Raw genomic sequence first — 55,006 nt, forward strand, 5'->3', positions numbered from 1 at the left:
CCGGAGCTGGAAAAGTTCTAGAGACTCCATGAAGCCTGCTAGGGACTTCACTATCCTATTGATTTCATGGGGAAGATGCTGCAGGTATTAAGCTGAATGGTAGCAGTATGAATGGTTCAAGTGGGAACTTGTGTCTCTATCCCCCAGGCGGCACACAGTGCAATCCAATTTTCCAACACGAAAAAGAATCAGATTAAGAAACAGAAACACTCATGAAACAAAGATGATAATGCAGTTCACTGCACATCATTTGCCCCGAGAAATCACCTGTTGCCGGGTTTTAGGTTTCCCTGCCTGCTGTTGCATGAGATGGAGTGAAAGCTACGCTGTTGCCTCCTTGCCACAGGATTTCAAGTCGTTTCACATCCATGTACCTCATTTTGCCCATCAATAATACGCTCTTTTAAAGGGCTCACAGATGTATGGGCAGAGCTCCACATAAAGCGCTTTAATAGGCTGGCATGTATCACCATCTGCCTTGCATTATTTTGATGACAGCTTTTAAACTGGTCCAGCTTAATTTAGTCTTCTGCAGACAAACGTTCTCAAAGGGATGGAACAAATCATGCTGCACTTCAGTGCCAGTGCCTTAATAGGCGTTATTATTAATGAGGCCATTTCCTTACCCAGGAGTGCCATCTCTTTCCCCGCTGGAACGTCCTGTGTTGTTTCCAGATTCATCACATTAAGCTCAGCAGTTTTATTATGAATATGATTTGGTATGTTTTATATTAGATCATGTTAGGCTTCCATAAATCAGGTCTGTTTAATTTTTTTTCAGCTTATGTGCTTCATTAAAAAAAAAAGGTGAATGGAATATATAACTGGTGAAGGGCTCAGAAACAGATTGCAGCCAAACAATATATTAACAAGATATTAAGGCTACAAACTCCACCACTCGGATGCTAGGGAACACCAAAAGTAAGGCAGCATAAGCAAATCTTAATTCCCCCCTTTATACATAGGCACAATATGACCCCTGGCTGCATGGTCACACACTGTTTTCCTCCATAGTGCCCTCCTACCAGAAAACATGCAATCCCACTGATGTGGTTATTCTGCCCTGCACGTATGAAGCTGAAGGAGCAATGGCACTTGCTGAAGCTGCCCAGACTTGACAAAGTCCATACGTATCCCACTTCTCAGCCTCTCCTGAAGAGCCACCCAGTAGTGGATGCTTAACTGGTACCCTCATTTGAGCCCGAGAGAAAAATGCTAATTTAGATCAGCTGAGGCCTACCTCAGAGAATGCCCTAGATCTAAAATGAAGAGGCAAGGGCCGAGAACAAGATCCTAGAAGATACAACTTTTGCTTGCAATCCAGGGTAGCCTTTGAGGGTTGGGGATAAGGAGCTGGTCTTTGGACCCACTGTGGCTTCCAGCTTGCTAGAGTGGCTTGGCAGGTTGTCCTTCGTGATTTAGTTTGCCATATTAACTTCAAATGAAGTAGAAGGCAGAATAGATTATAGACCAGGAGTGCCAAAAAAATTGGCACCTCTACTGGTAAAATGTTGGCGTGCCAGAAGTGGACAGTGGGGAAGCCATGAGGGGGCTGATCCTTGTTGTGGCAGCACAGCCCCAGCCCCAGCCCCAGCCCCAGCCCCTTCCCCTAGGAATAAAAGCCAAGCAAAATGCCTTCATGTGCCACACTGCCATGTGTGCTGGGGGTTGCCTACCCATTACAGACAGACTAAAATAGGTATCCAGCACAGACCAGCACTGCTCCATGCTAAAGCACTTTTCTCTTATGGTTAAGCATGTGAACTACTCTGCAATCATTTCATAATGGCAAAACCCCCCTCCAGCCAGAGGTGCATGGAAAAATTACTATGTTCCTTCAGTGACTGAAGCCAGACAGCAAGATTTACCACAGAGGAACAATATGATCCCTTGAACCCGTAACTTCATCTCCTAGCAATAACTAATAACCAAGAGTTAAAGGCGAGCAGTCCCGTTTCCCCACCATGTATCAGGCTGCATAGGGCATAGAGGAGGAGGAATGCCATCCTGACCACTGCAGCCATCACTTGGAAGACCTGAAGCATGAGGTTGGATTAACTCTTATCTTAAAAAACGCACATTAAAAAGTGTTATAAAATTCTACTTATGCCCCTCTTACTGCAAAAGTAGATTCTGATTCTCCAGCCACTATTTGACTTTGCTTTTGGCTTTGCCACCTCACACCACACCCAAAGTATGAAACCACCAGGTAAGAGTCACTGTGCAGTGGAAAAGTGACCTGATATTGTAGCAACAGCCTTGCTTATTTGCCTGCTTCTAAGATAGTGGTATAATGAGGGTGTGATCTGATTGTCTTGCTTTGATGAACTCCTGACAGGTGGCAGCCCTAAAGACAAACAGATTCTTTCAAGCAAATAACTAGTAAATGAAAAGGGAGGAGGTAGAGAGAGGGAATCTTAAACTATCCAAACACAGCCAGTTTAAAAACAGCTGGGAGCATCGAGGATCCAAGGGGTGCATTTGTTTCCAGGCACAAAATAAATAGCCATGGGTGCAATCAGCAGGATGTCTGTTCCCAGCAAAGTTTTCAATCAAGCTTAAACAGCATATGAAAGCTCCAGGCACTTATTCAAATGTTTTAATTTTGTTTTTTTAGTTATAGATATATAGATCTCTCAAGATCACAAATGCTTCTCTCAGGGATTAATAATAAAGTCACATGTAAGCAAGAGAACAGCTCCACTAAGGTGATCCAAAATAAAATCTATATAGGCAAAATATTGGGCTTAATGCAAAAGTCATAAGAGCAAAATTATTTGGCTCGTTGTGATAGTCAAGCCGTGTGGTATTGCAGGCACTTTCTGAGCCCGTGAAGCTTTGGGACCCACTTCTAACAGGATCGGAGAGAGTAGATGCTCCCAGATGACCCACACTCCAACCTTAAATATCTAGGGATTTCTGGGTTTTTCAGTGATGAGCCAAGATGGATCCAGGTGAAACGCTGGGTGGGCCAGATCCTCTGGCTGGTACAAGTCAGCATGGCTCCACTGAAGGCAATACACCAAGATCTGGAGGTCATTGGGGAAAAAAATGGAGGGATTGGTTGGTCAGTAGGTGAGGGGACAGCAGCAGGGCTGGGCTGGGGGCCCGAGCTTCCAATTTGCTGCCAGTGTTTTCCTCTCTGTACGAGGTACGCTCGGTAAGTTAGCATAACCTCTGAACCCCTGAGCATGATTGCTTTTGGATTGCCGGCTGGTAGCGCCACACTTGTTTTTCCCTTTCCCACTTGACCCTCCCCCCCCCCCCTTCCACAATCAGTCAGCCAAGAGGCTAAAGGTACTTGTCAAAACAACACTTACCTCCATCCTTCATGCTGGACCACTGAAGCTTGGCACGGTACTAGTCCTTGACATTGGCTCAAAATCTTGTTTAGGACAGGTTGTCAGGAGATGCCACCTGAGTTGAGGGCCTTGTCACTCAGAGTGGTCTCCAGATCCAGATGGGCCTAATCCATGCTTCTAGGTCATCTGATACATCAGAGCACTCTGAAATGTTATGGTTATTGCCTCCAGTGATCCACCCTCTACAGCGAGTCTCGGGTCTCCCCTTCCCCAGCCACCCACTGGCTCATTAGCAGAAGACCAGTCCGGTCTATGCTACTGACCATCTTCACAGAAGACACGGTTACCTTTCAGAGAACAGAACAGGAACGATGGGCCCTTTGTAAGGAACTCCTCTGTCTTTAGACGCCTTGATGAGGCTGGTTTTGATCTGCCACATCATCACTAGCGCAAGCTCAACCATTTCAGATACGGGGTAGTGAAGTGTATGACAAAACCCCCACAGCCAGCAAAGGAACAGCCCTCAGCGTAGCCACAGTACAGTTTGGACTTGGCAGATTTAATGAATTGCTGCTGCCCCTCTAACGGTGCTATCAGAATGACCCCCTAGACTCCAACAAGCCCTGCGACCACTGAATGACTGAGTTGCCTAAGCCCCTTCTGGTATAAATGCCTGTTTCTATTTCCCTTTATACATTTCTTTTTTCAATCTGCATCGTGCAGTACTACTACTACATGCACTTGAGAAAGTTTGCATTAAATAGTACCTTAGACTTTTGGGATCCATGCACTGTGATACAGATCACCCACCACAACTGGGCTGAAGTAACTCCAGCGTCTCAACATCTTTTGTATGCTCTCGTTACCCAACATCCCATCACAGAGCTGGCTTGAGCAGGAATTCTCCTTCCTACAGCCACACGTGGAGAGAACAGTGCTGGCCCAATGCCAAACTCAGAAGTCATTGGGCAACTGAGCACTTGTTCAGTGTCTCCTGGGGCACAGAGTTGTCCCTCTTTAACTCAGAAAGAGTAAGTTGTGACCCAAATGTGGTCGACTGTGTGAGCAAGCAACCTGCTACCACAGGGACCCCCAGAAGGGACCCACCTATGAGCAGAGTGGGACCCAGTCTATCCCTCCCCCCCACCAACAGGTGATAGCTCAGGTCACATAACCATTTGCTTCCAAGTTTAATGTACATTCTCCAGTGTTTATTTTTGTTGGCACCTGTATGTAGGCTGGAAAACGTTCTTATTTATTTCGGGCATCCAGTGTACCCTGAGTTTATTGTTGCCTTGAAATTAGTCATGGCTGAAGGAGCGGGAGAGTTGAACTTTACAGTGTTGCATGTGCAAACTGATTTTAAGGTCTGCATGCCGCCTCCATCTAACCCAGAGACTTCAATGGACCTCGTTCACTTCAGGCACATGATGGAGCTCACAGGAGAAGAGAACATTCATCAATAAGACTCGAGAGCTGCAGGAGATGTTTTCCTGTGTTAATTTAATCATACAAATATTCATTTATACATAAAGGGAACAGCTTCCTTTTAACCCTCAATGTGCTCTTGTACGACTTCTCCCAGACCCAATGCGGCAACACACCATCCTGCTCTACACATGCACTCCCCACAGAGAGAATAAAAGACAGGCCGCAGAACCAACCACTCACTCACACAGGAAAAAAAAAAAACACAACGGAAACCCAGACACGGGACAGCGTGCATTTCTCAGCCCTGCCAACACCAGCCACTCACACCTGCAGGCTCTGGGACTGTTTCTGCTTCCCCCCTTGGGGAGCAACAGATATCTTCCAAGCTCTGGAGGATTCAGGGTGGTCCTCCTGAAACACAAAGCACCAGAGTCCCAGCCTCGCCAAAGCAGGCGGGTCACCTGTTCCCAGGTATGGAGCACATTATCAGCAAGAAGGGCTCCAGTGCTCATCCCCGGCTTTCTCAGCAGTGGGACAGGATGCTTTTGTAGCCCCAGTTTCAGTCACATTCTCAGATACAGAAGATTTTGAGGCATTTCCCGACCCAAACGGCTGATGCTAAGCTCAAGGATCCATGAAAGAAAGGTAATTGTTGGAAATGTGAAATTCACGGCTTAAAAGGTCCCAACCCCCTACCTCATTTCACGACTCCCAAGATCATTGCCTCTAAAGAAAAAAAAAAGTTGCGTCTAGAGAAACAAAGAAAATTGTCCTGGTACACCCTATCTATAGCCACAGTCTCTCTCATACCACTGGGTACCACGAGCTCCTTTGCCTCCCAGATCAGGGAACGCGCTTGAGGAAACGCTGCATGGAGCAAACGTCATTTGGCCTTCCCCTGTCCAGTGGTCTCAGCTGACAAATCGGTTCCTGACAATCCTAGAAGTCAGTACAACACATTCAGCCTAGCTTACGTAACTGCTGCACCCACACCTTCCCATCAAAGTCTGTGAGAAAACTTCGGTATTGAGCGCTTCTGGAAATGTAGGTCATTTTTTGGTTTAAATGCCTCACTCTGGACTCCCAAGTTCAAAAGTGCCGCTCTACAAAACCAGTGCAATTGCTGCTCTCGCTGTTATCCGGAAAGAGTTTTGCTAACCATCCTCAAAACTCCTCATTTAAGAACTACTGCAGACTGAATGGCAAGTTGTATCTGGAGACTGCTAGCATTTCTGAGTACTAGGGAACGTGAGGACATAAACCACTGCTGACATCAAAGCAGGTCTCTCTGGAGAGATGAGGAGGAAAAAGAGGCAGAATTACCAGCAATTTAAACATTCTCCCACTGTTACAGCAGGGGTTATTCAACTAACCAACACCCTCAAACAGTTATAGCATTTTGTCACTAGTGATATAATGATCATCCCCATAGAAAAGGATTGTGTTTATGCTCAAGAGGGTTTCCTGGGGAACAGCTGTAATACATGAGTGTCGAGAGGCTGGTTTTCTGCAGCTGCAAGTCAAGTCTGACAGTGACTTCCCTCGCATCCTGGAGTGAGCATCCCGGTGACAAGAGTGCTGCTAGACTGAAGGGGAGAAAGGAGACTGGATTCAAAGCTGTGCAAAATCGGCATGCCCTCCGACTACGAGAGGCCAGTACCAGGGTGCCTGCCACGTGACTCCTGGAAAAGGAATCTTTGCAATGGAAAAACGTGGACATACACATGGTAGTCATTTCTACATGCATCAAATGTGTGCGCCTGGGAGCAGAAGGGAAAATGAAGTCAGGCCCGAGGGTGACACAACTGCCCCTGCCCATATGAGGTCTGCAGGGTTCCGAGTACGGCAGCAGCAGGTGTCAGTGACCCAGGGCTCATTTTCACCTCAGTCTACACAACAGCCAGATAAGGCTGAAGTGAAGAGGCTAAGGGGCAGCCTCATCAGCTGGACTACACAGCAATCCCCTGGCCTCTTCCCCCCGCTTTAGAAAGGACACACAGTAGTCATGCACATGAGGTACTGGAGGGCACAGGCTCAATGCCTAGCGGGCTTGTCACAACCAACTCCACCAGGCCAAGCTGGGAAGAAAAGATCCATTCGCCGACAGGGTCAGGATGATGTAAATCTCTCCCTTTACTCACCTGTCCAAAGGCTGCAACTCATCCAGGGCAAGAGGAATTTTACAACATACACAGAGTATGAGGACTGCAGCTGAACAAGTGCACCTTCTCCATTTGCATTCAAGGGGGAGCAACTTGGATCTAATCAACCTGTGCAGTTTTAGCAAAAAGCTGCCTTCTCCTCCCCACATGCCTCCAGGTTAACTCAGCAACAAGAGCTGGCTCAGCAACAGGCTCACAGTACACAGGACGTCTTCCAAGCTTCCCTTCTTACACCCAAGTAGCAAATCCTTACACAAGTTCCTCTCCCAGCATTTGGAGCTCTCTTTAGATTTCAAACGTACAGGGAAATTATTCTTCAGACTAGGATCTCTACAAGACAAACAAAGCCCACCAGTGGTCAGCAAAAGCACAAGACTGCCAGGCCCCATGCTTCTCCCCAAAGGCCCAAGTCTTTCTCTGCCGGGTATGAGGAATTCATTAACCTCAACAGAATCTACCTGCTTGCCTTGGTGTGAGAAGAGGGACGTTGGAGGCTAAATGAAGAACAAACACTGACACAATCAAGGAACTAGTGCTCCTTGGAAACAGCCTAGGGCAGACCAAGAGAAGATGGCAGTTTGGGTTAGGGTAACTACATGATGATAAGAGGGGTGTTTTGCATATTAGTGTATCTTTGGCAGGCGGCTCTTGTGGCTTGGTTCAAGTTTCTGAAGTAGATAGTACCCTCAAACCCTCCCCCATTTCAGTTCGACTCACAGTGACCACAGCACCTTGGAAGTCTGACACAGAACTCAAGTCACTTTTCCTACCTCTGGGATTAGTCTGTGTCATCCTATTATACATGGCTATCATTCCACAGTTACGTGACCCTCACATCCAGAAGAGCTCTCCCTTGTCTAAAAACAAACCTCGAAGAGCTCATCTAGAAAGAAAAACCTCACAGAAGCTAAACTGGCCAGCAAGAGAAAGGCGAGAGAAATGCAAGATGCCATCGTGGAATCCAGCTGATGATTCCACTTCTTGCGCTACATTCAAAAACATCTTGGCCTCTCTCTGCTAAGCTAGCACTTCACCACAAGAAAGAGGAATTAGAAGTATACTGATACAAGATGGAAGGGTAAGAATGGAAGGCTTAAAACTAAAGAACATGACTTTTGCAAAGCTTTACAATTACTAGCGGGTGAACTAGATACAGAAAGTTAGCTTCCTCTTGGCACAAGACTAATACACTTGCATGGTGGTCCTAGGCACAACTACTGTACATTGATAGTTAACAAGATGGTATTTCAAAAATAATCCTACCAGCTTTGGAATCCTAATAAATTTGTTTCATTATATATATATATATATATATATATATATATATAAAATGAAACAAAATATATACATATATTTTGTGTAGTCAAGTTTCAAGGGGGTTGGGAGGAGTCTCCCATATTATCTGAGCTTAGTCCTGCACTCCTCTCCTCCTTATGAGATAAGGAAATCTGGTGTTGACTTAAATCTTCAAGGACAGGTTTGGAATACCAACAGCACCCCTCAAAAGGGGAAAAGAATCAACAAAAGATTAAAAAGGTAGATAACTAAGAACAGCTGAAGTCATTAAAATCCAGAGAGCTGGGCGTGAACCCAAATTTACATTAAAAAATGCCCAACATACAAAAAACAAAGCCACAGCACAAACCCCAGAAGATGCTAAGCAAGTTCCCGTTCTGTAGCAGGCAAGCACAAAAATTGATAAAAATGCACGCTGTCCCTTATTTTTAAAAAAATATGAACAGGAAACAAACAAAGAAATTAAACATTTGCACAAACTACAACCGTTCTTGTAGGCAAAATAATTTCTCTTAAAAAGATGGCTTTTTCATTTTAAATGTTTAAACTTCCTTTAAGCTACCTAATTAATCATGAGAATGACTCCTAAAAAAAAAAAAAAAATGGTGTTGGTGTATTTTCTTTCTTGTAGCATTGAACAGCACTCCTGAAAATTCAGCATTCACACATGCATACTTAGTTTTGTTTTTTCCTCTGGAAACAACTAGTCTTAAGTTATTGTTTTCTTCGTTATCCAGGACATGGAGGCAGAGAAGGGGGGGGGGTCCATGCTGTGTCTTCAGTAAGCCATTAGAACCTCCCTCCCGCCCCCGTAAGTCAGTTGTTAAAATTCTCCTCTTGTCGATACCCGTTTTTTGATTTTTAAGACTGTCCGAAGGGATAAGGACCGTGGAAACCCTGAAAAAAAGTTGGAGACAAAATCAGTTTCAATAGGCAAAAGCTGAAACCAACTGAACAATGTGCGCGCGCAAACATCCCTACCACCCCCGTTCTTCCAACTTTGCATACTGAAGTCCCCACTCCTTTCACTTCAGCAAGTAGCTACATACCCATGTAAGATCCATCCCGACAGTGTGGTTCTTTGTCTCCCTCTACCGGGTAAGTCTCATGTACACATTTGATTTGGCTCCTGCATTTCAGATAATGGATCTGGTTTTGCTTTTAAGATCCACAGGACTTGCATTCAGGCCTCAGAGATTAACTTATCAAGGGAGTTACTACAAAAGACTCCTACAAACTCTCCTTTTCCAGCTAGCCTGACAGTCACCAGCTACCAGGGCTCACCAAGCTGCAAGCTGCTTTCTGGCCTGGTCTAACTGGGATTTTTTGTTGTTGTTGTTGCTGCAGCTACCAGAATTCAAATGCTGTGCATGGAGTGGAGAATCCATTACAAGTCACATTTGTGCTGACGCAGCATCCAGACTGGTGAAAACCAGGGTCAAGCTGCACTAATGCAAAGTGTTGTTTTGCCAGTCTTCACTAGCAGCTTACAATAAGCAGCAAAAGATGATAACAGGGAAAATCCCCAGTACCAAAAAGGCCTTAGTGTCTTCCCTGCCACGAACACTTTTTGTTTGGAAGTTTCTCTTCCATAATTTTAGACCTCTCAAGATGATAAAACGGGACATTTCTATAAACATGCTTTTCTCCAGTGGAAACCACCTCTCTCCAACAAGATTAAAACATTATTAGCATCCTTTCCCGTTTTGACCTTAAATGAATCGTCTCAGCACTCGTTCTAGCAAGAGCCAGTCTGTTATTAACAGCGACACTTTCCATAATCTCTCACACTGATCAAACCAGCCATCAGGCATTATCACGCATCAAAGGAACGAGACCAAACAGTGTTTAGGAGGCTTTTCAGTAAACCCTGTGTTTCTGTGACTTACAGAAGCGGCTGCAAATATTAAAAAGGTAGAAAGGAAACAATGGTATTTAAAAAGAACACAACGAATGACCAAGGAGGGGACACTGGAGGAGTTAAGACGACAGATTCATTTTGTCTGGTTACCCAGGGCAAGAAGGCAGTTCTCCTGGCATCCTTTCCATGGTCCCGCTGCTCTCTATTGTGGGGGTGAGCAAGACTACCAATAGCCTAATTATACACAAATGCCACTGCCTGTCTTTTGAAGTAAGGTGCAGACGCTGCTTTATACTGCTTCATTGCAAGTGGGACAATGTGTCACAGCATCAAAGGAAATATTACTGCCGGCATGTTCGCCTGTAACTCCTCTGTGAGTTATGTGCACCATAATTGGCTGAGGCAATGAGACATTTTAGGATGACTCGCGCCAAAAAGCCCTGATTGTATTGCAGAAGTTCAGGAGGACGGGCTGGGTCAAGTGACAAAAACCTGAATTCAAAAGCTCTGTTGTACCTTTGTAAGATGGAATTTGTTTTTAAGGAAGTGCTGTTAGGAAACAGAAGTCACTCCACAGCTAACAAGACAGGTTTCATTCCCTGAGCTATGTAGTGTTAGGAGACTTTACGCAGACATCCAGAAAGTGTCACTAGTGACTCAGAATTACTGCTGGAGCATCAACAGGGGAGGAGGATTAGTGGAAGATTACACAAGAGGAACACTTGAAAATTAGGGTGGGCTTGCAGTATGCTATACTCCCACTGTTTTGTAAGGGCCAAATATCCAAGCGAGAGAAAAAAAAAAAAACAACAAGAGGCCAGTTACCTAGGTAAATAGGTACCTATTTTACCTAGGTAACTAGTCAGGTCTTCAGAAGGGCTCAGGTGAAAGCAGCTCCCTCTGAACAGGGGCTAGGAGATGCTAGAACAGTGGCTCTCAACCTTTTCTGGTTCAAGGCACCCCTCAGTAGACTCAAGCCCCAAACTTGGGAAATGCCAGGTCTTAGTTCTGACTTGTTTCTTGTCTTCAAAAAATTAATAGAACAATTATTCTGTTGCAAAGGACTCAGGAAAGATCACAGCAGGTCAGAATAGTTTTAACACTATAAATTCCTCTTTGAAAACTCTGGGTTTATCTTGTGACTCATGTATCTGCACTTCATAGCACTAACCTTGCGTGACACCCTGCAGCAAACCTTGAGATTGAAAGAATCTCAAGGCACCCCAGGGTGCCTTGGCATCCTGGTTGAGAACTGCTTTGAGAGAGAGGTAGTTAGCCACGTTAGACTGAAGTCAGGCAGAAGGCAGGGCAGGGCAGGGCGGCACTGTAAAAGAGTAACTAATTCAGAGCAGTATAAGCTTTCGTAGGCAACAGCTAACTTCATCAGATGCTATGATAGATATGATAGCATCTAAGGAAATAGGCTTTAGCTTACAGAAGTTTATGCCTCTCAGAGGCAGTTATTCTAGAGGTGCCATCCTGCCCTGCCTTCTGCTAGATGCTTGAAAATCAGTTCCTTAGCGTTCACAAAGCTGAAGGGTAGATGAGGAATGAAGGATTTAACACAAAGATTAAGATAAACTCAGAGGTAGGTAGAACACACAAAAAAACCGGAAGATGCATAGAAATAAAACTGAGAAGTACAGACATAACCGTGAAAAATGATACCCCACATAGCTCTGTGACCTTGGGAATAAGCAATTTATACCTGCTCTCCCTGGAAGACAAGAACATACCACTGGTTACAAGTACTGCTGCTTGCCATAACTCATTTCAGCCCTTAAGTGATTCCGTACGTAAACATTTTTTTCAGTTATGTATTAACGTGAAACAAATCTGGAGGAAAGTCATCCAAGCAACTTGGGTGCATGAGTATTTTGCAAGTTCAAGTCAAAGCAAAGATGACTGTCCTCAACTTTGAGGGACAAAGTCAAAACAGCTTGAGAACGGCAGACAAAGGAGGAGACAGTAGTTCCTGTCCTATGAAAGCCTAGAAGAATGGGCCAAGATTTGTGGGTTTGTGTTTATTTTGAATGAGGAACCTAAGTCACCACTTCCTCCTAGCAAAAAAAAGGCTGCATCAGAGAACACAGTGTTATGAGACAGGTGTATTCGTCAGCTATGAATGAAACATGTACACAGTAGTGACTGATGAGTATACTCCATCAGCACCATCATGCAAGTACTGCTTATAGTACAAGACTCAAGCCACAGAGTTTGCAACAGCAAGACCTGCAGCTAGAGTATGTGCGCCGCTGTGTCATGCTTATACAGAAGCTGGGTTTTGCAGTGCTTCAAGGCCACCTGGCATTAGCCCTCTCTAAAAGGTGATGGCGAGCTTGTGGAAGCATTACACAAAACTTTCATCTAGGCTGCACAGATTCTGCTTGTGCACGTGTTGCCTTAAAGGGCTGCATGTGTAGTAGCCTGTGCATATGTAGGGGCCCTGGAGTCAAAATGCCTAGTTCATTTTATAATAAACACATTACAGAGACACTGAAAATGCTTTGTTACTGGGATGCGAGTATCATAGGCACACGCACACCCACAAACTCCCTCCACTGCTCTAAAGTCAGGAGTTAGAAACAGATACCAGCTCTCAGCCTACCCCTTGCAAGCACCAAAAGCCCCTGTGGATGTTACTAAATTTAAATGTCACAAGAATAATAATCCTGTCCTTAGATCTTAACACAAAATGTGAGGGGAGAAAGTATTTCAACTCTGGCTTTTGACGGGGTTTAGTTTAAATCTACACAATTCTGTTAACTATTTAGGATCTTAAAGCTGGATTCTGACTCATCTTTAGAGCGAGAAAAGATTTAACCCCTAAAACAGCAACGCTCAGCTCTGCCTGGCTCAGGAGCCCAAAAGCCACAGCAATGCGATGTAAATTTGTGGCACACACTTCAGTTAAAACACTACAATACTTGGTTCTACAACAGAGAGAGCATGTGTGTGCTGCATTATTCACAGTTGCAAGGAAGACTTATCCGATCCATGCAATAAACAGAGAAAGACAAACCAAGAAATGTAGCAAAAAGCTAATGAGATTTTCTATGAAGCATCAAAGTGATAAGCTGCAGAACCACCCGGAGCTTGGGAAGCCCAGCCTGAGTGTTACAGACCTATGAAATGCCATTGGTTTAATCGACAGCTGTAGGCTGGGTCTCTTACCATTAGACTGTTGCAGAACCATCTTGAACTTGAAAGGTGACTTCTGAACAGGTTTCTCTTGGCACTGGGCATTTTCTATGAACAGCAGCCTCTGTGCTTACGGTTTTTGTATATACAAAGCCCTCCACTATATCTCACTTACCTGCAGAGCTTATTTTTGTACGATTCGTTCATGTTTTGTGCTATTAAAAACGATTCAAGTACAACAGCTGTAATGACTTGTTTTGGTTCTTCTGATTAAGGCCAAGGGCATTACTGGTTTAACATAGACATAGTCCCCGCATGGAAGACTGTATAATAAAAGGCAGACAAAGACTTAACAGTTTTTTGGCATCTACCTTTCATATGGTCTCAACCCATCAAAGTCCCCAGCAAAAAGAACCACAAAGTTTGAGGAGGATGGTGCTCAAAAGATAAAGGACATAATTTGGCATGCATTTGCAAAGTTTGTGACATTTCCACTGAGAAACTGATCTGCATTTTCCTTCCCCCAAAATGAGACCATTACACAAGATTGACTATGATCAGTTCAACTTCACCGTTACAAAGTCAGTCTCCAATTTTCCTCCCTGCATCTTCCAGGAATTAAATGAACAATTTTACAGTGAAACGCATGGAGTATGCAGGTTTATAAATATTGGGGCTGGGGGGAAGAAGGTTGGGTTTTTCAAAACAAAGGCAGCTTTCGCAGTGAGAATACCAACTACTTCCATTTGGTACCTAAACGAGAGTTGAACTCTTCTGGATACTCCATTGGCAGGCAATTCGTCTGTTCTAAGCCTGCATGTTAGTCTACAACTCATGCTAGGAACAAACCCAGGCTAAAAGTGAGGCCAAATGAATACAGGGCAAACTCTACATACATCCCGTCTCAAGCTGGAATGGAATCTCCCGAGAACACAGCATGGCAACTGTAAAAGCTTTGGCGTTAAAAGCATTAAAAAAAAAATCAGCCCCCTTCATCTCAGAGTTAACCTTTTACAAACCACCACAACACAAACGTTCACACAACTATCTTTATTTCACCTTTGTGTGTGGTTGAATTTAGATGGATATAAAAAGGTACACTTTTAACATTAAAAGAAACATGAACTTTCGATGCATGGATGCAAACCAATACAAAAGAGAGTCTCCCAGTGTACACCGATGGCAGCATCAGATAACACTACAAGTCCCCCTTCTCCTCCTCCTCATTTTCTGGGCCGTTCCTGGTCAGTGCTTCTGCAAACTACCCTGAGCTCTTTTGACTTGCTTATGTAAACTGAACGCAAACAGAAGAACAGAGTGTTTAGTACATGTTTTTTTTCTCTGCGCGCTACGCAAATACAATGTGGCAGCTAGGACTAAGGGGAAGTTAAGAATCTTCCCACAGTTCACCTGGCCATCAGGTTGATTTAGATGCAAGTAACTGGTTTAGCTATGTCAGATGTTCACCAGAAAAGCAAACTAGCTTGCAAAGGGTTCAAGTACATACAGGGTCTTCATAAAATCCTTGTGCATTTTTAAACTCCCTCCCCCCCCCCCCCCGCCCCCCACTGCCTCTAACAGAGACTGAGACCAAGACCGAGACCTTAAGGGCATGAACTTAGGTTGTTCACAAGGACCTGATGAAGACCCTGTATAACCCATAGATGCTACTAAGGAGTTCTGCAATTGGCACAGGCTCATAGTAAATAGCCATTTGGAGCTTGTGACTTCTTCTTAGTTCTATATCAGCTCTTTTGGCTAGCTAGAGCCCTTCTCAAGCCTAAATATCTAATCCAGGCTGAACATCTGAGTCACAGGAACATATCTTCTGCCCCAGAAGGAAAGCCTCAAGACTCTAGGAATAAGAGAAATACCAGGTACCATTGCAGCCCCAACGTTCTCGTTCCCCTCTGCACACCTCCCCCAACCCTCCCATCTCTCCCTGAAATCTAGGTAAGCTGCCTGAACTATTCCTGCCTTTTAGGCTGCTTGCACTTTTTAAAAAAAACAGTGATTTATGGGAAGAAGCAAAGTGTTACAGCCACTGAGAAGTATAGATCAGGTGCTTCAGTGGGGCTTTCTGCCACTTTTACTAAAGTTGACTGAGTCTAAAGAGCAGTTACCAATCTAAAAATAAGGTTTCCCCCATTATCAAACTGGAGTGGCACACCTTTGGAAGAAGTGTGCACTGGCAAGCAACAGCAATTTTCAAATTAAGTTAAAACCAAAAACAAGTTAAAAGGCTTTTCAATGGGACTTTTTTGTCTATTTAACAAGCAGGTTCAAGTTTGATGCTAGATTTATAACTGAAATCTGTGGGAGAAACACACCACGAAAGATGCATGTAGAGCCGGGGCGGGAAATTATTTTGGGCAGAGGGACGCTTACTGCGTTTCGGCAAGCCATCGAGGGCCGCATGACAGGCAGTCCAGGGCAGATAAATATTAATTTTCTAAATTTTTTAGGGGCCCCACGGGCCAGATAGAATGGCCTGGTGGGCCGCATTTTGCCCACCCCAATGTAGAGCTTCAGGCTTTAAATCAGTACCTACGCAAGTTAAATTTAAGGTGGCCTGGGTGCACAGAATAACTTAACCAATTTAGGTAGTCCTGAGCTATGGCATAGATTTTGCCAGCTATTTTATATGGGGGTAACTGCAGGACACCACTGAAATGAATAGGGATGTGCATTGCTAAAATATGCATGATCTGGGCTTTCACATACAGTTCCCAAACTTACAGAACCTGGTGTAGGATTTCTCTCATGATGAACCCTTAAGAACTCCATGAAACCAAGGTGTATATTTGATTGCCCCTGGAGCAGTTTTAAATGCAAGGGACAATATTAAAACATTTGGAAAAAAAAAAAAAGTTATCTTTAGCAGTGTGTCAGGACAACCTAGGATTTCCAAGTAACGGCCAAGACACCTGAAACAGATGAGTTTCACGCCCATTGCATTATCTCGAGCATCTGATCTCCCCAGTTATTTCACAGGGAAAAAAAGGTTTGCTGTCCATCACTTCAGCAATTCATTAAAAGATTTTCCTGAGATTATAAGCATGCTCTGTGCTTCCCTTGGAAAGAGACAGAGATAACAGTGCAGTAGTGTCTCCTAGCAACATTACTGGGATCAAAGGAGGAAGTAAATAAAATAGAACCATGTTGGCTTCAGCACTTCTGATAACACAGCGGGGAGAAAAAAAGACCACCTTTGCCAAGTGGGAGAACAAAATCCACACATCTGGGCAGGAATTCAGCCCATCACTATTCAGGAGAGCACATAAGCATATGCTTATCTTTAAGGGATTAAGCACAAGCTTGAAGCTAATCATGCTTAATAGTCAACTTAAATGGGAAGGAGTTGAACACATGTTAAACTGCTGTCCTGAAACTGGGCCTAGATCTGTAGCCGACTATCTAACTATACTGTGGAAACAACAAAACAGCGTCCACTTTGTTTTAATAAATGACGGCCTCATTGTTCTACCATTTTTAGAAAAATGAAGTGTTCATTCATGTAATTTTGGTTCAAACCATCCACGGTCCAGATTCCACATTCCTGTATGGAAGTATTTCAAACGTTTCAAGTGTGAAATCTCAATGTGCCTGCCTGCTTCAAGCAGCAGACGGCACGTCTGCATGTCACTAGGGCCTGGTCTACACTAGGGAATTTTAAAAGATGGCTTGCCCTCATTTAGCTGCGCTAGAAGCACCAGTGAAGACAAGGTACAACAGCTGCTGGCCCTTTTTGGACCAGCAGGTTAATCACGACCATTAAGACACTGGAAGTGCCAGAGCACTGTCTGACAAAAGCTTCCTCTGTTGCAAACACCAGTGCAACCGCACTGCTGGGAATTTTTCCAGATTTCCTGCTGGAAGGCCCCAATGCCACTAACACCTGGGCTGCTCTTATGCACTTGCAGCACTTAAAAATGATGCTTCTGATAAACTTCACCCACCCCTTATGCTACAGATCTCCAAATGCTTCACTAAACCCGGCTAGGAATCCACTCCCTTTTATAAGCCCGGGGGGTGGGGGTGGGAAAGGGAGCAGAGGCAAATTTGTTAGAAGGCCTTGCCCAAGATTATGAAGCTAGAGAATAAAACATAGATTTACAGGCATACCTCGTTTTATTGCGCTTCGCTTTATTGCGCTTCGCAGATATTGCGTTTTTTACAAATTGAAGGTTTGTGGCAACCCTGTGTTGAGCAAGTCTGTCGGCGCCATTTTTCCAACGGCATTTGCTCACCTGGCATTTTTTAGCAATGAAGTCTTTTTTAATTAAGGTATGTACATTGTTTTTTTTAGACATGATGCTATTGCACACTTAACAGACTACAGTATAGTGTAAACATAACTTTTATATGCACTGGGAAACCAAAAAATCCGTGTGACTCGCTTTATTGCAATATTCGCTTTATTGCGGTGGTCTGGAACCGAACCCGCAATATCTCCGAGGTATGCCTGTACTAAGCTGTATCCATGTGCTCAATCAAATAAGCCAAAACTTTCCCCTTTTGCTGCAAAATCTTACGTTACTGCCACCCTGAAATAAAACCTTCCCAGGTAGTCTTGTGATCAAGTTGCAGAAGACCACTCGCCCTTTAGACTACTCAGAAGCCAGAGCACAGCTTAAGCCCCCCAGAGACAAGGGATATACAGCTAAAACAGATGGTAAAGCACAGTGCTTACCAGAAGGTATGTGCACACCATCTGCTGGTGAGGTGGTTTAATGCTTCCGAAGTGTCCCTAAGGAGCCCTTCTTCCTCTCCAGTTAAACACAAAGAGACCCAGATGTAAAAAAAACTACTATACTGTGCTTATCTCAAGGGAATAGCCCCCTTTCCAGAAAGATTTCCCATTTGCACAGCAGCATGAGATCAGGTCAGATCTGAATGGTTAAAGGCTTGCATATGGTTCGCTTTCCAAATTTATGATGTCAAAAATACTCCGTGTTAGGTATCCTACTTTGCTTGACTTGATCTCTACCACAACTTTCAGAGAGGTGCTGCTCCTGTAAGCCCAAACAACGAACGAGCATAAAAGATCCTTGATGATTATTTCTGGAAATGAAAACCCAACTCCACCTCCTTTTGTCTGTAGACAGAAGCTGCAGGCAGGTTTTCAGGGCAAGGTCCTTAGTCAAAACAACTACGGAAACTGGCTGGTCTTTACTCTGTTAAGGAAAAAGCCATTGCTTCACATAAATCCTGTAGGTGCAGGAACCAATTTAAAAAGCCTGAGCAACCGAACAGCAAAGGAAACAGCAGAGGAGGAGGAGGAGATCAGGCTTAAAGTTGAATTCTTTCCCTGGAGGCCATTTTTAGAAAATGATAGCTGCAGTTAGGACAGTTGCCCACATAAAGGAAAGATTAGCCTTGTGCTAACCTAAGTACCTGCTACTAACGGGTTTTCGGTTGTTCTGAAGCCAGCCGTTAAAACTAGCTTCTATCTTCTACTAATGCTCGATCAGCCTGTTCACTCAGGACAGGCAAGTTACCAATAAGCCAACTATCAGCCCACTGTGTTTCAAGCAGAATTATGACTTCAAGCAAAGCAAGGTAGCATATAGCTACCCGTCTACCACTACCACAGATAGAGACTGAGACCAAGACCTTAAGGGCATGTGGACGCAGAGGAATTGGTCATTTCCCTACACAGCTGCCTACCCGGCATCCCCATGGAGTGTGCGAACGTATGCAGAAAATATTTTACCTTACGTCAAGCACTGACAAAGGATCCTATCAATATGCTTCAGATTTAATACCAGCCCTTTCAACGTGACAGTATGTCAATGTTGCTTACTTGGACAACATATATGGTACCTTTTCTAGTCTTCCATATTGTTTTTTGTGTAGAGGTTTCTTCAGTTGATAATGTTCACATTCTACTAGGAAAAAAAGTCACCATTGAAAGAGTATCCAAGTGTTTGCAATCATCAGTTTGTAACAAACACCCCTGCATCTGAACGACAATGAAACAATACGAAGACCCCGCATCCTAGACAGATACATCCAAACGCAGTAATATCAAACCTCAATCAAATTTGGCTTTCTCCAGGATGGAAGGACTAGCACTTCACCTGCGATGCTTTTTGTACCAAGAATATTAGAGTTTCTGCAAGCAAACCTAAAACAAAAACACAAAACTTGGCATATCAAGCACTGCTAGATAAAAAAGGACTAACAGAGGCTGGTATCTGTGTGTTGGTGAAAAGGAACAGCAATTACTGAGTACCTGAGGAAACTTTCATTACAGTTACACTGTAAGCAAAGTCCCTTACCTGCTCTCAGGCAAAAAGGTATCAAAACCAGCTTTCAAAAATGGATGCGTGAAAGTAGCCAGCTAGACCACAAGAACACTAAAAAACGAGACTGACCGCTTCCTGAAACTAGATTAGAATGATTCACATCAGAAAAGACTAATGATCATGTTGCATTAGCCTAGATTATTAAGTTTAATATAATCATGGTTCAAGATACCATCCTCTTTTGTTTATCCAAGTTGTGGTTCAGCTCGTTATTGTTGTTACACCAAGGACCAAACATGCTGGTTGTCACTACGTACCACAATCAGGCAATTAGAAAAAGATGGTTCTTAAAATGGTGCACCACATTTCTCCCAATACACTCTAATACTGCATTCCTAGGTTTCCGATACAGCTCGTCAAAACAAGTTGCCATTCTTACACTGATATAAATTGTGGGCCCCTTAATCATTAATGACTCAGTTGTGCTACCCTGTATGAAATGGTATAGTGGTTTTAATAGCTGGAAAGAGTCCAAGTGGGCCTCACGGGCCAATTTTAATACATCATGCTCCTGGAAGGAAGTTATTTCTGCCAAAAACCCCCAACTCATTTTTTTTTTTTTTTTTTTAAATCAACCACTTTGCAGCTGGAAGTCTTAGAAATTATCCATGCACTCGATTAGAGATGCAAGTCAGGTAGACACAATCAAATCCAGCACCTGCAGTGTCCAGGCACTAAATCCCCAAGCTTAGCCAAAAGCTTGTCCTTAAGACTGGGATAACCATGTGTAATGTGACCTAAATTAGGACTGGATGCACTTTAACTGTGAAATGCTGACATATGCATCCGGCTTCTGACCTAAATAAGGAAACAGACCTTACCTGATTTTCATCTTAGTTCTTTTCATGTGATTGAAGCGCTTCTGAAAGGGCATTCAGTTACACAATCCTGGATGCCCTCTACTCAGGGCATGTAACAGAGACAATGGCAGTGTAGTTTCCCCCACAGTATGCCACCAATGTCCCTCAACTTTGTTATGGGGAATCATTTTGAGCTCTGCTTATTGCCCTGACTATGGGTAGTACACTGGTTCTTGGCTTTTTCTGTGCAGACAGAGCAGTGGTTTGTGAGGAGACCACTGTCCACTGAGACCCACCAAGCAATCATCATACGGTAACAGTTTTCAGTAACTATTAATCTGGGCTAGCTTTGCATTGGCAGGTTAAAGGTTTTCTGTGTCACTACAAATTCCCTCAAACACCCAGTTCCACCTTTTAAGGATCAAGGAACATCTTATCTTGAAGCTGGACCCAATAAGTCTCATATCATTGGTTTCAAGTGTATAACATGAAGAGGGCGATTGATGGGGTTTTTTGAACCAGTTGCATCCTACTTGCTTGCTGTAAGAAAGAAAGAGTCAGAAAAAAGAAGTGTGACCTCAGTACAAAGCAGTGTACTTAAGAATGGATTTGTGTGTATATCATCAGAGGCAGTTTATCCAGTTAGTTCACCTACAGCACTGCGGTTCCTAATATGAGGGCTTTATTAAATCATTCAGCAACCGAGTGTTATTGTCCTACATAGCCTGCTTAAAGTACAATAGGCATGTTTAAAGGATTTTAAAATCAACTAGTTTTGACACAGGACAGTACACACCTTGGCATGCTTCTGGTATTAACAAGATTCTGAAGTGTAAATAATAATCCTGCAATTCATTTTTCACACACAAGCAGCTATAAATAGTCAAAATATTACTCAGACTTATTAGCATCCATCAAGCAAACTTCTTAGGGCAATTAAAAGTAATGGCAATTTAAAAATCAACTACAATTCATAACAAGTGCAGAGAGACAGGAACAATCCTATAACTGACTATTCCTGAAACATGGCTCCAGGGACTCAAATGTTGAGCTGGGCATTTTTCTCCCTCTTCTGTTACAATGAAGAAATAATCTGGATGAAGCCTAGGATTTTATCATCATCTACAGTAGTCAGGAGCACTGCTGCAGAGAGACTGACTTCCGTGCACTGAGTGGCTGGCACGGGCTCCAACCACTGTTAGTTAAAGCACCCAGACACGATATAGTTAACTTTGAGAAGGACTTTAAAAGAAGGTGGGTCTGGTAGAGTCTATTGGCTGCAAAGGGATTTTAATAACGTGAGGAGCTGGCAGAGTTATACAGTCTTAAATCAGAACCTTCTTTAGCAAGTCTGGCGGAGGCAGAAGGGAGGGCTTCGCAGTTTGCAACGAAGGACTATCACAGTACACACTATGGCCATCACCTACCCATTCTCCTGTTCTCCCAGGGCACCTACCTTACTGTACGTCACTACTGACAAGTTGTTCGAGTGACTGCTGGGGGAGAGATTTACAGAGTTTTGTGACAGTCCGTTCTGATCTTGTTCGATTTGGTCAGGAGCAGGCCCCCACGTGTTTTTGCCGATTGTGCCTAACTCGGAACCCCCAGGGTCTTTTAGGTTGTTGTCATCTGGTTGCCTGTTCTTCTGTGGTGAGGCGAACGGGTTAAAGTTTCCTTCTACCTTGCGATGTGGTTGTGTGTTGAACTCTGTTTCGAAGGATGACAGCTGCTGCGTTACTCCTAGAAGTCCTCCAACTTCCACACTGAGGATCACCCAGATGACATCTGGAAAAAGTGAAGGACACTTTGGTCAGCACTAGATACAATTTACAGGGAACAGAGATTCTTCTTCTGCTACTTGTACCACAAAATTCTGCCCTTGCACAGCAGCTTTCAGCCTAGGGGTGGCCAACCTGCAACGTGAGTGCCGCAAGTGGCCCAGACAACCTCTGCATAGCACGCAGCAGATCAGGGAGGAGATAGGCTGCACAGCAGGAGATAGGGCAGGAAGCATGAAGGCAGAGCAGAGCAGAACAGAAGGGGACTGAAGTGGCACTCCGGGACAGTGCAGGGCCAACCTTTCTGGCAGATGTGTTGCAGTTTCAGTCGATCATTTTAAAGGCTTAACTGTTGTCTGTCAAGCACTAACACCTCCAAGGCAGCAGCAAGTGCTCTTCTCACCAAACTCCTCAGCACAGCTGCCTAGCACTAAACAAACAACAAATCCCAGGAAGACACATTTCAGCTGGGTTCATACAAATCTGAAACAATAAGGGAGCATAAATGACTTGCCTAAGACCACATAGGACTGCCGAGGGAAAGATGCAAACAAAACCCAAGGGGCTCTACTCCCAGTCCTCTGCTCTTATGCAGCAAACCATGCCAGGGTCTGTTATACGAGTCATAACTTACTACTCGATAGTTCAGCGTAGCTGGGTTTATAATCATGCATTTCACCGACTTCCATTTCCAGCTCTAAATATTGGCAATAGGCTGACAAACTACCTTTGGCACCTCACCACATTTTCTCCTATTTCATGCAACATTATGGTGAAAACTGAAATAAAATGTTAGGAAACTACCAGTGGTCCCGTATAGGATGAAACTGTCCCCTGCACAAAGGTGCTATTATGCATTACCATAAAACTTCCGTTTATACCACTATACATACAGAATACCTGGTTTCTATCAATTAGCTTTCTGACTTGTACATTTACATTCTCAAAGTTGTAGTAGGAGCTTTTTGCATTAAAATGTCCTTGCTTGTCTTCTTTTAGAAGACAAACCAGCTACCTTATGGCATCTCAAAAAGACCGATAAATGAACCTAGCATGATACATGTAGTTAAGCACCTGGTTTTCCTTCAGCTACTTGATCAGAGCATGTGAGCGAGCTCAAGCCGTGGTTCTCAACCTTTTTTGTACCAGGATGCATTTGTAAACATTGACGGCCAATCCCATTTAAATAGTTTAAGTAGAAAACAGCCCCCCCCGGCCTTCCAGTGTCCCCCACCCGCAACCCCTCCAGTGTGTGGGGTTGGGGGTGGGTATGTGGGGCATAAGAGGCCCCCAAGCAGCCCCTTGCAGGCAAGAACTCTGTCAACCTGCCAGGGAAAAGCCACGGCTTCCCTACATTTTTCTCCTTTAAAGATTAATCCATTTTTAAAGGTTTGCTCACTACCCTTTCATACAGTCTTGCTACCCACTTTTGGACCATCACCCGTGGGCTGAGAAACGCTGGGCTAGACGAAGAAGACAGCAGGCTTCTTTGCAATTCAGTCTGGTCATTAATGCTGCTTTTTACATTCAATCATATAGTTGGCAGGGTTTTAGCTGTGCTTAATTTACAAAACAATTAAAAAACGGGATTCACATATAGCACCTTGCCTTCCAATTTCCTAACTGGCCGTCTTAGTTGCGCATAACAAATGTACGGCTGGTTAAACACCCAAATACCCAGCTGATGTTCAAATCCCTCTAAGAAACAACAGTAAGGACTCCAAAAAGGCAGAGCCAATTAGACTAAACCCAGCCCAGTCCCATAATGCAATGACATTTACAGAAGACTCTTTCTGGCTCAGTAACAGTCAGCAGCGTTCAGCAAGGGGGCTTGGCAAGCGGGGAGGCAGTGCCATCTGCTGTTACAGTACAGCAACGAACTCCTCACCTTCTACCTGAGGACATCAATAGCATTTAGCATGGCAACTCAGCAAATCTTCCATGTTGGTCGTAGCCGTGTAGGTCTAAGGACAGAGGCAGACCAGGTTCTTTGGGTAGATGCGGTCTCTTTCACTAGATTAACTAAAATAGTCGGAAAAATTCTTCTTTGCAAGTTTTTGGGTACACACACTCTTCCTCCGCCTGAAGAAGAGGTGTTTGTACCCAAAAGCTTGCAAAGAAAAAGATTTTCCAACTATTTTCGTTGGTCTAATAAAAAGAGATCAGGTTTACCCAAAGAACCTTGTCTGCAACTCAGCAAAGGCCAGAGAGATTTCTACATGTTATTAGTTTCCTCCCCTGTTTAAAAGGGAACTGCTACATTTGGGTGTCTAAACAGCTTCTGATTATTCCCAGTCAAAAACCTGCTCAGACTGACAAGTGCTGTAAGTATTTGAAAAGAATCACTTGCTTTACCTTACCTGCCAAGCCCAGAGTTTAGCCATTTGACCTGAAACAACTGACGAAATCATTACTCCCTAGCACGGCTGCTCCTTCCCCGTCCTGCCGTAATTTCCCCGGTGCTTACATTGAAACTTGAAATAAGAACCCAAAAGGTCAGGGAAGGAGGAAGCAGTTTTTTCCCCTGCTAGCATTTGTTTTAAGGTGAGTAATTTCCCTAATTCTTCACATTGTTATGCTGCCCTTCAGAAGTTTCAAAGGGGGACAAAAGCCATGTCTCTGCTTCTCCAAATATCAAGGGAGAGGCTACATTTCATACATTATACACAGAAGCCGGGGCACTAATTTGTTAGGTTTCTTTTAAGTATCAACGATATTTTCTCTAAGTGTGCCAAACAGCCAGGCCTTCACAAAATTCACCGCAGACTTGATCTCCATCAAACAGGAATTACCGGATGATGATCTGTCCTGTGCCATTTTGCAATAGGACCAACTAGTATCCCTCACCCCTTTGGGCCTATTAATTTTAAACAAGAAGCATGCATTACCTAACTGGCTCAAGGTTCACCTATGGAAAAAATACAACGTGTCTTGAACATCCTGCTGCAATAGTATAAGGCAAAGGAGTTCCCACTAAAGAGCTGAAGGGAATGTGAAAGATTTTGTCACTAAGTTCCAAGGAACTTACAACTAAACATTAATCCTGAGGTTTATTATTTCCAGAGAAGTAACATCTTGATCTTTTCTGAAACACTCCTATGGGAAAGGAGATACGACTCATGAACTTTTAAATCACCTCAACTTACGTCATTTCCCCTAGTACAGTAGACATAAGGCAGCATTTACTAGGGCTGTGCAAAACGGGCCCTATACGATTTGGATTCGGCCCGAATCGGGGACAGTGATTGGATTAGTTGATTGAACTGCTGGTCCACTTCCGGGTCTGCCAGGGAGCGCGTTGGGGGGCCCCACCATGCTCCCCCAACTCAGCGATTGTGTAAAAAGAGATTAAATTATCCAAACTAGATTTGAAAATATTGGTGTTCAGTGGCTTGGTGTCAGATGAATTCTGGGACTGACCACTTCAGACCAGCAAGAGCTGGGGAGCTTGTAAAATAGCACATTTTGTTCCGGGAATGAAGACAAGCATGTCACGTTGTTGTAAATGCATGCCTCTAGTCTACCTATGGGGACGTTTTACCATCTTGTACCATCTGTACTTTTCCCAGAGCCTGATGAAAGGACTTTGATCCTGAAAGCTTGCAAAAAGGTCAATTTTCTTGCGATTTCCAAGTTGGACTAATAAAGGGTATCATTTTGGAACCAAGAGTTCTAGGATTTTGTATACCTCCAGTTAATACTCAAGTAGCTCCAAATGACTCGAGGAAGCCAGTTTGAGTCTTTGCCAGGCTCTGACAAGAGGATTCCTTTAATAATGGAGTAGGGAATACTATAGCATGGCAATTGTACTCCCTCGATGCTTAAAAACCTGAGAGGTAGTCACCACAAGCTACTCCACCCATTTCTAGAAGGACACCCCTAGTGAAAATAGCCAGCACCAACTCCAAAGGGGAAGAGATTATGTGAGTGGGGACCTGAATATTACCATCTATTAGAAGTCACCTGAAAGGAAGCTTCCTTTCCATGCCCTAGACTCGGAAATGACAAGGGGATGCTTTTACAAATAAAATTACTCCCACATTCCAAGCAGTAGCAATTTTATGACCAACTACACTTGTAGTTATGCAAGTTGTGAATAATCAAATCTCATGCTTCAGGGAGTCAGCTGATCATACCGAGAGATCAGGAAGAAATTCCACAGATCCAAAGGATACAGCAATAAACCGATTATCCATTATGAGGGCGTCGTCTTTCCTCAGGACTAATACTCTGCTTCAAAAGATATCATTTGGCACAGCGAAACCTATGGTTTGAACTCAGCAACAAAAATACCAGACAGAGCAATAGAAGGGTTAAGGAAATTTAAAATCCTTTTGAACACTTCACTTCCAAATGAGCCTTGTAAATAAGAGTTGTGCACCTTTATACAGTCCTGCGACAAAGGCAAGTGCAAGTTAAGCAGGCTTTCTGAACTGAAACCAAAATAGAGAAAGTTATAGCTCATCCCTGCAATGAGAGCATATCCTTTTCCAAAATATTTTTGAAAAGGCTTGTATCTGCTAACAGCTCTGTTCAAGAAGCATGGAGTTATGTGCATGAATAATTATTTTATCCCCTGGTGGTAATATTTCTCATTTGACCCCCATGTTGCCAGGGCACTCCAACCGCCAAAAAACCATGAAAGTCGTGTTAACAATATTCTTACTAGCCGTTAATGCCAATAAAGGTTAGCTTCAAGTCTCCAGGGAATTAAGTGTCCTGTGAACGATGCTAGTGGGTTATTTATTATTTAAATTCGGGTAGTGCTAAAATATCCCAGGGGCTAAATACTATGTCATATACTTTTCCAAAACTAGGTACATGAAGTTAGGGCTGATCTACACTGAATTTTTTCCGGGGTGACAAGCATGCGCACCCCCTGAGCGTGGTGGTACACCCCCTACTAAAAGGCACCGCCGGCGGCATCTGCGGGTGGTCACCAACAGTACTGGCAGCGTCTGTGGGAGCTCCCGCTTACTACCGCCACTGTGCCCCCCCAGCCATTGGGGGCACACGCCGTTCATGATTTTTACCATTATGACTAACTATGGTTTGGCCGGGATTTCACCCAGGGCTTGTACATTGATATCAGTGACTTGTACTGTAAAATAGTCTCCTTCCATGACGTGAAATTCTGTAACATAGAAGCACTTTTATAACAATAACATGGTGTGCCCAGTATAGGGCTTGTATTTGCTTTAAATAAGCCATTACCAGGAAAGCAGTACACAACTTTCTAGCTTAAACAAGCCAAATTAGGCTCCAAAGTCCATATCTGGGTACTGAAAATAGGCAGCCTGGTTTTTCAATAGTACTCAGTACCAATCAGCTTTAAGTTTGAAAAGAAAACAACAAGGACCTTTACTAGACTGTAAGTCTCTCTCTCAGTGAAACTGGCAGAAGGCTCTTTGCTCCAATCTTTTAGAAATGCACTGGACAAAGCCCTGAACTGAAAAAAAAAAATTAGACAATAACCCTGAGCTAGCCTCAAAGGAACGCACGTAACAGATGGAAAAGATGCATCTAGTCACTCAGAAGTGGCAGGGCTGCGTCATCCTACTGTTCTACTTCCCATAGGAGCTAGTCGATACAAATTTTACAGGCTTCAGAATGAACGGGATGGTCACTGGCTGACTGGGACAGTTCTGAAGTCAGCCCTGACAGAACACAAACCAAGGGCCTCCACAATCAAACGGCCATTGCTCTTCACACACTGCCAGAGGGTAACATTGTTCTGACAGCCGCTGCAATAAAGCACACAGGAATAAAATGTGCTCTCTCATCTGATCATCATTTGGATATCAGAAAAGCATCAGGGATGCAAGCAAGTATCTAAACAGCAGCGATAAAATAAGGAAGACTCCTACCTTGCATATTGTGGGAACATTACAAACCAGAGCCTGAACAGCAAGGAAAGGGATCACTTACCTCCATAATAGAGTCCTGTGGCGGTGCACATGCGCCACTGTCCCTGATACATTCCGGCTGCACTGGGGCTGCACATCTGAACGCTGACATCTGCAATCTCCTGGGGCTCTAGCGACCTGACCATCACCATGTTTACGTGGCCAAACTGGTCTCCCCCGACGTACTTTAGACAAACCCCTGGTGGCCACGCCTCTGTCCCTGGGTTTGAGCAGAAGATGGTGTTATGTGTGAGCGACGAAATAATTAAAGAAGCCTTGCATTATTTGCTTTGGAAGGACGATCAACTACAGATAAACAACGTTGTGCTGCCCTGCGAACAGTCAAGGAGACACCAAGCTGTGTAAGGCTACGGACAGAGGTAACTTTAACTTTGCAAAACAAAGGACCATGCATAGGCTATTATAACATAAGCTGTTACCACTGCATATTTCTGGAGTGGTACAAACTAACTAAACCACTTTGAATTTAACCCCAACTCACTGCAACAGTTTTGCTAGACTTGTATTCCCACAGGCAGGCACATATACAGTTATCACAACAGTTGATAGGGGAATCATTTGACCCCAGTACAATTGTTACATCTGTCTATATTCTAACAGACACCGGCTGAGTTGGGGTCCCACACAAACAGCCAGGGGTGACAGGAGAGGAGGAAGAGACCAGGTTTTCATTCAAAATATCACTGTTGCATCACGTGGCCAACTGAAAGGAAAAACGCACAGAACAATAAATCCTTTAAAAGCAGGAAACACGGTTACAGTTTAACAGAGGCAAACAGCCCTCGATATATTAGCGGGGCACCTGTGATGCCATTCTTGTCCATTTTAGCTACGTTGAAGACATGCTGCACTCATCTGGCCTAGTTTTTCCCCTCCACCTCTTCTCAGAACTTCAACAATGTTATTAATAGGAAACATTTTCCTCCTGGCAGTCTTGCTCCTTTCTCTGTTTGTTGGCAGCTTCAGGGGGAGCCAACAGTTTTTGTACTTCCCATTTATGAACCCGAGAGTAATTTTCTGCATTGCTGTGTTTCTCCTTTCTGCTTCAAATTGCCTTCCCAGCCTTGTACATGTGTGGACTGAACTCCGAACACAATCTTGCAGAGATCCAAGTTTAGCCTGCAGTACCAGGGACTAACACTGCAGCATGAAGAGATGGAAGAGAGTGTTCCTGGGGACAGCTGCAGCAGGGAAAACAGCAGCTTCAGGAAGGAGTCAGAGACAAGTGTGAGCAGACAAAGGGGGGGGGGGAAAGTGTTTCTGAAACATCTGGCAGAGTCTGAAAGCATCTTCAGAAAAGGTTTCTGGGGCGCCACTGCTCTTCAAACCTTTTCTGATGATGTAATATGAACCAGACCGATTAAATTTGGTTTCTCGGCTGTTGGTAATGCATTCGCTATGGTTGAAAATGACAGAAGCACGTTACGGAAATCTGTGGCTGCAGAGCAGCATGGACTTATTGTAAGCCTATTCTGAGACAGTAACAGTACATTCCTGTAGTGGCCCAAGGACACCTTGACAGAGTGACACTGATAGCTGATCTACCAAAATAATCAGTTCTCTGGAGATGCTGCAGTAAGGACACAGCCGAAGTACCTGGTCCTGCAGGCAAGTCCCCATTATTAGTGGGTTTGCAACACAGACTGAAAATCTTAAACAGAGGAAGCATCGAGGTGGGATATATGGAACGGGAGCAAGGCAGCGCTCCCTGGATTTTCTACAGTTAGAAAATAGCATATGGGGGCTGGGGAGGGACTAGTAAGTGAGGCTTCAGGCAGTTTAGCTGGACTTGCAATGTGGATTATGGGAGGCAGAGTGAAAAAACTTGTCTGAAAGGGTTAGCGGCCTAGCAACGTAGTTTGGCTTAAATAATTTATGTGGGGGTTTTTCTCAGTTTTAAAACCTTTAAATTTGCTAGGCGTCTAGAGTGCTGCAGCTAAGCACCACAGAATGACATAATCGTTGTTTCATTTTTATTTCAGTACATGCATCTCTTAGGAAGATGATAAATCGTAATAATCATCCTGTGGAGTTAGCCGCAGCTGGGCACACAGTGGGAAAAGGAAATAAGTTGGTTGAAGTCCACTGCTTTTTAGGAAATAGTGCTACTATACAACCTGGTCTTTTAGTACACAAGGAAATGACAATATTGAAAGACCAGGTATTAACCTATACTAAGCAAAAGGGCCGAAAACCAGCTTATTCGTAAACAGTAGCGCGCATATACATTATGAAAGACATCTTCCGTAGAGTTCTAACAAATGACAACACAGTAGTTAAGTTGGGTTGCAACTAAAATGAGTTTTAACACTGTGGTCTGGACCCAAACTTTGTTGCAACTAAATTGAAAAAAAAAAAAAAGACAGGCTTTAGCCCAGGTTGAAGCCAAAACAAAGCACGGTTTTGAAAGGAACCCACAAAAGCCATGGAAGTCTAAGCTCAAGCCTTCATCCCTCTACCCACATCTCTGACCAGACCAAAGGATTCTGAAGGGAAACATATTCTAAAGAATATTTCATTCATCTAGCTTAAAATAGGTATCCTTTTGAAAGTGTTTGGACTTTCTCTTTTATGAAGGTCCAGTAATTTGGGGGAAGGAAAAATATTCAAGAGGATGTGGGTGTAGAAATGGGGTTTATCAATCATAACTGTCCATAAGTTTGCCAATTATGTTTGCACATTACCATAATTATACTATATAAAAAATCTCTTTCCACCTTACATCAGCCACACAGGGAAGTTCAATGTGGTGCCTGAAACAGATGCTGAGCATAATATTACCTCTAACTGATAAAATGTCCATTTTCACGGTTTCTTATATCAAACGTTCAAATGATTCAGTTCAAATACTGATGTATTTTAATCCGGTTTTATGTTTAGCATATTGCTGTACACTGCCCAAGCACTGCAGTCATTTATAAACAGGATCAACATAGCTGTAGTTTACTCATGGAGATTACAGGACACGTATGAATCCTTGTTGTACTGTCATTCTTCTGCCAGAAGTAGCAAGCAAGTCAATTAAATTCAGATCCACAGGATAAATATACATATGATATCCTGTCACTGCAACACTTGAGGGTCAAGTATTTCTCTTTGCATCTAGGGATGGGAGTTTCCTTCCATAATTATATCCCAAAAGATTAAGGCTAAGCATTCATTTTGCCTGGCCTCATATGACAATTATTCTTTTGACTCACCTCATGCCGGAATGTTGCCTCCACAGACTTGCACTGCATACTACTCACTAAGGGCCCACATCAAGATTACTTCATTCCCTGTAACTTCAATTTTAATGGACTTGCAGTGACAGAGCCTTATACAGAGAGTAATTTTGCCCAACTTTACATCATCTCTTCTCAGAACTGAATTACGGCATCACCTTTGCTGACCATTTCAAGAAAACAGCCCTGCAGTGAAGAAATTACTTACGTAGAAACAAAAAACCTTTATAAGAGGTGGCTGTAACATATAGGCTGCTCATGAGGTGAGAAGTTTTAATAAAAGTCTTATTTTTCCAGCTGAAAAAACCTTTAAGGCTAAACTGTTTCCATCTTCTTAATGAAAAAAAATAGAAACGACTTATTTTTAAGTCAGAGGAAAGATTGCAAGAAGTCCCGTCTGGAGTTTATATCCGAAAGACTAACTTCTTATGCACTTCTACTATAGAAGTTGCCAAATAAAAATGGAGACAGGAATTCCTGATTAAAGATCACTGACCACATATCTGCCTATAACAGAAATTTGGCTAACACTGGCTCCTGATAACCTGCTAATTTCAATGTCACGTAGCCTTCATGTCTGTTGACAAAACGGACATGAAGGATACAGGATCAGATCCTAAAGCACCACTCCCTACAGCAGTCTGGCTAAGTCTGCTCATAGAGTGCCGTTTCAACAGAATAGACATCCCCATTAAATGCTTCCTAAATGCTATATTCTAATGAAAAAAAGAAAAAAACCTTTTTCACTAAAAGTAGAAAAAAACAAACCCTTTTAGAACCACTAAGTCAGTTTTATGTTTGGACTAAATTTGCACATTCTTTGGACTATAATTTTGTTGCAATATATATTTGCAATTAACACCCCCCCAATCCCCGAACTGTTAGGCTAGGCAACTGCCAAAGAGAAAAAATGACATCCCCTTGTATACAATGGTGCTACCAGGTCACTATGCTTATCCAGAACTCCAGAGAAATACAGACGAAATAATGGAAGTACAACAAGACACACCAATGCGGCTGACAGAATAGAAACCGTTAAAATGACCAAATATACATATGGGACATGAAAAAAAGAGGTTGCAAGGTCTTTTCAAACCATACAGCCACCATCTGGCTCTGTCCCCTGCTGTGATACCTCCAACATAATAGAACCCCCTTGGGAAGGGCAGAGAGGAGGGGAGAAGAGGAAAGAGCTCACAGAAACAGCACATGGACAGCAGGTATCACATTACATTTGCTTTTCTGGAAGGCTATCCTTTCTTTCTCTCCTATTTACAGCGTTCCATTGGAGACTCTCCAGCAAGTCCCAGCTGCCACAGGGAGTAAAGGAGAATTAGACAGAAGTCACAGCTCCTCACACATCAAAACAACATGTCTGGCCAAGTGAAAGGAAGTATCAACATCCAAAAAACGGAAAGATTTTCAAGACCACAGGGAAGTTAAGAACCTAATTCCCATTGATTTTTGATGGGAGTCAGGCTCCTAACTGGGTTTTGTCTTTGAAAACCTCCCCCTTAGCTATTGGCAGAAAATTACACTTGTCAACAAGTTTTGGTCTCTGATAGTTACTTAAGGTTTTAAGTAACTAAATTGGTCTCTATGACACGTCCAACTCGGTTTAAAACATGAGGAAAGATGTTTCTCACGTACCTGTGTTTTGTATTCTCCATGTTTTTGTAAACTGGGTATCAGGAGGGATAGACTCTCCTTCTCCTATGGTGACGTCTTCAACAAAGGACATGGAGGGCACATTGATGTTTGGACTCTCGAAGTCGTAGTACGCTCCAATGGCTGCTTGCAAGTTCCTGGAAAGCAGAACAGAATGTAGCTGTAAGTACAGACCGGTTACTTCCTTGTGAGCTCCTTTTGGTTTATTTTAGCATAAAGGAGCCATCCTATCCACAGACACCACGAAAGTTGTGTCTTAAAGTAACCAGGTCTGTAACACAGCCTTTCACGTATGACATGTCATATACAGAACTGCAGGACTTCCCTTTGTTCACTGCTGACAGCACGCTCACCCCAATGTCAAGAAGTTCACAGTCCATTTCAGACGACAATGTTCTTAAGATAAGTCGCAGAAGACAACAGAAGTTTGCTGTGGTAGACATTTTAGGTCCTCCATGTTGTGGACTCCAAAAAAAATCATAACAAATGCTTAATAATTTAAGCCATGCAATCTTTAGAGTGGAAAAATGAATGGTCAAATGACGCAATGAATATTCCCAAGTCTTGACTTGTATGCCAAATTACACCATAACTTGTTTTGTAAACTGTATCTAGATCACTTAACCCTCCCCACATGACCCACCTAAAAAAGAGCTAAAACGTGGGTGATACTATAAGAATTCACAACAGAGTCTTCCAAAACTTTTAGAAGCAAGGCACAGTTATGATGGAGGTTAGATGAAGCCCTGTTAAAGCAGGTGAGTGAAATGGCCATTCAGATTCATTTAGAATAGAGGTGCACAGCAGTTATGGTTCCTTCTAGAGCCCAGCTGAAAGAGCAGGACCCATTACCAAAATACATGGTGAGCAAGACCAGCCAGAAGCTGAATTATTTCAGGTGGAGGCGCGTATCGGAGCAGGAGCATCTAGGTTATGGCAGTGAGAAAGCAAAAGCAGAATTCACAAAGGCAGGACACGCAGCACAACCCTGAGAGAAAGTGAAACCCTGAGACAGGTTTGAAACTGCAAACAAAACGCTTCCTGTCCGATTCCTACTCTTCAAGGAAACAGGCCTGTGGGCACACACTTAAGTTAGCTGAAGTGCCACCAAGAACTATCCAGCTATGAATTTCTGCTCCTTATGAAAACCACCTGCAAATTGCCAAACACTGGCTAATAGTTGGGTCAAAAAAAGGTTCCGTCATGCCTGTCTAAAACTATCATGAAGCAGGACGGAGGGAACAGATAGCTTTGGTTCAGATCAGAACTGTCATACTTACCAAGCTGGCTCCTTGGGGGGACAGATCCAGACTTTGTGGGGGAGGGGAGGGGGGAGGAGGAGGAGTGTCATGACATCAGGGGGTCAAGAGGAATTAATGCACCCATTCCTCAACCCCTGCCCCAACATGCTTTCCCCAATGGGTCTCAGTATCCAGGGTTTCAGCAGTTCAGCCCTACCCCAAAATCCCAGTCCTTCTAAGAGCCCGGAAGGCTAAAGGACACAGCTTCAGAAACTGGATGTTTGACACCCATTTTAGATGCATCTGTTCCCACTTATGAATCAAGACATTTGTGGCTATACTATACCAATGGGGTTCCTATCAACGTCCAGCTGAACTCATGCAGAATACTGCTAATGAATTAGGCGGCACTGAAGGAACATTTTGTAGACAGATAAGGACGTCAAAGGTCATACGAGTTAAGGGGTTTTCTTATTGTTAGGTTTCACCTTAGTACACAACGGAACTTGATATTAATAGTCACTTTGCAAGATTTTCCCTGCGATACGTAGTTAACAATGAATTTTATACTACAATCCATTATTCAACTCCAGGCATTTTCTGCTTATCAGTGACAGGGCTATATTTAAAACAGCCAGCTCAGTCAAATGCTACGGGAAGGGTGCATGTCACATTAGCCAATAAATGGAGACAAATGCTAGTTTTACGTCACCAGCCGCCTGTTGCTTATACACTGAACAAGATTTACATAACTTGTAGTGGGGCCGTGCCAAGAGGCTCCTGTTCACTCAACCGATTAACATGATGATCTAGATCTGGAGGTTAGTCTTCACTGAAATTTCTTCACCATGTTACACACTGATTCAACGTGAAAGATATTATGATAACCAGACGCAGTACTGCCTACAGCCTTGCCTTTTCCACTCCACAAATACACCAAGGTTAACCTGCAGACATCCCAAGATGTCTGATCCCAAGCGCCTGATGCACAAGAGGCAGCAAAAATCCTCCATCGGCATTAAGACAAAGGACCGATCTTAAAGGGAAATTTCTGCAGTTCTTCTAAAGGCAGCCTGCAGCATTTTGTTCTGTCTGCTTGGCTGGTAAATATGCTTCAGGGGGTAGTGGGTTATTTGTGCACCTAGGCCTTCTGCCAATTCGCTTCCCCTCCCCGTGTCATATTTCATCAGCTCGCCTTGCCACTGGGAAATGATTCAGAATGTGCTGCAGCATTTAGTTAAAAACTAACCCAAGGAGAATGCAGGCTGAACAGCAGACTCACTGTCCCAGCGTGATCGGGTATCACAAACCCTCCTCCTACCTGCCCTGGCTCCATTCTGCTGAGCAAACAGTTCTAGGTTATGTTTTTTTGTTTGATTCCCTTTTTCTGATGTTTCTCCTTGGGCTCTCCCAACGGAGAATTAAAGGAATTTTCCAGAACTGAAGAGAAATTGAAAGTAGCGGACTAGAAAGTGGCAGGAATCACAGTCAGGATGACAAAGCAAATTGCGAACTGAAGTTCATGCAGAAGAACGTTCTCGTTCCGACACAGAGAAACCTGCTGCAGGGCCATATGGCACCGCCCTGCTGCCACAGTGCCTGGTCCTTCGCAGTCATGTGCCTCACGGTTACACAAGCGGCAACAGAGATCGGACAGTAACACCTCCCTGTTGTCTTTGGCTCCTGGCAAAAACCAAGTCAGTTTTGCAGCATGATGTTGGGACAGCACGTCTTGCACTTGCAGATGGACCTGTACACTTCCTGCACTCTCAGCAGCAACTGACAGTGGCATTACTAACTCCTCACACCCAATTCAGTACCAGAGGCTTTTACAGGCAAATGCATACTTAAGAAGACAAAACAATACAGCCAAAACCTCATTTCTATTCCTATATGTTTTTGCTGGCCTGAAGTTCGAGCCTGGCTAACCCCTCATCTTTGAATCTTCCTCAGCTCATGCTGTCCCCTTCACCTCCATTTTGCCAAGCCTGGCTAAGTCACTCTCCTACAAACTCACTTTTCAACCATCTTCCCACAGCTTCTTCCTACATGATACAAGTCCCAACATAAATTAATAATAAAACCTGGCTGGAACTGTAAAGTGAATGTCCAACTTTGCCAATGTAATACATAGGACTGTGCTGTCATGGATGCTTGGCTAGCTGCATTTATCCTCTTTCTGGTTTGACTGTTTGGAGACAGCTCTTGTTGTAACAGCCAGTCTATTCAGACAGGAAACATCCCAAGAGTCAGGCCAACACAGAATATTCATGCATTAAAGTAAGTCACAAGCTTTGTGCCTTCCTCCCTGTACCAACTCCTTTGCCTGGCAAACCTTAGGCACATTCAAGCAATTTTAGTATACATTCTATAGGTTAAAAAAAAAAGTAAGCCTCATTCTGTTCCAAACATGGACTGAGACAGAGGTAATGACTTGCTTAGGGCCAAACTGAGCAAAGAGCAAAGCAGGGAATGGAATATAAATGCCATACTTCATCCTGCTTTAACCATTAGGATCTGCTGGTCTCCCAATAGATTTGGTCTCTGCTACTGCCCTCAAATGACAAAACAAGTAATCTCCATAAACACAAAAGACAATATTGACAATATTTTTTGTGTAAAAATACATCTTTTTTTAAAGACAGATAGATAGATAGACGGTTGTGTGCACGCACACATACACACACACCTTCTAGTCACTGATCATTGTCTCCCTAACCACCATAGGAACCCACACACCCGTTACAATACATGCACGTGTGGAAAGGTGCTCCCAGAAGTCCAGGACCCTCCTGATGTACAGGCACACAAACCTCAAGCTAGTAGATAGACTGTGCTAAAATGGCTTTGAGTGAACTCCATTCCCAGTACCAAAAATCAGTAGCAGAGGATGGTGAGGATGCAGCCAAATCCACCTGGCAGAGGGACACTTGGCATAGGATCTTTCAAGACCTCCCCCTGCACTGGGGAAATGGACAGTGACAGTGAAGAAAACACTGAGGCAACCAGATTAGAAGACAATATTGACAGATACTTCTTATAACTGAGACAGCTGGATGTGTGCGTTAGCTTTCTCAAGCCAGATAAAGGGAAAGCTGAATGGGAAACTGCAAACCATGTCACAACTATAGACTTCCAGCAACACTTCTGATCCAATTACCAAGTCAGCTCAGTATGGGGAATGGCCTTTTGTCTGTGGCTGTGTTGAGTACAAGGTGTGAATATGTAGGCAATGGTGTTTTCCCCACCACCACCTGAAAGAACAATTTGCTCATTAATACATTTTGTAATTTCTCACAAGGGCACAAGGAGAATTATGATAATATGAATAAAAGTTACTTCTTTATCCGAAGCTTGCAAGTGTTAATGTTGGTTTGTAAAGTGCTTTGAAATCCTTTAATGAAAGTACTCTACACAAGGCAGAACAGAACACGTATCAGAATGCTGTTTAACATTAGTGATTCAACTGCATATTAGTTCAGCCACACAGTACATGCAAGTTTGGATATCCTTCTGACTACGGCCTTCCCTTATAGCCACCACAGCTGAAAAGCATTAAAAAGGTCAAGGACTGACACTTAAGAAAAACAAAGCCACTCAGTAAAGCACAGCCTCTTTGCTTCCCAGATACCCACATACCCCAGGCCACCACAGTCTTCAGATTTTGAATTGTATGCAGGTTGAAGTTTATGCTGAGCAGAAAGCACCCTCAGATGATGCCCTTGTTTCATCTGAGCTGAAATGGGAAATGCAAACTGATCAACAGACTGAGTCACTTAGTTTTGCGGGGCAGCTACAATGCAGAAGACTACAGAGTTGTCCTCTTCTCTTCTGGCAACGTTCTACATGGCCTCCCACTTTAACATGATGAAAGGGGAACGGTCTGAAAAATCAATACTCATAATTTGCATGTTCTCAATACTGATCATTTGGAAGAACGTTTGTCACAAAAAACAAGTAAACAACCCCCCTATGCCTCCCACATACACCAAATGGTGACGCAAGAATAAACTAAGAGCTACAGCACAGAGCATGAGCTGTTAAAACAAATCAACCTAAAGAATTTATGCAAAAGAACTGAAGTAACAGAATGCCTGTGCTCTGCAAACTTTCATCTTCCTCCCCCAAAATATACTGGGAATGGCTTGAGGTCCAAACTAAACGTGTAAGACCAAGAAAGTGCTGTAAATGAACTAATTCTCCCTTCTCAGCACTGGAGCAGTATGTGGGGTAGGGACAAGTCTCCAGCGTATCTGTAAAAACTAAACACCCTTTCTGTCCTCCTGACATCCAGAATTTTCTCTGACTCAACTATTGGACAAATGGAGTTACTATATTGAGTCTACGGGCCCAGGAAGGAACCTCGGGCAGTTATCTTGCTAATTCTGAAGAAGCTGACACCTCAAAGAGATGCTTTTTGAGAAAATGTCAAGGATTAGAGAAGAAAGTGTATGTTCCCTTTTGGAATTTTTTTACGCTAACCAACCTTTTTAGCAAGGATAAGATAGGGTGGTCAGATGGAAAGCCTCAAGATGTTTTGAAACATGGATGCACTAATCCACCAGCAAGTGACTTGCAACACTATCAGAACCCATTTTTTGACACAAGTTACAAGGTACTTTCACTCTTGACTTCCCTTGCAAGAAATCAAGGCTATGGAAAGCAGTGACTTTTGGGAATGCAGATGATCTGGGAGACAGAAACATTGAGGCAAAGCTTTCAACTCAATTGTTTCACATTAAGGCTGAAAAGGAATAGCTGCCTGATTGTGACAGGAATTCACAAATGTCTAAAGCCAAAATGTTGTCATGTCTCAGGTGAACAGAACCCATTCCAAAATGCAAACTGGATTTTTTCAGAAGCAGCAAAGAAATCTACACAAAACAGTTCAAAACTGCTCATTAGTAGCCCTGTTTAGGAGCAATACACATACTGTACTTTGTACTCTATTAATACAGAGACAACACAAGGAAGGAGAAAGATGAGAACCTGCACCCCACTCCACCCCAAAGGAAAATCTCTGTAGTTACTACGGCACACCAAGCAGCTAACAGCAAGCCACAACTAATAGCGCGTCACTTTCCTTGAATGAAAACACTAATGAACTTGAGCACAGATTTCCCAGTATCACTCCAACTGTACTGGGTCAAGCATTTTATCTTGCCAAAGAATGGAAAGCAGAGTTAGTGACACAATCAATACTGTGACATTATTAAAAAGCATTATAACCCGCACAACCACCCTCAGCAGCTGAACTCTCCTAAGCAGGTGGTCAGAAGCTCTTAAGTCCGGGGCAAAGTATTTTGAGAATGTCTCAGTGGGAGTTTGTTACTGACTTGCTGCCATTAGAAATAGAAAACAGTTCTTTAAAGCACAACAGAAAAACCAAGGGTCACCAGTATGCAAAAGTGCTGGCAACACTGGTAATTCTTCAATTAGAAACTGTCTCTATAATTGTCTGTATTAAAATAAAGAAGGATTAAGCTACAGAAACTGCCTGAGAACAAGTTCAGGCATGTATTGCAGCCCAGCTGAACTCAAATTATAGTGTCCATCCCCAATTCCTTCTGCTACATTTGTCTGCTTACATTTCCATTTCTTCCGCATACATTTTTCAGAGGTCTACAAAAATCTAGATAGATAGATATTCTCCAGCTAGGACTTTCATTTACCTTTTTCTACTAAAATGAGGGTGACTAAACTTTGTGATTTCTGACTGGAAGAAGGAAGAGCTTTATGGATAGTATTCCAATTAAAAGCTGCCTATGATAACACTTTTTCAACTGATTATTCAGTCCTATGTTTCATAATCTGTCTTTTATGCTCACTTGCTCTTTTTTTTTGTGGCAGTTTCAGTGGATGGGTGGACACCACCACGGAGAGACTGCAAAATGTAATGTTTTTACGGTAAATTAAAAAAAAACAAAACACAATCCCAAAATATCTTCCACACAAAGATATACTGAGGATGCCTTGGGGTCGAAACAAAATGTGTGAAACGGAAGTGCTGTAAATGGACTATTTCTCCAAAACCCAAAATAAAGGGCTAGAGTTCACATTTTTTCTTCTATAGACAAACCACGGCAGTGACCTTAATCACACTCCTTTGCAGCGACTATTGATAGAAAATACCAGTCTGCTGTGATACCTTGGTTCTGGCACATCAAGAGACAACGGGCCTATCACGGACAGAAGAGTGGCAATGTAGAAAAGACAGCAGCAAAACAGCAGCTTCCAAGTAAGTACATTCAGTTTAAACCCAAAAGATTTTTCCAAGGGCATCTGCAAGTTCAGCCAGGAATCTGGAAAAATTAAGCACTTGTCTTGCAACTTCAGGCACTGCTCAACAGAAATTCTTAAATTAGAACCTGCTCAGCAGAGTATTGACCTGGCCAGAGTCGAAAGAAAACACAGCTCGCTCATGAACAGTCACTGTTTATTGATTGTGTATTAGGAACTCAGCTCTGGTCAATATATTACCCCATGGAATGTGAAGACTGTAAATGTGAAAGCAGAGAAGTACAGTGACAAGGTGTTTGCTTTTCCACTATCACTTCCCAAATGAAGCTCGGAAGAGCGGCTGACTAATGGAAACTATTGTCCAGGGTGCAAGGGAGAGCGAAGACTAACTTTCCAAATGCTGCCTTTGATTCCTTGCCTCCTACTCAGTGACACTAACATGACAATTAGATTAGCCCATCCTGAAAAAGCAAAAGGTTACTGTATTTCATAGTGTATAAATCGACGTTTGCAGCCAAAATATTTACCTTTAAATTTCCACCTCAACTTATACACTATATCAATACTTTTGACTCCCACCCCAACACTAGCCAAACGCCAGCCCAGCCCTGACCCAACCTTCTTCACTTACCGACAGCTTCCCTGTCGCTGGAGGACACAGGGCCTAGGCCAAGCCCGAGCACAGCCTGTGGGCCTTGCCATCACTATGGAGATGCTACTCAGCTGGGTACCAAGTCCAGCCCACCACTCACAGGCTCAGCACTCAGCTGGCGTGGCCCCATTCCCAGCAAGCGGCACCTCCTGGGCTGTGCCAACCGAGTGCCAAGCCTAGCGCTGCTTACAGGGGATGGGGGCAGGCTCAGCACCAGGCCGAGCGGTGTCTCCATGGTGACACCCAGGCCCACAGGCTTGGCTCGCAGGGGGTCGTGGCCTGTGGGCATTGCCGGCATCGTGGAGATGCTGCTCGGTCAGGCACTGAGCTGGGCCCTGGCCCCTGCGAGCAGTGCTAGGCTCAGCACTCTGCTGGTCTGGCCCAGGCAGCACCGCCTGCAGGGGATGGGATGCGCCAGCCAAGTGCTGAACCCAGCCCCAGCCCCTGTAAGCGGTGCTGCCTGGACTGTGCCAGCTGAGCACTGAGCCTGGCCCCGTTCCTTGCAAGCAGCGCTGCAGCATGTGTCCACACCCCAGGTGCCCGGCCCACAGTGAGGGTGCACAGGGGTGGGTATGAGTCAACACTGTAGTTCTGATTCAAAAAGCTCAATTGACTTATACACCGGATCTACAGAACTCCTAACTTTTTGGATCAGAAATACAAGGTCAATTTATACACCGTGTCAAGTTATACACCATTAAATATGGTAGTTAGCTGCTCTAAAAAGGAGTATAGGTAGACAAAGTTCTTTGGGTAGATGTGATACCTCTTATTAGACCAACTAAACAGGTGGAAAAAATTGTTCTCTGCAAGCTTTCAAGCACAAACACCCTTCTTCAGGAGAAGGAGTAGACAGGATGAAATTAGGAATTTACACTTGACTAGGAAAAGCCTCCTTCAAGGTATTAGATGATGGCCAAATACAATTAATTAATTTATTTATTTAGGGAAGTAGAAGTATCGCTGAGACAGAAACCAGATACAGAACTACCAGTAGAAACCCATGAACTTTTCTCAAGTTAAGTAACTGACCACCACAAATCCATATTTGTGACTGGATTTAAAAACAAAAATAAAAAAACCCTCTCTCTGGCTAACCCAGCAACTGCATACACAGAGCATCACCTTTAGTAAGTGTGCATGCACGGACACTTTGTTTCCTTCACAGAAATATGCTTTTATCCTTTTTTGTGGGGGGAGGGGAAGGACTGAACCACATCTACTTTTTCCCAATGCTTTCATGCCTTTGCCTCGCTTCTGGCTGATCTCTCACAGCTGGAAGACAGAAGGTGGGCGTTAGGAGGGAAATCAAGAGAAGTAATCAACAAGCTTTCCACAAGCTCACTAGAAAGCATGCGAGATCACACTCCAGAGATTTTGAGACCTTTACATTATACCATTTTCTCTAGGGAACAATCTTCACTGGCTGAGCAGCCGGAAGGAAAGAACCAGTGGGAACAGACTAGATGACCCAACAGGCTGTTTTAACCTCAATTTCTAGGATCGGGTGATACGAACTCATGTTTCCAGTACTTCAATATTAGATTCCATTTGCTGGAAGAATTATCCATTAATCTGTAAGCGAACATTCAGGACATAACCACGGTTTCTGAGTTCCAATGGTACAGGAAGCATCAGAAACCAAGTCATCAGATCATGTTTCACGCAAATATTAAAAACTAGAGAGGAGACAACATGATACTAAGTAGTGTCTGCAACAGATGTGTTTCCATAACAATGTACACTTACAAATCAAACAATACACATGTTAAGTGTAACAGGAACACAAACACACGAGATGCGTACTCTCTGTTAAGTGGACAGCACATCTCGTACCCTTGCAACTTAAAAAAAGTTATTTTATTATGTTTTTTGCCACCGCTAGGGAAGTGGTAAAAAAGATCAATAAAATCCTTTGACCGTGTAACACCAAAAAAACAGCTAAAATCCCCAGTATATGCGCACAAAAGAATACAAGACTTAAAAACAAAAAAACCCACCACCACCACCTCAGTATCGTTGAGAGGCAGTGAACTTCCACTAGTCCACACCTGTGTAAATGCCATGCTGAGATTCATAGATTGTAAGGCCGGAAGGAACCTCAGAAGATCATCAGGTCCAGCCCCCCTCCAGCAAGCAGGAAAGACAAATGGGGTCAAGTGACCCTGGCAAGGTGACTTGACCTTGATAAAAATAAAGCCTCCGATCACAGTAACAGGCCAACGCAGTTAAGGCTACACACTCAAGTTCAGTGCTCACATGGCCTGATGTGTGTGTTCAACTGTGCAAACATTACAATGTAAATGAGTTTGGCACATGATTTTCTTTTACGTTTCTTTTCCTTAGAAAGTAAAATATTTTCACACCATGTACATTTTTCCTGCTAATTTATGAAAGTAACAAAACATAACACTTGATCTTTGAGATGAAAAGATCGATACATCTTCCTAAAAAGAGTCACGATTCAACTCCCAGCCCCAAAGGACATCATGCATCATAGGAAAGAGGGCCAGATCTGAAGAGACACTTTGACGCCTATCTGTTGGGTCCTGGCAAAGGACTTTAGTGTCTAGGTTAATGGCCACTGGTGGATAAAATTAGATTCCAACTGTAAACATTCACAAGCTAAGGGTAAGGCACTTTAAGTGAAGACACAGCTGTTAGGCAGTGCCTTAGTACTGACACTGAACCCCTTTGTAAGTGTAACTGCTTAAGTACCTTCAATACTCTAACCACAAGAACTTGTCAACATGTCTAGAGCCCACAGCAGGGGTTCACTTATTAAATTAGTATGGAGAAGAGTGACTTGATTTTTCAGGAAGTTCCAGATGGTTGCAATTGCATCTGCCTCTACAAACCTTCTCTTCCTTTCCTGTTGACATGCACGTGAGGCCTCAAGCCTCAGTGAGGTGATAAGAGACTTTGATAGGCTGGTCACACTCAGACCTTCATTTCACTTGACCAGGCTGAAGCAACTGAGAGCTACTAACCCAGTGCCTGAATATGGGCTAGCTGGCTGAAGTGCAAGATGCATCATTCAAAACAATAGGAAGTGGAGGGGATCGTGGGTATGGACATACATATACGTTACAACCAAGTTAAGGCACAATAACAACAGGACCTAGCACCCCCGTGTGCATAATTTGTTAGGATCTGCATGCTCTTACTCCAGTTTTACAGAATAGCAATGTCATGCATTTTACCTAGAGACCAGAACTTGCACATGGGCAGTTATTACAAAACACCTGACAGGATGTCAGACCCCATTCTTAACTTATAGTAATTTGCTCATTTGCCTGTAACTTTTAAAGCCCTTTTCACTGACCTTTTTTATTGCTTAGGTTTGTATATGAGGGGCCTTGCCAGAGCCCAACTAAGGCAGCCCAGGTACTAAAAAGCTACAGTGAAAACAAGAGTCAAGATTGCAGTTTCATCTGCACATACAAAAAGGTGACTTTTCTTTTCAGGTCCTTCTAATCAACTAGTCCTTCTTCTAATCAGCTAAGCCCCTGTGCCAGGGAACAGATATTAGCCCAGTGTACTTCACACGGGGGAAGTCTTTGGCCAGTGCAGAATTCTCCTAAATGTCACATGAGCAGTACATCTCACTGGCGTTAAAAGATACGCACTGGTTTTTGGTTAGTTTCCACCAATATTAGCTTAATTCTCTTTGGACACCTATACACAGGCCCAACACCTGCTTCGTGTGCTAATTAGCATACAGCAGAGCAGACTCGATTACTCACCACATGTTCAGTATCGCACCACCTTAAAATGGCAGTGGGGGTGTTTTAACTAAAGCTCATCGAAGGAGCCTTAAAAGTACCCCCACTACCATTTTGAAGCACGAGATGCTGTGGGCACTTTATTAGAGCAACTCTTGGGAGTCACTCTAATGCACCCCCACCCCAGAGCAGGTGTGAAGACACCCTTTATCCTTAGATCACAACCCTCTTTTTTACAGGGAGGGAAACTGAAGCACAACTACTTGCCCAAGCTGAAAAAGAAAATCCATGACATATCTGAAATGCAGAGTCTCTCAACTTCCAGTTCAGTGTCTTCTTCACGTTTCCTCCCTTGAGTGGACACGTATCACATCTTAAGAAACACAAGTTGAGTAACTCTGCTAGAAAAGACACATGGGTGGAATTAAAAATCTCCTAGCCACATTCACTTTAAAACTGTCAACTCTGTTAAGCTGCACCCACTCCCCACACCTAACAAAGCATATGAAGCAGACAAAACTTAGTTGCCGACACACAGAAATGAAAGCCAGATTTCTGTTTTTTCTCCCAGCCTGGTCACAAACTAATCTTCTCTGTATCTCAACTACATACCTGTAAAACAGGAACACTTACCATGCATGTAAGAGGTTTGAAAGGCAAAATGTAAATGGTATTTACACAGGCCCAGGTCTTTGGAGATGAACACTGTGTACAAAAACAAAGTTAAGAAGAACTAGAGTGGCCACACAAAATTTGACCTTTCAAACATTACGATTTTTGACCAAGCCACACTACAAGGTTTTTCTTTTTGATTTCTGTTCAACCATTTCAGTTCCTCCCAAACAGATTTCATTCTACCTTAAAAAACCTCCAAAAGAGAAAATGAGATTGAGACTTCAGAAAGCTACAAACAAAACAAACCACAATAAAATTAGGATTTATAATGGAAACTGTTTGGCAGCCTTAACTATTGCCATCACTACCTGCCAAACCTCAATTAAATGCTATGTTTATTAGGTTAACATAAAAGGACAGTTTATTTAGCTTAAATGAAAAAACACTTAATATGTCAATAGATACTGGTGTAAATTACTATATTAAAAAAAAAATTAAATCAATCCTCTCAAAAGACTCCCTTAAGATCTGACTGAATTGCAGCAGGAGTTGAAAATAAAAAGGACGCTATCCATTTAAATCCAGTGGGATGGTTTTAAAGGAAACAAATTCAAAGTAATTTCAGGTCCCCTCCCCTACATCCCCTTCCCTTTGCCAATGTTTCTACAATTTCCTAATAAAAGGAAAAAACCCATTTCAATCTTCCCTGCAGCAACATGATTGCCACATTAACAAAAAAGGGGAACAAATTAGCTAGGGGGAATAGTAAAACTGACTATACGTAAATCGATACAAAATGTTCTCCTTCATTCTCTTATATTTACAGCACCCCCCCAACCCTTTTCCTCCTAGCAAACAAACATTTTCAAATTTGGGACTATGCTTACAATAGAAAAACGCAAGTAGCCCCAAAGCTACTTTATTGTATGAATTTTTTTGCTTGGATGGAATTGGGCAAGTCTCTGGTCCTAACCATCCTCAGCACTGATAGTAATAACTCACAGTGCAGACAAGAGCAGTAGAAGTTCTTGCACTGCACACATCTGCCTGATTTAAACTTTCCACTTTTCTGAAACATTAAAAAGTGCTTTGCAAAGTTCCCAATGTAGACAGGCGTCAGTATTATTGAGGGAGGGGAGGGCTAGAACAAGTTCAGGCACATTTCTAGTTGTACTATATCACCAAAAGATGACTTGCAGCCAACACCTGAAATTTACCTTTACCATCAAATACATTTCAACAAGACACTAAGCCCAACATCTAAATCTAAGGCATTGGATGCACTTCAGTCCGCAGCCAGTCAGTTTTCTGGATCACATCACAACGGGGGGCGAGGGGGAGTATGGGAATTCACCAAGCAATAGTTAAACAAGATAGATTTTATCCCAGATGTGTTGGCAGATAACATACACTAAACTTAACTTTTAGTGCCTGACAAAAACAGGAAAACTGACTGACACATGGCTCACATCCACATACAAGAGAATGTAGACTGGATTCATGTTAAGGCTAAATCCACGCTTCTTGGTCATCAAGAAATAATCTTGGACATTTGAGAGGTCTGTACTCGACCAGCAAGACTCATCCCAACTTACTAATCACGCAGAGGAATGTTTTGTCAACCAGGCCTAAACCAAGGTTTCCAAACGGTAAGAACACATTCTGTCTGGTTCCAGGTATAGTCAATTGGAAATGTTGAAGTTTAAAGGTTACTTAAAATAATCATGTATGACTTAACTATGAAGCAATCGAAATTTTTCTAAGAGACCCCCCAAAAATGGATGTTTCAGAGTTTGCTCACCTCCATGAGATTTGTACATTTTTTCATAAATTCAGCCTGTCCAGCAAACCTGTTAATGAAAACCACTGGAAGTGTCTTCTGAAAAAAACCCTTAGAGCACATATCCGTTATAGCACGGGGCTTTAAATAAAGATAGGCAAGAAACTTTAGGTCTAGTCATTGGATAACAGTCATCCCTAAAGAGCTGCTTTCATTACTGGTGGGAAAGAAGCTGCTCAGAATACATTGAGATAAAATGTGTCGAGGTGAACACAGTGTAGGTGAGCAGTGCCAAAACGACAGTCTTTAGAAAGCAAATGTCTTGCTCTACCAACTAAACAACTGCTACTGATCCCACTATCACTTTCTTCCTCAATGCGAGAGAAGAGACTGCCTCTAGAGCAGAGGTCAATTCTGTGCCTTTCTAACTTGGCAGTGACACCAAAACAAGTCGTCTGCAGGATATATTGTTTGTAATCTATGGTCAGGACCAAAGTACACACTTCTGCCGAGCATCCAGGCCAAACAGACCTCATCAAATTTCTCAGCAACAGTTTTCATAGCTACTATTTCTACACCATCTCGGAACACGACAAAGTTTCTCTGAAACATGGAAATCGAAGTTTAAATTGCAACTTAGATCAAAAGTAACAAAAGGGATTTGCCAGTTTGCATGATAGTCCCTTTAATATCTATAACTGACCACCTTTGCCCATCTCAGCTCTGTAACTAATACCCGGAAGGTGCTGGCGTACCAGACTGATCCAGCCTAACAAAACTGCGCAGACTAGCAGAGCAAACACTGGAAGTCAGAATTAAAGCACACTAGCGAGACTCCATGAGGAAAGCTTTAATGGCACCTCTCAGCATGCTTAGCAGAAGTCACCGGTGTTAGGAATGCACAGTGCCCACAGGCACAATGTCCACTTAACAACTGTGCCTGGTATACTCTGGAGCCATGTTTCATATGCACCGTACTACAATCTCACCATTTCATGGAGAGTTCCCTTCTAATTTAACCATCTACACAACACATTACATCAAACTGTCTTTAGAAAAATCCACACATTAAGAACTTCAGCATGAAGAAGAACTGTGGGAGTAAGGAAGGAGCTGAGGATTACCCACCTTAGGTACTAACCAAATTGAATTTTTTCTTCTGTTGCACCTGAAGTAATTCAACTACATTAAAAATGTATTGCTTACCAGATGCTAAGTGCTTCCTAAACAAAAGATGAAAATCTTAACCAAGTATAATCTAGCATCTAAAATTCTAATATTTATTATTCAGTCACTTTCCACCAAAAAAAAAAAAGTGCTTGGCTAATTGCTTCAAAAATTAATGTATATAACAACCATCCTGCTTTAAATAACTGACACACTAACTTTACAAAAATAAATGTTATGGCTAAGTCATAAGTGTATGAAACCATGATTTTAAATGGAAGGACAGACAGAAGTATTAGTCACAATAGAAAAATAAAGTATTTCTCCAACAGCAACAAAAATGACTTCAGCACCACAACGTATCATTTGATGTTATCTCTGGTAATTTCCAAGTTCACACTATTGCCCTATGAAGTTCTCTCTTCCTGCAAAACAAAAAAACAAACAAAAAAGACCACGTACAGCGACGACAATATCATTCTTGCGGGGAGGGCAGGGGTGGGAAGCTAAACCACACATGTATTGCAAATACCTTGTATTTATGTTACAATCCTGGCAGTTTTGACTAAGAAGATCTTTTCTGCCATAAACACACTTATCCAAAATAAACCGCCCCCATTTCCTCACAAGACCTTCCTTTAGTTCAGGCCAACTTTTGAGAGATCCAGAGTTTGCTAATAATCAGTCACCTGCTTTTCCTCTCTCAACAGGCAAAACTGTCAAAATAGTAAGGTTATAAAAAAGGGGTGAACCAAAGGTGTGGAAGGAATGGGGCAAACTAGAATTAAATTACCTCCATGTTCAGTCTTCCAGTAATTCCCCAGAAAGTTTCTCTGATTGCCAATATCACAATCACCTCCGCTCTGAAAGTCAAACCAGACCCTTTCTGCATTTTGTGGTGAAACAATGACACAGATTCTACAACTGAAATCCAGCCAATGACTTTATTGATGATGCCTGACGCGCAAGACATTCCAGCTAGCTTTCTTGTAGCCTTGTGAGCTCTGCAGGGCCAACAAGAATAAAAAACAGTACTGGTGAAACCAACAAGTGTGCCAGGAAAAAATGCTGGGTGTGATCTTTTGGTTATATTCACCCTTATAGAGAGGATGAAGGATGCGTGTCAGAAGGAGCAATTCTAACACCATTCCTTAACTGCCATAGCATAGGCAGTAGCCCTTCTGCAATATCTTGTCAGTCACTGGACTGACTCCCGATCTCCAGGTGTCACCGCTCAGGATTAAAAAAAAAAAAAAAAAAAAAATCACAGGACTCTCCAACTCTGAGACTGAGCCCAGATGCTAACCTTGCTTCGATGCGGTCCCCCGTCCCCTCCAAGAGAAATAACCAGCACTCCATAGAATTGTTTAAGACGACAGATTGGTCAAAGGATGCTTAGTGCAATGGTTCTCAACTTTTTTAAACTTGGCTCGAGTCTATCCAGGAGTGCTTCATCTTTCAGAAAGTGCCAGATCTTCATTTTCACTGTAGTCAAAAAAACAACAGAACAATTCTTCTGTTGCAAAGAACTCGGAAAGACCACAGCAGAGCAGAATGGTTTTAACACTACAGATTCCTATTTGAAATCTCTAGATTTATCATGTTTGCACACCTGACAGCACTAACATTGTGGTACCCCACAACACTTTTGCAAGGATCTCTCAGGGCACTCTAAGGTGCTGTGGCTCCCAGGTTGAGAATCACTGGTTTAGTACCAAAGCATGTCAGAAAAAAGGACTTGAGAACATCTCCGTGCACATCTACTCCTCTTCTGAGTAGATCCTGACTTCCTATACCATCCTTCCTTCAAACTGCTCAGGGGTCTAGGTAGTCATCTGTTCCCTTTCCTAATACAGCAGCTCCTTCCCTTCTGCCTCAGGGACAGCGGTTCTCTAAAAGATGCTCAGTGTTTTTCTCCCTTTCTTTCCTGTGACACAAAAAAATCCCTTTGCCCAGACTGGGCACAACAGCATTGCACTCTCTGGCTAGCCCAGCGGTTCTCAACCTCTTAGACTCGCGGCCCATTGCAGAGCCTCGCAGCCTCCTCAGAAAAACACCAGCTCTTCGCTTTCACCCATTTCTTTGATTACAGGAAAATAACAGACCAGTTCTTTGGCTGCAAAGAACTTCAAAAGACCACAGCAAGGGATTTCTATGCCAAACTGCTGAGTTTGTCTCAGGAATCCTGCTGGCAGCCCTAACAGCAGTAACCTCGTGTGTCACTCCGGGAAGCAAAAGAGCACTCCAGGACGCTGCAACCCCTAGTTGAGAACCACCAAAGCACATCAGCGAAAAGGACTTGAGAACAATATCCTTGCATGCCTGCTCCTCTTCTGCATGGCGACTGTGGCAGGTCCCAGTTTCCTAGGACATCCCCTCGTCAAACTACTTGGGGGCCTGCATAGTGCCATCCATCCCCTTCCCACATAACAGCTCCCTCCCGTCTGCTTCAGGGACACTGGCTTTCTAAAGTGGCGCAGTCTTCTTCTCTCCTCCTCCTTCCCAGTGACTAACTTTTTGAAACAACATGAAGCCTTTGGATCCCTCTGCCCCCAAATTAGGCACAGCAGCACCACATCCTCTGGCTAGACCAGCGGTTCTGGACTGCTTCAGATTCATGGCCCCCCCAGAGAAAACACCAGCTCTTCGTTTTCACTCTTTTTTTAACTACAGAAAAATAACAGAGCTATTCCTCAGCTGCAAAGGACCACAGCGAGGGATTTCTATGCGAAACCCCTGGGTCAATCTCAGGAATCCCACCGGCAGCCCTAACAACGGTAACAGCGTGGCACCCCGGGAAGGATCTCAAAGCACTCCCGGGTGCTGCGGCCCCTCGCTGAGAATCACCAGGCGGGCACCAAAGCGCATCAGACAACGGGACCTGAAAACAAAGACCTGCGCAAGGCCCGTCTTCCTGCGCCATCCCCCCTCCAAACCGCTCAGGGGTCCGAGCAGTCTTGTTTGCTCCCTTTCCTCATATAAGAGCTGTCTCCTTCCTCGCCCAAGGAACAAGGGCTTTCCAGAAGCGGTCGGGTCCTCTCTCCCCCCTCCTCCTTCCCAGGAAACAACATCAAGCCCTAGAGTCCCTTTGCCCCCAGCCAGGGCACAACAGCAGCACCGCGGCCTCGCGCTATCCCGCCGGCTCTCAACCCCTTCAAGCTCGGTCGAGAACCAAGTCTTCTGAGCTGGAAAACACCAGCTCGTTTCCACTCTTTTTTAATTATTATTCGAGTACAGAAAAACAACACAGCAGCGAGGGCGGACGGATAGCCACACGCATCCGCCGGGTCTCTGTTGGCGGCACCCGACAGCGGCATCTCTGCGCGCCCCGCTTCTCCTCACTCAAAAGCAGGGCGCGCAAGCCCCGCAGGCCGGGGTCGTGGGCAAACTTTCGAGGCGGGCTCCTCTCGGGCTGGCACGTGCGGCGGGGCGGGGGGTGTTTACAAGCGGGATCCTGGTCTGGACGCCCCGTCCTGGCGAGTCGGTCGTCGCCCCCGCGCCCCGCAGCCGCCGGGTCCCTGTGCTCTCCCCGCGCCCCGGCCCGGCCCCACCCCCAGGGAGGCGGCCGCGGCCGGGCCCTCCGTGACACAAGGCGGGGGGCGCTCACCAGTTGGTCATGTCGAGGAAGAAGGCGCAGCCGGCCGGGCTGAGCTGGAAGCCGAGCAAGCGCTGGAACTCGCCGATGAGCACGTCCTTGTCGGTGGTGCCCAGGCAGCTGAACTTCTGCATCAGCTCCGCGTCCAGGTCCACGTCCATGCCCTCCATGGCGCCGCCGCCCGCTAGGCCCCGCCGCCCCCGCGCCGCCGCCGCCTCAGAGCTGCATGGGGGGAGGGGGCACGGGCCGCGGGGGGAGCGGGGGGGCGCGCGAACGGCGCGCATGCGCCGCCCCGCCCCCTCGGGGCACGCCAGCTGTGACGTCAGCGCGTAGCGTGACCGCACAGCAGCCAGGAGGGTCAGGAGGGAGGACCGGTGGGGTGGGGGGGGTGAGTCGCAAGGGCGCGTTGTGGGACGTATGCGCGCGTCACGGCCGTTCCAATAGGCGAATGGCTTCAGTGGCTTGAGGCACGTGACCCCCCCCCCGTGTTGGGTTTCCGTATGTAAATGAGGGGGAATATTCAGTGTTAACGTCGTGCGCGATTTGCATAGGTTCGGTCGGGGCGCGTGACCGCAAGGTGTTGAGGATCCGTATGTAAATGAGGCGGATGAATATTCAGTGTTGACGTCGGGCGTGATTTGCATAGGGGTGACCCCAAGGTGTTGGAGTGCTGGATGTAAATACATAGGGATGAATATGCAGTGTGACGTCGTGCACGATTTGCATAGGCTTGACTGCCAGGTGCTGGGGTTCCGTATGTAAATTAGGTTGATGAATTTTACAACGTGACGTGTCCGATTTGCATAGACTTCTTCGGGCCCGGGGGGGACTTCAGTGGGTGTCGCCCCCGGCCTGCAAGGACGCGACGTCCGCCCGCGTTTGCACGTGACCTAGATTTGCATATATGCAAAGTAGCTGCGGAGCTAAACACGAAGGGGCCCTGCGCGGGTTTGCATCTGTGCATCCCTAATACCGCTTCAAACTGACACCAGGAGCTCAGCACAGCGCCCGGGCATGAGCTAGTGCATCTGGGGGGGGATGTTTCCACCCAGCCCAGAGTTTGTAATTGCAACTTCACCCTAAATCTATCTCAATACTGGAGCACGAATGCTAATCGCTTCTGCTGGTCATTTATGCCTGCTGTTATTTTAAATACTGGTCCTGGGTAGGGCCATGAATCGCACCGGATTGAAGGGGTTGGTGGAAATGTGGGGCAGGTGCACCTCAGACCCCCAGGCCGCACTACCCCAGGGTGCTTCTTGGTTGGAGAAGGCCTAAGGGACAGGCCTCACTCTGGGAAACTGCTGACTGTAATGGGATATATATATGTTTGTTTTAATTTTCCATATTCCAAGTCCAGTTAGCCAAAAACAAATTCCAAATCCAAGAGTGAATCCAGAACCGTAAGTGGCCCTACTACCAGCAAACATCCCACCCCCGTCTGGGGCTTCAGGTGTTTCCAAAACCTTTGGCAGGCATGCATCCTACTTGCAGGCCCAAACCAAGAGGCTTGGGGTTCAGATGCTCCTGTGTTTTGCTTGCCCCCAGCCATAAGGCCCCACAGGCAAGCCAGGCAGGAGTCTCTCATTTCCATAAAGTGGGTCTAAAGCCAAAACCTTCCCACTCCAGCAGCTAACTGGGAGGTTTACTATACGTTACCTTGGCAGGCACTGTCCCCGTGGCAAGAGAGCAGTCTTCCCTGGTGCGGCTAAGAAGACCGCCTCCACAGTCACGGTGTTTTCCTTGCAAGGCAAGTATAACTACACTTGATCTGAGCCTTCCAGAGGCCGAGACACGATAACCTAATAACTATGATGGCTCTAATGGACTATACAGGTGCTCAGGACCTAAATAAAATGAGGCCCAAAGTGACTCATGAAGAGTGGAGAAGATCCAGAAGATAAATGACCAACCAGATAGGGTCCAAGCTGAGTGAATTGGACCCTATCAGCTTGAATATTTAGAAGAGGCACATATGAAGGTGCCTTAATGTGCCCTTAAACAGTATGCCCTGAATATATCAAATATATATTTAAAAAATGATAAGTGACTTTCTGTCTTCTTGGTGTTGTTTATAAATATCATCTTAGCAAGGAAATAACTGAATAAAGATCCAGTTCCACAAAGTGATCTGTGTACCTAGCCCTCTGAAGTTGCTGGGAGTCCCAAAATCCAAGGCACAAATTGTATAAAAACCTTTTCAATATTCTTATTAGCCACACAGAGATATGTTCATAATCTGGCCCTAAATGATTATGTAGGAGAGGAACAGTAAAACGTACTAAACACAAAGTACCAATCCAATACAATTTATGTAAATAGAAGACTCTAACGTACTTCAATGGACATCTGATCTGTCTCTAACCCAGCAAATTTAAAAATGGGGGAGAGGACATTTATTTACTAGCGCCTTGCCATTACAGTAATCTTACCAGCTGTAGCTTCAGACATTTTCAGAACATATTCCGATATCTCCACACTGACGTGGTGTCTTTTGGTATTTGTTTATCTAGCTATCATTAATATTTAACTATTTACTGTAGGATCTCAGGTAATCCCATTTAACCCTTTAAAGTTTTCCTTTAAATGATCATTTTACAGTGGCAATCTCCTCTGAGTGCTTGTCCTTTCTTGTAATCCTAAACCATCCCCTTCTGTAGCCCACCCATGCACAGGCATGTTTTCAAACAAAACAGAATGCTGTAATTCCCATCATTTGGGGTTTTATTACTTGTTCCCTTTGAGAGAGAGAAACTTGAAACAACTTGTTTCAGACCATATCCAATCGCCAGCAGTGACAGCAGAAAGAAACCTAGTAAGAAAATGGAAATATAGCGGTACTCAGCGTAAACAAATGATGTGTTTTCTATATATGAAAGGTATTAGTGGTACCAGTTCTAAAGATTATTGAGGAAGCTACCTGTTGCAATATTTATATGGTAAACATTACAACACAACCACAAGAGAAAGTCGGTACAAGTGAAAAGAAAAGCAAACTAACAGCAGCTCAAACAATACAGGCAGAGCAACAAGGCTCCACAAACGCCAGATGTTATGTTTCGTTCTGAGACGCTGCACGTTTTTCTGTAT

General features: G+C 43.9%; 1 protein-coding gene across 1 annotated transcript; it reads right to left on the reverse strand.

The window, feature by feature from the left end:
* Positions 1-4,788: 4,788 nt before the first annotated feature.
* Positions 4,789-52,209, reverse strand: ILRUN (inflammation and lipid regulator with UBA-like and NBR1-like domains). The gene is made up of 5 exons (XM_090024992.1): positions 51,929-52,209; positions 32,884-33,038; positions 28,011-28,208; positions 21,761-22,089; positions 4,789-9,088 (listed from the first exon to the last, which is right to left on the reverse strand). Exons 1-5 carry the CDS (start codon positions 52,198-52,200, stop codon positions 9,053-9,055), a joined length of 990 nt encoding a protein of 329 aa, XP_089881118.1. The 5' UTR covers positions 52,201-52,209; the 3' UTR covers positions 4,789-9,052.
* Between the last annotated feature and the right edge of the window lie 2,797 nt (positions 52,210-55,006).

The sequence above is a fragment of the Crocodylus siamensis genome, chromosome 13, assembly GCF_052110815.1.
Source record: "Crocodylus siamensis isolate JL-2025a chromosome 13, ASM5211081v1, whole genome shotgun sequence".
Classification (NCBI taxonomy): Eukaryota; Metazoa; Chordata; order Crocodylia; family Crocodylidae; genus Crocodylus; species Crocodylus siamensis.

What these genes read in the sequence shown, in the direction of transcription:
- ILRUN (XM_090024992.1), bottom strand. Translation starts at nt 52,200, where the DNA reads ATGCGCGCCGTTCGCGCGCCCCCCCGCTCCCCCCGCGGCCCGTGCCCC. An exon ending in TTCCTCGACATGACCAACTG is followed by an intron (nt 33,039 to 51,928) that starts GTGAGCGCCCCC and finishes TCTGCTTTCCAG; the next exon opens with GAACTTGCAAGCAGCCATTG. An exon ending in ATGGAGAATACAAAACACAG is followed by an intron (nt 28,209 to 32,883) that starts GTACGTGAGAAA and finishes GCTCAAACCCAG; the next exon opens with GGACAGAGGCGTGGCCACCA.